This window comes from Nicotiana tomentosiformis, chromosome 7 (genome assembly GCF_000390325.3).
Source record: "Nicotiana tomentosiformis chromosome 7, ASM39032v3, whole genome shotgun sequence".
Classification (NCBI taxonomy): domain Eukaryota; kingdom Viridiplantae; phylum Streptophyta; class Magnoliopsida; order Solanales; family Solanaceae; genus Nicotiana; species Nicotiana tomentosiformis.
The window spans coordinates 117,422,702-117,494,790 of NC_090818.1; the positions used below are offsets into that span (position 1 = coordinate 117,422,702).

The 72,089-nt window shown below is 35.5% G+C and overlaps 5 protein-coding genes across 7 annotated transcripts; 2 read left to right on the forward strand and 3 right to left on the reverse strand.

Annotated features, from left to right (window-relative positions):
- Positions 1-7,813: 7,813 nt before the first annotated feature.
- LOC104120749 (probable E3 ubiquitin-protein ligase LOG2) lies at positions 7,814-11,540 on the reverse strand. Its single transcript, XM_009632575.4, has 3 exons — positions 10,659-11,540; positions 8,503-9,001; positions 7,814-8,262 (listed from the first exon to the last, which is right to left on the reverse strand). Exons 1-3 carry the CDS (start codon positions 11,138-11,140, stop codon positions 8,146-8,148), a joined length of 1,098 nt encoding a protein of 365 aa, XP_009630870.1. The 5' UTR covers positions 11,141-11,540; the 3' UTR covers positions 7,814-8,145.
- A 3,028-nt stretch (positions 11,541-14,568) lies between these two features.
- LOC104120753 (uncharacterized) lies at positions 14,569-15,562 on the forward strand. The gene is made up of 2 exons (XM_009632580.1): positions 14,569-15,312; positions 15,392-15,562. The coding sequence occupies exons 1-2, from the start codon at positions 14,569-14,571 to the stop codon at positions 15,560-15,562; spliced, it is 915 nt and encodes a 304-aa protein (XP_009630875.1).
- A 19,329-nt stretch (positions 15,563-34,891) lies between these two features.
- Positions 34,892-37,638, reverse strand: LOC104120750 (putative serine/threonine-protein kinase). 2 transcript variants are annotated; one of them, XM_009632577.4, is made up of 6 exons: positions 37,394-37,638; positions 37,148-37,246; positions 36,785-37,001; positions 36,230-36,467; positions 35,951-36,101; positions 34,892-35,575 (listed from the first exon to the last, which is right to left on the reverse strand). In XM_009632577.4, exons 1-6 carry the CDS (start codon positions 37,394-37,396, stop codon positions 35,240-35,242), a joined length of 1,044 nt encoding a protein of 347 aa, XP_009630872.1. In that variant the 5' UTR covers positions 37,397-37,638; the 3' UTR covers positions 34,892-35,239. The 2 variants fall into 2 exon arrangements, with proteins under 2 accessions (XP_009630872.1, XP_009630871.1); XM_009632576.4 differs by having other exon boundaries at positions 37,148-37,263; positions 37,394-37,637.
- Positions 37,639-48,621: 10,983 nt separating this feature from the next.
- Positions 48,622-56,149, reverse strand: LOC104120751 (serine/threonine-protein kinase-like protein CCR1). Of its 2 annotated transcripts, XM_070181880.1 has the most exons (3): positions 53,532-56,149; positions 49,995-50,765; positions 48,622-49,918 (listed from the first exon to the last, which is right to left on the reverse strand). In XM_070181880.1, the coding sequence occupies exon 1, from the start codon at positions 55,921-55,923 to the stop codon at positions 53,611-53,613; it is 2,313 nt and encodes a 770-aa protein (XP_070037981.1). In that variant the 5' UTR covers positions 55,924-56,149; the 3' UTR covers positions 48,622-49,918; positions 49,995-50,765; positions 53,532-53,610. The 2 variants fall into 2 exon arrangements, with proteins under 2 accessions (XP_070037981.1, XP_018621914.1); XM_018766398.3 differs by having other exon boundaries at positions 48,622-50,765.
- A 1,286-nt stretch (positions 56,150-57,435) lies between these two features.
- On the forward strand, positions 57,436-57,963 carry LOC138896258 (uncharacterized). The gene has a single exon (XM_070181054.1). It carries the CDS (start codon positions 57,436-57,438, stop codon positions 57,961-57,963), a length of 528 nt encoding a protein of 175 aa, XP_070037155.1.
- Positions 57,964-72,089: the final 14,126 nt, after the last annotated feature.

Below are 72,089 nucleotides of genomic sequence, written 5' to 3' on the forward strand. Positions count from 1 at the left end.
TGAACTCAAGGTCGTCGTCCTCAGGATAATTCCTGAGCCTGTAGAGGGAATTAGAGTCTGGTACGCTAGACTTGGTGCTCTTTTTTATTTTCTGGACCAGGATGGTCAACTTTTTCTTCTTCGCCTCGGCATCCGGGGAACCCGAGGACTGCTGTCCCGAAGCGAAGGGTTCAGCAAGCAAGGACGGATCCTTGTCCTCATCCAACGGACTGAGTTCTATGGTCTTAGGCAAACCTGTAAGAAAAAAGAAGACTTAGCAATATGTAAGCTAAGAGTATGAAGGCAATTATTCGAGAAAGAACCTACCATGGGAACGAGCCTCCCACTTGCCCTTCGAGAGCTTGCGCCATGCGCGCTCGGAGTATGGCATCTGTTTGTAGATCCCCTAGATCCACTCCTTGAAGCGGGGAACTACATTAGGAACTTTGGCAATAGTTGCACGATAACAAATACATGCAGTGAGAGAAAGAATACAGGGAAATGACAAATACTCGAGAAGGAAAATACTTACGGGATGCAATCTACTTCTCGGGGAATGGTAGGAATTCTGAAGGGATGAGGTCTTCGATTTTCACGAGAACTAACCTCCCCTGCCAGCCTTGAACTCAGTCCTCATAGAGCACTCATAGATGCTCGAGAACGGAGCCTTGCTTGCTCAACAAACAAGCTTGATCAGCCCCACTTGGAAGATTTGGGGACTGTACAGGCGAATCATATGGTAGAGGGTGAACCGAGGTGCTTCGTTGTTGTTCACGAAGTGTCGCAGGAGGATCATGATCCTCCAAAAAGATGGGTAGATCTGCCTAAGGTGCACCTCATACCATTTGCAAAAATCGAGAACTATGTGGTCTACTGGGGTGAGCGTGAAGGGGTAAGTGTAAACACTCAAGTACCCTTCCACGTGAGTAGTAATATTGTCGTTAGGCCTGGGGACGACCACCTCCTTGCCCTCCCAGTTATAGTCTATCTAGACTGTGGGTAGTGTCTCCTCAGTAACAGAGCATATATATCTCCATGCCCCCTCGTCTCGGTCCTATTGACTGGAGGCCTTCTCGATGTTGAAATCATTCCCGATAGAGCAGCCCCCGGGTACGAAGCTCTTCAAGGGGCTCCTGAGCCACCTCGGGAATGGCTATCTCTGCATCCGTGCCAGGTTGGAAGATGAAGGAGCAGTTTGCTGAGGCACTGACTTGAAGGTTTTTGCCATCATAATCTAGAAAATATGAAGATTTGAAGGAAAAATATGAAGGTTTTAAGAAAAAATATGAAAATTTGAAGATGAGATGAAGGTTTGAAGATTTGGGTTGAAGACCCTAAGAGAATGTATAAAAATTGAAGATGAAGATATGAAGGTTTGAGGAGCGATGTATGAAGATTTGGAGGAGTTAAAAGCAATAGAGAATTCGAGGGTATGTTCTGGAATCGGAAAGTGGAAGAAGTGAAAAATAATCGGAGCTTTTATATGGGAAGAACAATCAGTGCGCGTCGTTTTGCATTCGGGGAAAATCAACCAATGGCTGACACGTGTCCGAAGTCAGAACGACGCGACTGATGGGATGTTTCGTTGACTCGTCATCTCGGTTGTAACGTACGAATGAAGGAACGAGGGTTCATCTATCGCTTCCCATCATTTTAGTAAACCTACTTTCCTAAAAATGAGGGGACTATGTGTGTACGGGTAAAATCAGGGGTGATGCCTACCCCGATGAGAAAATGGGGGGAGAGCACGGATGCGCGAGACCCTTCGTATCGAGATCCAGGAAGAATGAACGATGTGTTTATCATCGGGTATGGTAAAGCGACACGCCCCGAGGAACAGAATGAGTTCTAAAACCACGGGAAATACAGTAAACGGTTACGCATAACGGATAGAGGGCCGAGATACTCGCACTCAATCGGACATCATAGTGCGGATCTCGCTCAATATTGATTATGGATCAGAAATTACCGGAGAAGGAAGATTTTTACCTTTTTTTTAGACTTATACTAGGGATGAAACTCTCCAACTATATAATGGGGAAGTTTTTCTTTTGTAACATATACTGTAACACGCAAATCAAAGCAATACGAGTTTATTTTCTGCCTTTTAGCTGTTGTTAAAGTTTTGCTCATTTGTTCAGTTTTTCATTCATGACTGAGCTCGAACCGAGGGTCCAACTGAGGACAAGGTCATTAGTCAGTCTAAATTCAGTCTTGGCCATAGTACTGCAACTGGTTTGAACGTTTATTTCATTTCTAACTCATTTATTTGATATTCTTAATTGTTCGTGTTGGATTAAACCACATATCCTTAAAATCGCATGCAGAATCAATTGTTACCCAATTTTAGGACAAATAAGGTAACAACTCGAGTAAATATATAAGTAGTCATAATTCATAAATCTGCACATTTTTACATATATATGTCCTCGTGGGAATTACATTGAGCTAGAGTACTGTCAATATTGCATTATGGTGTAATTCCCACTTTTAACTTTCAACAGTGTACTCTACAGTTGAGTTTCTTGTGCTTTAGACTATTGGCAACTACTCCTTCCGTTTTAATTTAGATGAGTTAGTTTGACTCTTTACGGAGTTTAAGAAAAAAAAAGATGAGTTTTGAAACTTGTGGTCTTAAAAGTTTAAGGGGTAAAAGCTTTGTGGAGCCATGACATTTGTGTGGTTATAAAAGCTTTTCTTTAAGGGTAAAATAGGTAAAGTGAAGAGTTTAAAGTTTAGTTATTTCCAAATTTAAAAATATGTCATTTATTTTGAAACAAAGTAAAAAGGAAAATATTTTAACTAATTTAAAACGGAAAGAGTATCAAATAAGTAAAAGAAGATACTAAAATCTTATGCTTTCAAGTTAATTTAGCTGACTTGTGAGCAAAAACGACATATGGATGATGATGAGGATAACAATATAAAAATCATAACCAGTAGTTATTTGCATGTTAAAAAAAGACAGTTCGATACACGAAGGGTCAGAAAAGGATTGTATTGGATATGTGATGTTGAAACCTTACCCTGATACAAACATTAATAACTGATTGCACAGTTCGAAGTTGTGATCTATAGATCACACGAAGATAATTTTATCGTTGCTCCAAGGTTCTCCTTCTATTATTTATAGGTTTGTGTTTGTCTAATTAAGCAACACATTTTAGGCCCCATTTGTCCATAAATATTTTTTCTTTTCTTCAAAAATGTGTTTGTCCATGAAATTTTGCAAGTTTTTCAAAAATCAAAAAGCAAAATCACTTTTTCAAAATTGTCAGAAAAACTTATTTCCCCACTCACAAAACTGCAATATTTTTTCAAATGAAATGCATGTCCAAATATAATTTCAAATCCCAAATACTATTTTTTAACTTAAACCCAAATATCACTTTTTAAAAAAAAATTATAATTTATATATCCAAACGCCTACTTAGTATCATATTTAGTGGTTACTATGCATAAACTTTGAATTAAAAGAAGGAAAGGGGCTACCAATTAAAGAAAAAAAGTTGAAAATCGATAAAGGGGTATGGAATCTCCACCCAAAACATACTTTTAGTGAACATAAAAATTAGTAGTACGACTTTACAAGTACAACCAAGTTTTACTTCAATACATACATTGACATATTCAGTTTTAAAACGGACCTCATTTTATTTTTTATTTCAACATACCTTTTTTTCCCCTCGTTTCAACATACTTCACCCGACTGATTCTTAAATCCAAGTGTTAACTTTTTCCTTTTTAATTCTTTTTTCTTTAGGATTAATGGGGGCGATTTCTACAAACTTTGACCTCTTTAAAGAAAATTTTGGAAAAAGAAAGTCGCAGCCAGCATTAGGTAGCGAAATCCTAAAAAATATGGTTTTCGTAGTGTAAAACGCACTTGCAGATATTGTACTTAGGAGAGAAAGACATAACCATGCTTCATTTTCTTGAGGAGAGAAAAGAATTGTTAGATAATGCTTCCAAATTATAGACTATTTAAGGAGAAAAACTAAAACAAAATAAAGTATTGATCCGGATGTGCCTAATGTTCCCACACATAGTAAAAAGACAATGTGATAATTAAATATAAGTAATTGTGTGAGTAAATAAAAGGTGCCATCAAAGATCGTAGTGGAATAAATAGGATTCCTCCGTCTTTAACTAGAAATTTTGAGTTCAAAAATCTGATAGTCGAAGTTTCAATACGAATACCAGTACCGAGTACAACAATAAAAAATTCAGTATGATTCCACAAATGAGGTATGTGGAGAGTAGTGTATACGCAGACATGTCTCACCCTGCTTTATAACGATAGAGATAGTGTTTCTGATAGACCCTCGGTTCAAATACCGAATGAAAAATTAACCAAAAAAAAAAAGGTAAATAAAAGGTATCACAAAAACTTCAAAAACACTACTATTTAATAATAGGAATGATATCATTTGATGTAGTCCCATAAAGGGACCATCCACCAAACAAAGTCAATTAAACTAAAAAAAGCTAGATTACATTGATTTATGTCCAAACCAAAAGTAGATGCTCGCCCTTAACTTCACTTGTAATCTTGTGGTGGAAAGTTTGACATATAAAGAAGCTAAAATTGTACGATGAAGAGTGAACACCAAAATGAATGGTGTTGTCTTATTGCAGTTGGTGGCTCTGAGACAAATTAAGAGCCCGTTTGGACCTAAGAAAAATTTCACATTTTTTCAAAAAAAAATTCACTTTCTCTCGAAATCAGTGTTTGACCATAAATTTTCAAATTTTCACTTGAAAATGGATTTTGAAATTTTTCAAAAATTTGAAAAATTCCAAAATCCCTTTTTTCAAAATTTTCACTCAGATCTCTCACAAAACTTAAAAAACGACCCAAAATTACATTCATGTCCAAACACAACTCTAATTTTCAAATACCATTTTAACTTTGAAAAAAAAAATCACTTTTTTCCGGAATTTTACAATTCTTACGTCCAAACGCCCACTAAATAAAATGGATAACCAAAAGAATTACATGTTAAAATAAAATAAAATAGAATAAAACAAAATAACTCGTTCAGACCAAATTTGTAATTAGAATATTGCTTGAGTCGTCATAATCTGGATATCAAGAAATGCAAAACCTAACTATGGAGAATTTGTCAATTAATTACCAAACATTGCCAACCAATGAAGTTGATTGGTTACACATATACACATAACAAATTAGAAGACAAAATCTCTTTATATATATATATATATATATATATATATATATATATATATATATATATATATATATATATATAATATTGTGTGTGTGTGGAGAAAGGGCCACAAATCGCATAAGAGTATTAAAAAACAATAATAGTATGAAGAATTCGACAATGACTTCATCATCAGTCTATCTAGTTAATTCTCTTTACAATTTCGTGAAAAATACATAAATAAATTTTTTTTAAAAGTTATCGCGTGCAAAGTCTGATTGTATAATCCCTTAACTCAAAACGGAAAAAAAATATGTCGGTAATAATTGTTGGTAAATGGTAATAATTTTCCAATCAAACTAAAACGATTTTTAGGGAAGTTTAAAATAAAACAAAAGGAAAAATAAAGTTGCCTTGTTGATAGGGATGAAAATGAAAGAAAGATAATACAAGTGGAAGTACTACCACAAGGTAGTGGTAGGACGAATAGGAACCTTCCAGCCTAAATCAAAGGTCTTAGCTTCAAACTCAAAATGAAATTTTTTTTTTAATTATGTGGGTCGAATCCAAATTAATCAAAGCCCCAAAATAGCGAACACTAAATAGAGTTGGAGCTCTACGTCTTCAAATATTTCAATTTATTATTCAAAAATCATTAACTTTCAATGCTAAAAGAGAGTTATATTAGGTTTGAAGGCGAGCTCACTTGGGTAAGCATCCTCACCTTGTATCATGTAGATGACGACGACGACAACAACACACCTTACTCCTACCCTGGGGTAGAGAGGTTGTTTCCGATAGACCCTCAGCTTCCTCCTTTCAAGAACTCCACATCGAGGGTGCTCACCAGTAGAGCAACTCACTCTTGTATCACTTAGATGAAGAGTCAAATTTCACAAGAACTTCCCTTTTCTCCCCCCTCCTCGCTCCTCCTCTAATGTAATTATATATATATATATATATTGAAGCTTATAGACGTCTCGGTCTTTCGTTTTCTACTTGGACTCACCAAGTTTCAGGCCCCGATGTGGAAGGAAACTTGACTGCACAAATACAACTATTTTGTGCCATCGTTTATATTTTGAAGTACACTGCCAGAATTTTGAAGCTTGTTGTCAAAACTGAAAATTCTAGCAACGTGCTTCAAATTTCTGGTGCATGAGTTACTTTACCAAAACTTTTTTAACGAAATTAAAATATATTTGATGATTCTAAAATGGTCCATCGGGCGTTATTTCCTAGGGAATAATTTGTTGAGCAAAATATAAAATTGGCGAGTCTGCCGAAACTAATTGCATTCGCTAGCTAGATATATAAAATATATATTTTTGGTATATAATATACATATACAACAACAACAATCCAGTAAAATTCCACAAGCGGGTCTGGGAAAGGTAGTGTGTACGCCGTCTGGGAAAGGTAGTGTGTACGCCGACCTTACCCCGAAATAATATATATATATATATATATATATATATATATATATAAAGGATATTATTTTTAGGAGCGGCTAAAATTATATATTTAGATACAAACAAAAAGCAGCTAGGGCCCAGATGAAGAACAGCCCATAGACTTCAAAAGCCCATCTTATGTGAATCAAAATGAGGCTCCTGATCTGCTATAGTTATTCCTTCTCCTTCGAGTAAAGAGCTTTTGAATTGAGTACCGGTGGTGAATTGGTAAAATTCAGTTCTGTTTTCTCTGATTTTTTTGCACAACTTCTCCCGCAGCCTTGAGAATTATCTCAGTTTGGGGGATTTAGTTGGATTTAATTGTTCCATTTTAGCGTGAAATCAGCTGTTGGGATATTTTATAGGAAACATGATTTTCAAAGGGTTTTGGAATATGGCTACCCGGGGTAACTAATTTAACTGCAGTATGTAATGTTTCTTTTATGGCTAACAGGCTGCAGTTATTTAGTGAAAGTTGTATATTTGAGTAAAGATGCCATATAAAATTTGGAGTACAGTCAAACATCTTTATAACAACCTCGTTGTTCCAAAAATATTTTGGTTATTTTTGCGAAGTACTGCTATGAAGTACATATATTATAACATAGCATGAAAATTGATTCCAATAGAAATATGACTTTTATGATGAATGGTTATTATATAGCGATGCAGTTATAGAAAGATCCGACTGTATTACAAACCAGTAAGGTAAAAGCGGAGGGGTTCTTTTGCGGTTAGCAGCTTCAATAAGATTTAACTTACTACTTTTACTTTTTTTTTATAACCGAGAAATCTCTAAGGACCAGTGACAGCAAGATCTAAAACTCGACGAATAATGAGCCGCCCCACTACCTTGAGATTAACCTACTTACCAAATGCAGCTATTTCGTTCTTTTCCTTTTGGTTTTATTGGAATGATAACCAACTGACAAAAGAACACCAAAAGAACATTTCTTAAACATTTAGAATTAGAAAATGAGATAGAATTACAAAACTCAAGTTAAGAAATGACCGAGTAAAGAGAGAAAAAGGCAAGGGAATTCCGTGTCAAAAGATCACAAAAACTTAATTGAACTGGATAAAATAAAGCAATTCAAGAACACCATTTTGCATATATAAGTCAATACACCATTCCACTGCTGAAGATGACCTAAGGTTTACTGGATATTTGCTAACAAGAGATGTCGAACGAAAATTTAACCAAGGAAGTTTGAAAATAAAATAGAATATAACTGCAGATTTGAGCAACCAACAGTGTATTTACTATGTATACTAACAACAATCTAGACAAAAAATTGCAGGGAAGTACAACAAAGCACTACATAAATAAAAAGATGTAAAAGCAAGATGGCTCAACTCAACAGCAAGTCTTGATCCAATGGTCGGGCTGCATTATATGCAACCACTTACAAACTTTTAAGAGGCGTGCTGTTGGATTATTCTAATTTAGGAAGCGGATAGAGGAAAGAGTAATTGCGAAGGAGATGTGAGAAAATACAGATATATTTATACAAGAGTGATTCTGGCAACTCTTCATATCTTTACTCTTCAGCACCTTCGCTGACCTTGATCTCCAAAAGGCGCTCAACTGGCTGTCGACAAATAGGACAGCGATTTGTCTGGAACCTCAAAACCTTTGCACATCCACTGCACATACACTGCATCAAGAAAGATAATTCTCTCATCTCCAACAAACTATACGCTTGTTCAATCAATAAATGTCTAAAGGTAAATGCAGGGAAAATGATGCTTAAAAATGATGTCTGCTACCCAATATCTTTCTACTGACATCTTAAATACTCAAACTACACTACATAAAATCATGAAATTGCAGATATTGGTGAATATATTGAGACCAACAGTCAACATAAATTGTTAACAAAGCGTAGGAGTCATACCATGTGCCGACATGGAAGTACAGTAGTGTCCCGAGGTTCAGAGAGGCATATCACACATTCTTTCCCAGGATCATTTCCATCGAAGTCGCTTTCAACTGAATTACCAATACCATAGATCTCTTGCAATTCATACCTCATGCCATTGACCCAGAGGATTTGCTTCACCACCCTAACATGGTACTCACCTTTGTCCTTTTCGAAAATTGCTTGAGTAATCTGTGAATTAGTGAACCCTGACGCTGCACTCCCGTCCTCTGATCCACTTTGACTATCTGGCGATGCCTCCGCCTTAACAGCAAGTGGATACACATCCGCCTCGCCATCTTTGGACAATTCTGCTTCTTCAAACATTGAAAGATCAATGCCGGTTCCGGAGGGTTGCCTAAACTTCTGAGCTAAACCTTTTTGAAACTCAAAAGTTACTGGCGGAAGCACGCTTTCCTTCATAGGAGTCAAGCAACAATCTTCACCTTCTTTCGCAAAGAAAATGACAGTCATGCTGCAAGAGGAAAAAGATCAAGAAATATGTTTAGTTATCTCACGTTGAAAGCACTTCCGTGCCACTTGAGTCAATAATATGTTACCAAGCAGAAGCAGTAACAAATGACTACAATTTTCAACAACAAACAAGCACAAAGCAACTACTTTCATTATTCTGACATGAGTGTCGTAGAAACTGCAAGCATATCAGGGCTCGTTCCTTGTAAATACTATCTCACATTTGATAAAATTCCTTCGTTTAATAAGTCCCACAGTCGTCAACATTGTTGGTTCTACTCCTAAGAGTCAGCAACAGATGCTGAAGACTGAGAAGTGAGTAAAGCTCCCACACGACCGACAAAGAAAAAGCAACTACCTTCCTTATTAATTCCCTTGGTGACAAATAGCACCTTTAGTGATCCCTTGTTAATGTACTGTCAACTGCAAGCATATCAGATCTCAACCTTCGGGTATTACAGTCTCAACTTTCAGTATGAAACACCATTATGGAACATTTAGACATGCGAGACAAATATATGATAAATTCAGTCTATGAAGTAACTGATTCCAGTATATTACTATCATTTTAGAAAAACAAAAATCCAGTTGATAATTAAATTACTCCAAATCTCAAATGATACTCTATTTATTTATTTATTGTAAATATATATCTCAAGATGAGATTCTATGGATCATTTTTACAGCGAGGGATAGCTGTAACAAAGATATCAACTGCCTCTTTGAGGTCTGACGCTACTACATAAAGATACAGGATATGCTGGCAAAACAATTCTTACCATCTTCCATTCGTTTTCATCACAAAAAAAAAAAAACCAATAATTCATATTAGTCAAGCATACAGTATTGCCCATCAGAAAAATAATGCAAATACAGATGGAGTAGAAGACAAAGTTACTGATTACTACTTTGAACATCAGTGCTTAAAAGGAGACCCTTCAAATTATTGTATACTGAGTAATTATTAATTAGACCCAAACGCTTATTCAAATGACCCAAAGTAGTACTAAATCACGCTCTACGAGATGATCAAAGATCAGCAGAACTTTCTCATTTATTATATTTATTTTTAAATATACACATTTTTCTAGTCTTCCAAGGTTGTTATAGAGATTGCTGGACTAGCAACCGAAAAAATTCCGTCACCGTCCGAGACCGAATTAAATTTACTGATCAGGTTTCCAAATTCTCTCTCAACAAAGTATGAATCTGCAGCTATGATATTGGTGATTGTCAAAAGGTTGCCTCACAGAATCCATGAGTATAAATGAATCCCTAGCAAACTCAACAATCCTCATCCTCTTAGTATTTGTATAAGTTCCTAAACTAATGAATGATTAGAAAGTTCAAAACTTTCTTGGAATAAAATAAATCTACTATACCTCTCCCTCCGTCCAAACTTTAAACAGACATTGATCCCAGATGGAACGAAAATTTTAAGATGTTCGACACCATTCTACTGAAAATTTTATCCTATAAATAAATCCCTAGAAAACTCAATAATTCTTATCCTCTTGGTTGTCTGCTATATGAATCCTTAATGACCATGCTACTCCATTTAAATTCATCTCAGGCCAATTTGCATAAATTTCACAAAAAAACAGACATGAAAAATGAAAAAAAGGCAATTTTTTTTAAAAATATTTAATAAGCAGTACCTCCCAGGAACAGTGGCATCAAACGTGAAAGCCACAAGGTATTTGCCAGGGTTATCTTCATCAGGCTCAATCCTTAGAGTCTCCTTCTTCAAATTAACATCATTTCTTATTGTCACAGCTTTTTGATGCTCCACATATGGAGCAGGCGGAGGCATCATAGGTCCACATGGGTACCGACCCGGCCCGTTAACCCAATTAGCATGACCCGGGTGGTTGTCCATCCTATGATGATGATCATATGGAGCCGGTAACGGCACCGGCATCGCCGGCGGCGGTGGCGGATAGTAACCCGGGTATTGATAATACGGCGGAGCATTAGGGTTTGGGTATTGTGCAGGATAAGGCGTTGCCGCCGCGAACACGTAACGGTTCGCGCTTATCTCCGGCTGCGGCGGTTGTGGTGGCGGTGGCGGTGGTGGGTGGCTCCTCCGGCTACTGCTCCGTCGCCGGCCGTTCACACCACTGCTTCCCATATTACCCATCTTATAAAAATTCAATCTTTTTACCCCCAAAATCAAGAATCAATTTTTAACAAAATTTGATCACGCCATTAATCAAGATTAACACAACTTACGACACCCTTTTGCCTTTTTTGTCTGTTTAAGGAACACCCAGATAAAAATTCACCCAAAATTATGGATTTTTTTTTAGGAAATGGGATATTGAGGAAACAGAAGAAGAGAAACAATAAGATTATTAAGGAAGATATATAGGTAATAATAAAGATAATTAATGGAGTAAGTGGAAGAGGAATCTTATGATGGGTAGGGTAAGAGAGGGTATTATGGAATTGCGTAAAGTTCCACCATCAACAGTAACAAGGATTAGAAGGAAAATGGAACAGCTTTCAATTTTTCTGCATACATATCCTGTCTTTTTATCATTTCTTTTGTTTATGTGTTTCAATTTATACGAATCTATTTTTTTTTTAGTCCGTATAAAAAAAAAGTATTCCTTTTTTATATTTGAAAACAATTTATCTTTATGCAATAATTTATAATCACATAAAATATATGTGATTCATTCTACATTACAAGTTCAAAACTCTATTTTTTTTTCTTAAACTCTGTGCCCAGTCAACCTATCTTTATGCAATGATAGGTTCACATAAATTAAATGGAATGGAAGAGTATTTTTTTTTTTTGGTCACTTTTTTTGAGAATGAGATTTGAGGTGAGGATTTGGAAAAGCACTATGTAATTGCCCTGATTTGATTAGGTAATCCGTGTTTATTCAAGTTGCTTGCGCCTAATGTACGCCCATCTCTTCCCCCACCTCCACAATTTAACCTTCTCTTTTTAGCAATGGTTTGTTTACCAGCTTAATTGAAAGACAGATTTAAAAATCCTCTAAATTAGGCAATATTAATTGGGTGCACACCTAGATAACTTTTAGTTTGGCCAAATAAGTGTATTGTCTTTAAACTTGGCTTCAGTTTCTATTTTGACATCTTAACTTAGCTCTTTTCCTATTGAATATTTTAACTGTACTTTGGATTATACCATTTAAACACAATGCATGACCGGGCTGTAAAAACTTAAGCGCGTATTTTTAAACGCTTCCCACGTGGAATAACATACCAATAATAGTCTGACACGTGTTTATTTATCCAGATCGGATAAAAAAATTTCGTTTTTACCTTACCCATATACCTCGCCTCACTTAATCGATCTTCCACCCAAAATCCTCTTTCTTTAGCCTAATAAACCCTAATAAACTACATTGAGATCGATTCCCGGTGGAATCTTCATCGATTTTGAGTTAGATTCAACTGTCCGTCAACTATTTAGCCATTATATTACTAATACGGGTAATCGTTTGCTTCTTTTGACTGTGGTGGTGAGTGGAGTTGGTCGTAACTGGAGCTGGTTGTGACTGGAGTTGGTCGTGACTGAAGTTTCGAGGGTCTAAACATGTCTGCAGACAAATATATTCTTGTTGATTTTCACCATGGTGGACATATTGTCAAGGATCCTGTCCCGAGATATGTAGGAGAGAGGGGTGAGGATGGTCACATGATAAACAAGGATCACTTTTCTGTTTTTGAGCTTCTGTCCTACACAAAGGATATGGGTTATGCTGAGGTAGAGGGTTTTTTATTTAATTAATCCTAAATCTAATGACTTTGTCTTGATTGAAAATGACGAACAACTGTATAATATAGTTTGTCACCTTAATCATCTTGATCATTTAGATTTGTACATTAAGCATGTAGTTAATGAGCCGGTGTTGCTTGATGAAACTGTCCCATGTGGCCTTTTATGTGGGCCAGAAGTTGTTGAACCAAGTGAAAATACATTAAATAAAGAGGCTAGGGCAACATCTATTGTTCCAGAAGATATAAATGTCCAAGAAAGTGCTGCAGATAACACATATGTGCCAGAGAAAAATCTAGCTGATGTTGGGGTTGCAGGTGAGAATTTACAAGAGGCTGAAAAAACAACAAATATAGATGCTAGTTTGGCATCAGATCTGTCAAGTAGTGAGTCTGAATTAGATAACATTCCTAATGAAGATGATAGTGATGTGAATGAAGAGCTCACTTTATGAAGGCATGAAAGAAGAAAGAACAAAAAAAACAGAAGAAACAAAGAAAAAAACCTACTCCAACTGAAGAGATTATTCTGGGAGAAGCTGGAATAGATAAAGACTTTGAGGATATTGGCAGACTATCTAAGGAGGACAGGTTTGCTAGAAAATTAGGAGGGGATGAAGACTACTACACCAGTTCTAATATTGGAAGTGATGATAGCACAGATGAGTTAGATGTTTTAGCTGAAAGGGGTATTGATTTACCTCCTAAAAGGAGAAGTAAAAAAGTAAGGTTTGACCATGACTATTACCTTGCTATTTTTGAGCTTAGTATGATATTTGAAAATGCTGTAGAGTTTAGAAAAGCAGTAGCCTCATATGCTGTGGAGAACAAAGTGCAACTAACAATGAGGCCTAATGAAAATGATAGGGTTAGAGTTAAGTGTAAAGGAGCCAAGTGTAAGTGGGAATTGTATGCAAGCAATTATGGAGATTCATGTGACTGTACTGTGAAGAAGTACCATCCAGCTCATAAGTGCAACACCAAATATAAGAACAAATTATGTACTTCTAAGTACATTGCCAATAAGTATAAAGATAGGATTATTTTCCAGCAAAATATTAAGCTGTAGGAGATTCAGGATTTGGTCAGGGATAAGTTAGGTTTGTATGTTGGAAGGATTGTTTGTTACAGGGCTAAGTGTAGGGTGATAAGTCAATTCAGGGGTGACTGGAGGATGGAATTTAACAGACTTGATGATTATGCTGATATTATTAAGCAAACAAATCCTGGGAGTTTATGCTGGATCAGAACAGATAGTGAGACTATTCCTGGAAAAAATCTGTTTGTCTATTTCTATCTATGTTTAGATGCTTTGAAAAGAGGATGGTTAGAAGGGTGCAGAAAGATTATAGGATTTGATGGTTGTTTTCTAAAGGGAATCTGTAAGGGCGAGTCACTTGTTGCAGTTGGTAGAAAAATAGGAACAATCAAATGTTTCCTATTGCATGGGCTGTAGTTGATCAAGAAACAAAATACTCCTGGAGCTGGTTCATCACATATTTAATTGCAGATTTACAGTTGGGAGATGGTGTTGGCTTAACTGTTATGTCAGATATGCAAAAGGTAAAGTTACAATTAACTTATAAGTTTTTTTTTCCTGCTTTATATATATTGTCTACTAACAATTATTACTATTTTTTGTAGGGACTAGTACCAACTATAAGGGAATTACTACCAATGGCAGAACACAGAATGTGTGCTAGACACATTTGGTCTAACTAGTCCAAGAACTGGAGAGGTGAAGAAAGGAGGAAATAATTCTAGAGATGTGCTAAAGCATCTTATGAAGTAAAATTCAAGGAAGAACTGGAAGCAATGGATAAGCTTGGTTATAAGATATGTAAAGACTTGTTGAAGTATGATAAAGAGTATTGGTGTAGGGCATACTTTATAGAAGATTCAAAGTGTGATGTCATTGAAAATAATATATGTGAAACATTCAATTCTTGGATAGTAGGTCCTAGGCACAAGTCTGTTATAACTATGTTGGAAGAAATTAGACATAAAATCATGAATAAGACCATTGAAATGAGGAAGTTTGTTGAGACTTGGGTTACTGACATTGCACCAATGGCTAGGATGATGCTGAAAGAGAACAAAGCCCTTTCTAGGAGGTGTAAGATTATGTGGAATGCAAAACATGGTTTTAAAGTTGATGAAGGTGTGTACAGATTCATTGTTGATTTTAGGACCATGACATGTACTTGTAGATCATGGATGTTGAGGGGCATTCCATGTCAACATGCAGTATGTGCATTCTATGATAGAGAAATGGACTCAGATGATTATGTTGCCCACTGGTATAGGAAGGAAACTTTCCTTAAAGCTTACCAGCATTTCATTCAACTAATTCCCAACATGAAGATGCGGTCGGATTCAACAAATCCATCTATAGAGCCTCCAAAACCTAAACCTATGCTAGGTAGACCCAAGAGATGTAGGAGAAAAGTCAAGGATAAACCAAGAAAAAAGTATGGTAAACTATCAAAGAAAGGGGTAAAGATGACTTGTTCAAACTGCCAACAAACAGGACACAACAAATCTGGATGCAGGAAAGGGGTAAGTTCTGATATTTGTAATTCTGTCTTTTACATTCTTTTTTTGCAATTCTGATATTCTTTTCTTTTACTTCTGTCAGCATGTTCCAAGAAGTGCTACTCAACAAAGTCAAAATATTTTACCACCTCCACCAAGATCATCTCAGAAAATACCATCTCAACAAAGCAATCAATCATCTATATGTGAGGATACAAGTGTTGTCAAAAGACAAAACAACAACCAATCAACTAGGCTTGGTAGAGGAAGATGAAGAGGAAGAGGAAGAGGCCATGGACTAGGTAGGGAAAAAGGAAGAGGAACTACACTAGGAGGAGGCTTGGCTAATGCAACAACCATTGGATATAAAAGGCCAAGGAATACTGATTTTGGGATTTTTACTGACACTATGATTGAAACTATTATCTTGAATGTAAGGGTGTATAGTTTATTATAATACATTTTTGTGGGCTGAAATTATTCTATTTTTTACTAATTCATTGTATTTTACAGCCTGGTATATCATCTGAGAGAGTCATATCAACTGGACATTCAAGGATACATCTGCAACTAACATAGACATTGGATTTAAGCCCCGGAATTGAAGTTTAAAGGAAGAAATGCAGTGACAAGGTCACAACGTCAGCAAATGAGTGTAGCAAGGAAAAAAGGTTCTTCAAGTCAAACAAGTTCAGCTACATCTACACTGTGAAGCAGACCAATTTTTATTTATATTATCTAAGATGTCACTACCAGTTTTTTATTTGGGCAGTTATGCTCTATTAGAGTTTACTAGTTTGGGCAGTTATATGTTTGAAAAAATAATACTATGTTTTTTGTAATTTGTAAACCAAAACAATGCTCTATTTTTGAGCTTGGATGTAATGCTAGTCCATCACATTATGCAATGGAATATTTAGGCGGTTATGTTTTCAATTCATGAATATGAATTTGCATTTCATTCATAACACATTATGGAAGTGCGACTGAACTTAAATTTGCATTAAAAATTGGTCATTTCCATTTCATTCATAACAAGATAGTGTACATTAACAAAAGGCCAAATTCATAGTACCTACTTCCAACATACTACATTTTTCTTAAACTAATAGCAGCAACTACAATACTATTAGCACCAGCATATCATAAAAATACTACATTGTTCTTCAAACCACAGCATCACCAAAGCCAAATCCATAGAAACAGCACCACAATCACAACAAATAACCACTCCAACCGCGCAACTGTTTTCTCAGTTCTTTGACTCTCTTTAACAGACCCCGTATAACCTTCTTAGCTTGGTCAGGCATTTCATCATCATGCCATTTGAAATATTTGCTGCCACCCCGACCCTACAAAATTCAAAAATAAATGCGGCCAAAAAAAAATTAAAAATAGATTTTTTAATTAAGAAATTCAAGGGTATAACAAAAACAATACGATCGACTTACCAATTTACAACCATAAAATCGGCGACATGGATTTGCAGATGACCATGATATAGTCAGTGGCGCATTAAATCCACAGTGGTAAATTTCCATTCCATTGCGAGAAGTTGTTGATTTTTGTGATATGGAACTGATAAACGAGAAAGATGAAGAAGAAATCAGATCAAGATTCAAGCTTGGGCACCTAAGTTTCAGTAGAAGGGAAAAATGGCGAATTTGCGAGGGAAGAAGACGAAAGAGGAATTAGGGCATTCTTGAGAGAAAAAATGGAAAAATCGGGTATTTTAAAATGGATCTAACGGGTGGGTTTTATTTTTACCGTTGTAATATCCACCTAAGCAAATATTAATAACATTCACGCGCTTATCATGTGTGGACATAACGCTCCTTTGGCTGGACATGCGTTATTTTTAAATGGTATACACCAAAATAGAATTAAAGTGTTTAATAAGAAAAGCGCTAAATTAAGGTGTCAAAATAGAAACTGGAGCCAAGTTCAAGGGACCGTCTATATATTTGCTCTTTTAGTTTTAGTTAGCCTCAGGACAAGGCTAGGTACCTGGACAGTAATAAAGAGCGTGAATATACTATTTTTTAGGCGCGCAAGACTCAAGAAAAATCAAAAGAATAATTTCTATTTGGATATTCATAGTAAACACCCCCACCTCCATTTATAAATGTGTGGTTCGAGTCACCAAAAGAACAAAGTGGAAAGCTCATGGTAGATGTATTAAAAAATATACATATATATACATATTGCCTCATTTTTTGTATTTTTTAAAATTTCTTATTTAGATATAATAATTATTTGTTCCTAACTGTATTTTTTTTTTCTTGCCCCAAATTTGTACAAAAGAACTTTGGTAAAGCTCCATGATTTTTAGTCAAATACAATATTTTATCCAGAACAATAAAACTTCAATTGTGTATTCTTATTTATTTATTCTTGAGGTGTAATATCATTTCTTCTTTTTGGGACAAATTTGTAAAATATATTAGTTGAAATTTCATATTTTTTTTGCCAAACAAAAAATAATAGGCATAACTAATGAAGTTCCAGCTAATTTTTTTTTTATTTACAAATTTGGACCCAAAAAATGATCTAACTAAAATAATCTTAAAAGTTTTTTTTTTTAAAATAAAATGCCACGTGAAAAAATTAATGAAGTTGTGCGTCCCTCTCACTTCTTTGCGATGGGATCGTTCAGGGGATAAAAGCTACTGTATTAACTAGCCAAGAGATAATTAGAACTACAAATAGTTAAGGTATGCACCAAATAAATGATGTCAAATTTACAGGAAATTTTAGACATTCTACTTAATCTAAAAAAGAAGATGCCACAAACTAGGATAATCATACTAATGTATTACACACCCTTATAAAAAGTATGATATATTCTCTCCTTTCGATGCAATATGGTGTGTGAAGAGTTGAAGCAACATAAAAGAGAAAGCACTGAGATTTCTCCCCTTTTCTAATTTCTATGTTTTTTAAAGTTTTTTTTGGAGAGAGAAGTAGTTGGTTTTGAGGCAATAAATAAATATACTTGGCTTACATAGTTACATGTAGAAGTTTGTTTTTAAACAAGCACTAGGTCTTAATGCAGAAAAGATTTTGGAGAATGGACAAAGATCTACATTCCACCACTACCATCACTATACAATAAAAACAATTATTAAAAGTGAAAGATATTTATCCACCCTTGATTAGAGGTCTCGAGTTTGAATTCTGAATATGAAAAATTTGTGTTAGAAAGCGCTTCCCTTTTAAATGGGCCTTACACAGCACGAACCCAAATATAATCGGACTATAATGCGAATATCGAAAATCGGATAAATAAACCCACCCCCCCAAAAAAAATCTTACATACCTTCCATTTAAAAGATTGATTGTTCAAAATCACCCCATGCAAATTTATCCACAAAAGGTAGGGATCATGGGCGGATTTATAAGGGATAATACGGGAAACGTGAACCCATGGTCTCCTTTCAAAACTAGATATTTTATATATAATTTTTTTAAAATTGATGTAATATTAACTGCTGGTACCTATGCTCTAAGAATGTTGAATGATGCACTTGGTTGAAGGTTGTGTTATTTATCAAAAGGGATGAGGATTAATTCCCACTTACTATTTTTTTTTCTTTTTTTAGTAGTGCACTCATGCACTAGAAGTTTTAGATTTGCATCTGGTAGGAATATAAATAATATAGTTCCAATAAAAAATAAAAAAGAATAATTTAATTTTGACGATCTGATTAAAGATGATGCTATAACCAGCATAAGGTTTAATATTTACCAGACTTTTCCTTTTCCCTTGATGTAATCGGAGTTTCTTTATCAACAAATAATAGCAATGACAAATCAATAACAATAATAGTAATATACCCCCTTTGGACTTCAAAAAGGTTGCAGGCTTCCACCAACTTGGTCACTTGTACAAAAAACTGCATTCATTCTTTAAAAAGAGATGATATCTTGCCTGATTTTTTGCACATTTGGGTCCGCCAACTAAATTCTTAATTAATTATAGGTTAATTTTTAGAAAGTCATAGTCTAGAGATATAGGTCACATATCGTATTGGAACAATAGTAAAGTTATCTCTGTGTGACCTAAAAGTTACGGGTTCGAACCTTAAAAATAATCACTAATATTTGCATTAGCTAGGGTAGACTGTCTATATCATGTCCCTAAGAGTACGACTATTTCTCAAACCCTGCGTGAATAAGAAATACTTTGTGCATCAGCCGACCGTCATGTAGTCTAGATACTCTGGAAGATGGCGATACATATATTACTCATTTGGATATGTTCTAAAATTATTAAATGCTACAAAGTCCATCATATTTCTTTCCGTATCAAAAAAGTATTCCTTTCTTTGTACTCATAATTGTGGATTTATTCTCTTATGGATGGGACACTTATTTAATATTTCAGTGTCTTCAAAAATAAAGTCTTTTAAAAGTAGTGCATTTAATATTGAGAAATTTCTTGTATAGGAAAAGATCAAAAGGAATTGTGCTGCAATAGTTTACCATAACTTCCCAAGTTAAGAGGACGGGAAGTTTTACCGTTTGGCACAACATTTGAAAAATTATTAAAGTGAAGAAAAACTTAATTTATTAATGGTATAAATATTGGGAGCAAATAATGATGCTGCACTCACTGCCGTTTAATAATTCTTAACAGCCGGGGAAAAAGGACAGGAAAAAAAAAAAGGAAAAAGGAGATATAGAAGAAAAGGAGAAATTTTTTTCCTCGCAATGTGCACAAAGAACTACAAAAACTACACAATCCTGTTGTATAGAGCGAAATTTATTTATATTAAATAAATCGAATGATAGCGTGACCACGTGGAATCGGAGACATGCGGAAGACAAATCGAGTAAGAACCAAAACCGAGAAAAATAGATGCAGTTGGCATCGGATAGACTCCAAAGGGAGCATAATCAACGTGAGCGGGTCGAATGTTTGTCACCGGATGACATTCAATGAAGAATATTCCCTAGTATTAAATAGATAACCGTTGCAGAGAATTTTGGCATTCATGGGCTCCCGTTACATATTCATCAATGAGCCCATTTATTATCATTTAAGAGGGGCTTGATCCTAAAATCTTGTTTACCTAGGTATAACTATAAATAGTAATTTCAACAGTCATTGTAGGAACACGAAATCATTGGCAAATCGTATGCTACATTCTATTCTGAATAAAATAACTTTACTTGTTCTTATATTGTTCATATTCCTATCCTCAGAAGCATCGTTTCCGGAGCCAGGCCTCCCGTTTTCTTTGATTTTTACACTAAGTCATATTTTTAATCTTATTTATCCATCATTTTTAGATCAAATCAGTTCGTTTGTTTATAAACCACGTAACAAATTTAACTGTAATGTTTTACGGTTAAACAACTATATATATCTATTGTAAAAAATTACAAACAAAACGAGTAAAATGACACCAACACTCCTATGGTCGAGAGTTGTCGAATAAAAACACACCGTAGATTATGTAAGATATCAAATGAGAAAACTTTATCTAATTTATTTGTTCCTATTTTGCTAAAATCTATGATGTGAATAGATGAACTAGGAGTCGTATCTGAATTTTCTAAAATCTATGATGTGAACAGATGAACTAGGAGTCGTATTTGAATTTTGTTATTGTCATTTTCGACAACTTGGGGTGTACAAGTAGTAGTTGTTGTTTAAGCTGTCAACGCACATTTTCACGAACGTTTTTGGTGTGATCAAGCTCCGACTTCCTTTTTAGCTTTGGAAAAAGAAGGCCTTTATATTTGGTTTTTGACTAAAAAAATTAATATATAATGATTTGTTATAAATAGAATTATATTTAAGGTGAATATTTATATTCTAAAAAGATTTTAGAGTTTGTTATTTGGTAGCTAAGTCATTTTTCTCCTATAAATAGAAGGGTTCTATTACATTGTAATTCATTCAAAATCAATAAGAATTATTTCTCTACTTTTCTCTATAATACTCTTCTTCTTCTTCTTTTATTGTTTTATAACACGTTATCAACACGAGACTCCAACCAATTGAGTAGAGGCTTTAGAATACGTGTATGATGCTCAACTAATACATAATATTGAACATAATAATTGTCAATTGCTCAATGAACTTTCATCGGGAATAAATTTTGGATTTAAGGTAAGTATTTTACCTTATTTTTCTCTTTTAAATTCTTGAAATTCTATAATTTAATTTTAAATGCAAGCAAAGACAATAATTTTGTTTATAACTCTAATAGAGTTTGTAAGAAATTATAACCACCCGAAGTGGTAAAATTTCTATGTCTTGCCATGTTCAAGTTCATGTATGATTATGAGCACAAGAAGTGAAAACATGTCTCATTGAATTTGCTTCATTCTCGTTCCCTTAAGAGAATATGGTAGCAATATGTAATAAGTCTGAAAGAATATAAAATTATTACCGTAAAGGTAACAATGGATGTGGACGTGTCAACAAATAAAATTATAATCGTCATCATTGTGGTAATGAGAATAATAATGATTCTCAAAATAATCCGTCACTCTGTGAAAGTAATGTTTGTCATCGATTTGACATGGAATTTTGTAAAGCACATATAGATGATTATGATCCATTCATGATATGAATGTGACAACATGTGATTTATGAATACATATTCATTATTTGAAGAATATGGACGTGCTAGTGATAGTAAATATATCACACTCACCTCTATAAGGAGGTTTAAGATGAAATAAGAAAATAATTTTATTATTATGACATGAATAGTCATTGATGACGTACCTATTGTGATTATGCCAAAATATTGTGGCAATGTGATTATTACAAGGTAAAAGTAATGTAAGCAACATATCTTGCTTATAATAATTTTTGACCCTGACCATAATGGTATAACTTCACCATATGTATGTTGATGAATATGTGGTAGTACAAAATTAATTGAAAGCTCTAGAAGAACTAATTGTATTATTTTAAAGAAATAAAATTAATTATCAATAAGGTATTAAATCGTAGTAAGTCTCAAAGAAACTTATTTAGTTTCTAAAATATTCGTAAAATCGATTGGTTATATTGAGACTATAAATAAAGGAAAGATTTAATAACTTCTATTACTACAACTTGTAGCGGGGTAACATGTATGTGAAAAGCTACCCGCTTTATTCTCTAGATAGTACTACATAAATAAAATAATACCAAAATAAAATTTTAATTTATTGATATAAAAACCCATATCATAATAAACTTGGAGTTTATTGATAATTGCGCATGTCATGGTGTAAACTTGAAGTTTATCAATACTGATAATATTATCCAGTTGGCATAATTGGTTTAGCATGTTAATTTAAGTATGATGTGCAAAAATAAAATAGAATTCACATGAGTAAATATTAAAAAGCTAGATAGTTCTTTACGAACTCTCTTATGTTCCTTGTTCTCATTAATTAATAGACCAACTAAAATTGGGAATGAATCCCATGAATGCTTAAAATATCAAATGTGAATATGGGTTCATTCATCTGCCATGTATACTACATGAGATGAATCTATGAGATGGTTACATGTGCGATTATTATTAACCTGCAACCTGGTGTTTGCGAGGTAACTTGCTCAATATTTTAATTTCGAGCATAATTTTCATATTTTCTATTCAATACAATTCATCTTGATAAGTTGGTTTACATCACAGTTGGTTTAGCAAAATAATTTATTGAGTGCCTCCACTTAATAGCTAAGCTATTTCTTATGAGAACAAAGTTATCTATATCAATTTGATATACGTTATATACGAAAGTATATTACATCCTTCCCTCATAAGTGGTTCAAAGTCGGGAACCAAATAATTTCATATTATTTATTGATGTACGGTGTATATTTTGATTAATACCGTAACACACAAAGGTGGGTTTTCAAAGTTGAGGAAGCAAGTTAGTTTTTCTAAAATGAGGGGGAGACATGATAAACAATTGAGAAAAAGTATCGTGGAATGATTTATCATTTGTACATCTAGATCCTCGAATAAGATAATATGAACTTGAAGTTCATAAAAAGATAATTCATCTGCAATATATTGTAAAGCATGCCAGACGCATTTGCAGACCTAAATAAAGTAACTATATTCTCACTGTAAATGTTCCTATTAGAATAAGTCCTAGAAGAACAAAGTTTATAGTACATTTAAAGCGTATAGACAAATCGGTTTCAAAATAAACTTGATAAAGAAAATGATCAAAATGATCATAACAAGAAGGCAAGTGATCTAGAAGATCACATGACATAGCACTTCATAAAACCTTAGGACATGTTCGGGTATCTGAAAATATGGACCTGTAGTTCAAAGATTTGGAAGTATAAAGTCAATGGTGTGTGCAATTACCTTTATATATCTTATATGTCTAGCATGACATGAAAACTTGATGTAAATCTAAAGTCCATTTATATGGCTTATATGACTTAACGTATGACAATCCATGAAGGATTTAAATCGCTTAAAGCATATATAATTCTTGGTCCTGAAGTACTGCATCCCATGTGCAATTTGTGCACATATGTATCTTGCTATAACTATAAACATGATAATGTGAAAATGTTATTCCACAACATTATATGAAGACATTATATATATATATATACAAGAATGATAATTTCAAAGTGCATCATATTCATTCAAGTGATAATATGGCTGATTTGTTCACCAAATATCTAAACCTTCAAGAAGATGGTGCACAAAATTGAAATGCGAAAGCTCAAATATGTGAATTGATGCTCTCATCAAGAGGAGTTAATATACGCTGTACTCTTTTTTCCTTTTAAGGTTTTGTCCCACTGGGTTTTTCTTGCAAGGTTTTTAACGAGACAACAAAAAGGCGTATGTCTAAACATGTGTACTTTTTTTCCTTCTCTAGATTTTTTTTCCCATTGAGTTTTATTTTAGTTAAGATTTTAATGAGATACATTGTCTGTTGAATAGACATTCAAGGGGGAGTGTTATAAATAGAATTATATTTAAGGTGAATGTCTATATTCTAGAGAGATTTTAGGGTTTGTTACTTAGTGACTAAGTCACTTTTACCCTATAAATAGAGGGGTTATATTACATAGTAATTTATTCCAAATCAATAAAAAATATCTCTCTATTTTTATCTGCAATACTCTTCTTCTTCTTTTATTGTTTTATAACATGATTGAATATTTTATTTTATTTATTTCAATTGTGCGCTTCTTCGTTTCCATCTTTTCTTATTGATTTTTACGAGATTTGTCCATAATAAATCAAAGTGAGTTTCCATGATAAGCTCATTACTATTCTTTTTTGGTAGTGAACAATAATTATAATTATATATATTAATAAGCATCATTATGAAACACTGCATTCCTTTCCTGTACTGTTATGATTTTACTTGTTATAAATTGTGGGTCTATCAGAGACATCTTTTGTACCTGCACAAGGTAGAGGTAAGTCTGCGTAGAGACGAATATAAGATTCAAATTTTATGTGTTCTACAATGATTTCAAGTTATATATACAATAATAACTGTTCTCAGTCAATTATTTATAGATATCTAATAAATTTCTTAATACAAATACGGAGCTTGAGCAAAAGCTACTCGATTCACGGAAACCCATAACCTTAAAGTTGGATTCGCCCATGAATCTACCTATTCACTATCCTCCCTGACCAGAGGCAAATCAAAAGATTTAAATTCTATGAGTTAAATCCTTAAGGTTTTAAGCAATAACCTCATTATATTTTAAATTTATGGGTTCAAGCTTACTATTTGTTGTAATTTTAGTCACTTTTTACACATAAATTTATGCTTTGCATCTAAAGTATTAGGTTCAAATGATCTCAGTGTCGCTACTCAACATTCACCCTACTCCAAACCCCTCTTATAAAATTACATGGGGTTTATTATTATTGTTGAAATAAAATTTCCAACTGTTAATTTTGTGAGCAAAACTTGTTAAATGAAAAGACTCCTCTCATGATTATTCTTGAAGAACAAATACTACATGTAAACGATATCTGGGGACAAAACAAGGAATGGGAGAATCTACTAATTTTGCATTTATATATTTCAGCATTAAGTAATTAAATCAAAGATCATACTGAATATAGACCACAGAAGGTGCAATTAGTCTACTGTCCATCATTATCAATATTTCTCCTATATTTTATTCTCAGCTTTTATCTTGTTGAAATTAGCACTTTTTATTCCTTTTTTTGGGCTCCTTTTGGCTGGAAATCTGACATGGAAATCATACCCAGGTAGAAATTAATTTACTACTACTTTAATAGAAGCAACAATGAAGGAGTTACGTTGCCGACAGGGAGGGTATTTTAGGGATTTAAAATTATTTGCAATTTGAAGCTATTATATTTTAATGCTAATGGATGAATGATTATATCGTTAGAATTTGTGTCAAGACTATCAACAGAATTTTCAGCCACAATACTAAAAAAACTCTGTTAATCATCATGATTTTGCTACAAATCATGACCGATCAAGGGATCACCAGAATTTTTTTGTATTTTGACTGTATTCCTGGTACTTCAAAATTATGACGAACGTGCTTCAAAGTTATAGCGGGCGGTTATTTTCCCAACATTTTTTTAGTGGGGTCAAAATTTAAACGATGGTCCTGAAAGTGTCAATCCAGCATAATTTTTTGGGATTGTTACACAAATAGCCGGTCAGATTCACTGTTTACTTTTTTTAGCCAGTATATTAATTATACATAATTATATACATATTATATATGAATTTTACATATATTATACATCTTACGGCTATTTTTAGTTTAAGAAATTAGTAAGACGGCTATTTTGCTTAATTCTTTTAATTTGTTTTAGCAGCTTTTACGTACATTAGAAATTGGGCCTCTATCCTCTTCTCTACTCCATCCACAATTTGAAGCCCACTAGCACAGAAAGCAAATAGTAATGGTAACTCATTCAAGTTCTAGCTTGATAGTTGGTGCCACAAATGAAAAATTCTGAAAACTTTTTCATATACATTTCAAAAATCTTTATTCTCCTGCGTAAAATAGAATAAGCACTTTCTGATGATACTGTAATTTTAGGGACGTTGCATGAAATTTTTTACTTGGATCTAACTATCAAATTTAAAACTTAAAACATATTATTTAGAATGTTGAGTGAGTTTGAGTTGACTCACTTAACCTTAGTTTTACTGTTTGGCGATAACAGAAGTAGACCCAAAATTTTGATGCGATGGAATACAATATTCGCCTTTCTATGTAAATCACGTTATCTGGTGCAGTTAAACCCGTCCAAGACGCCAACTAAATTTAGTTTAGCTTACAAAAATGAATAAAACAACTACCAAGAAATTGATGAGGAATATGCCCTATAGAGCAGTGCAACGCGATTTGCCACTTGTACAAGCACAAGAAATAGCGAAATACATTACATATGAGGCCATCTACGACCCTTGCCTTCATTTTCTTTTGCAAAATGGAGTAAACTTCAAAATTGAGTAAAAGTTACTCCAATCATTACTCTATTTTTTATTCCAAAAAAGAATATTCTATTTTATATTCTTTCCTCTCTTAAAATTATATTATTATCTTTTATTTAGTATTTACAATTTTAATATATTTTTAATTTTCACTTTTCACTTTTCAATTTTAGCAACATCTAATGTTTTATTTTCGCACATTTCAGTTTTAGCAACATCTAATATTTTATATTTGCATCATTCATTTTTTGTACAATTATAACTAATTTTACATAAAATTAACTTATAATTTTACATAAAATTAATAAATGCATGAAAATTAATTTATCAAAATTATACGCCAAAGTCAAGATGTAAAATTAATATTATAAAGATATTACTTAAACATAATTAAGTATATATAAGAGATAAATTAAAATAGTTAAATAATAAAAATAATAAAGTAATAGTGAATAGTAATGGAGGAGATGAATAGCGTCACTCCAAATTTGGAGCGACACTATTCATCCCCGTTTTGCAGCTAAAAGTGCAGTAGTGATGGAGACCAATTACTCCAAAAACTACCTGCATTATAGCAACTGCAGTTGGCGTCGGTGATGAGCCGAAGGTATATATTCAAATTCAATTTTTGACTTTTCTTGGAAATAAATATCATTATTAGTAGTTTTTTAACTCAATTAGAAAAGGTGTATTTATCACGTTTAAATGCTCTTTCTTTGTCTTATCTAAAACTGTTAAATTTTCGGCCGTTTCATAGACCAATAATAATATAAAATAACTTTGTATAGTGGAAAAACTTGATGTGATTAAAAATAATGCCTTGCTTAAGAAGCACAACGCAACGACAAGCCGAACACCGGCGTTGGCACCGGCAGAAAAACCCGGAAAATTTTCCGGGATTGATTTCAAACGCTGGCAGCAGAAGATGTTCTTCTACTTAACTACGTTATGTCTACAGAAGTTCATCAAGGAAGATGTTCCTGATCTGCCGGATAAAACTCCAGATAATGAACGCTTTCTCGTGATTGAAGCGTGGAAGCATTCTGATTTTTTATGCAAGAATTATATTCTTAGCGGACTGGATGATAATCTGTATAATGTATACAGTAGCATGGAGACATCCAAAGAATTGTGGAATGCGCTTGAAAAGAAATATAAGACTGAAGATGCCGGGATGAAGAAATTCGTTGCCGCAAAATTTCTGGACTACAAAATGATAGATAGCAAGTCTGTTATTACTCAAGTCCAGGAATTGCAAGTGATTATTCATGATCTACTTGCTGAAGGTCTTGTAATCAACGAAGCATTCCAAGTAGCAGCAATGATTGAGAAGTTGCCTCCGTTGTGGAAGGACTTCAAAAATTATTTGAAACACAAACGAAAGGAAATGTCCCTTGAAGATCTCATTGTTCGGTTGAGAATTGAAGAGGACAATAAAGCTGCTGAAAGGAGAGGCCGTGGAAATTCAACAATAATGGGAGCAAATATTGTTGAAGCTAACAAAAAGAGGAAGAAGGCTTCTGGTCCGAAATACAACCCAAGCAAGAAGCGGTTCAGTGGAAACTGCTACAACTGTGGGAAATCCGGACACAAATCTACGGAGTGTCGTGCTCCGAAGAAAGACAAGAAAAGGGGTCAAGCAAACATGGTAGTAAACCATGATGATGTTGATAACTTGTGTGCCATGCTCTCTGAATGTAACTTGGTGGGAAATCCTAAACTGTGGTGGTTTGATTCAGGAGCCACTCGCCATGTTTGTGGAGTTAGAGAGGCTTTTGCTACCTATGCTCTTGCTGAACCCGGAGAGACAGTTTATATGGGAAATGCTTCAACAGCAAAAGTTGAAGGATATGGGAAGGTATTTCTAAAAATGACTTCTGGCAAGGTCATGACTTTGAACAATGTCCTTCATGTTCCCGAAATGAGAAAGAATTTAGTCTCTACTGGACTTCTTGTTAAGCACGGTTTTAAGTGCGTTTTTGTATCCAACAAGGTTGTAATTAGTAAGAATGGAATATTTGTGGGAAAAGGTTACCTCACCGAGGGCCTTTTCAATCTCAATGTAATGGTTGTTGAAAATAATAATAATATTCCAGCTTCTTCTTACTTACTTGAGTCAAATGATTTATGGCATGTGCGTTTGGGTCATGTCAATTATAAAACCTTGCGGAAAATGATTAACTTGGAAGTACTGCCCAAGTTTGAATGCGAAAAATCAAAATGTCAAATATGTGTGGAATGTAAGTATGTTAAACATCCTTATAAGTCAGTTGAAAGGAATTCGAATCCTTTAGACTTAATTCACACAGATATTTGTGACATGAAGTCAATACCATCTCGCGGTGGAAAGAAGTATTTCATAACTTTTATTGACGATGGTACTCGATATTGCTATGTTTACTTACTGAATAGTAAAGATGAAGCAATAGACGCATTCAGGCAATACAAAAATGAAGTTGAAACGCAACTTAACAAGAAAGTAAAAATGATAAGAAGTGATAGGGGTGGTGAATATGAATCTCCTTTTGAAGAAATATGTTTAGAATATGGAATTATTCATCAAACAACAGCCCCTTACACGCCCCAATCTAATGGGATTGCGGAAAGAAAGAATCGCACATTAAAGGAGATGATGAATGCGTTGTTGATAAGTTCTGGTTTGCCACAGAACTTGTGGGGGGAAGCCATTCTTACGGCTAATCGAATATTAAATCGAGTGCCCCATAGCAAAACACAATCCATTCCTTATGAACAATGGAAAGGAAGGAAGCCCAACTTGAATTATTTTAAAGTGTGGGGGTGTTTGGCAAAAGTGCAAGTTCCTAAACCCAAAAGGGTAAAGATAGGACCGAAAACCGTTGATTGTGTTTTCATAGGATATGCGACAAATAGTAAAGCATATCGATTTCTGGTTCATAAATCAGAAAATCCCGAGATTCATAATAATACGGTTATAGAATCAGATAATGCTGAGTTTTTTGAAAATATATATCCGTATAAAAAGGAATGTGAGTCGTTTGGTAAAGGATCTAAACGACCTCGGGAAGAAACAAAAGAAAGTACATGTAATCAGGAGAATCCAAGACGTAGTAAACGTCAAAGAACGTCTACTTCATTTGGACCAGATTTTGTGACTTTCTTATTGGAGAATGAGCCTCAAACATTTAAAGAAGCTATGACTTCTTCGGAATCATTGTTTTGGAAAGAGGCAGTCAATAGTGAAATAGAATCCATATTGAACAACCATACCTGGGAATTGGTTGATCTTCCTCCTGGAAATAAACCTTTGGGTTCTAAATGGATTTTTAAGAGAAAAATCAAAGATGATGGCACTATTGATAAATTCAAGGCAAGGCTCGTAGTCAAAGGGTATAGACAACGAGAAGGTCTAGACTACTTTGATACATACTCTCCAGTTACAAGAATTACGTCCATACGGATGTTAGTAGCATTAGCTGCAGTGTATGGTCTTGAAATTCATCAAATGGATGTTAAGACGGCCTTCTTAAATGGAGAGTTGGAGGAAGAAATTTACATGGAACAACCCGAAGGGTTTGTGGTTCCAGGTAAAGAAAAGAAGGTATGTAGACTTGTTAAGTCTCTTTACGGACTAAAACAAGCACCCAAACAATGGCATGCGAAATTTGACCAAACAATGTTGTCAAATGGTTTTAAGATAAATGAATGTGATAAATGCGTGTACATTAAAAATGTTCCAAATCACATAGTCATTGTTTGCCTATATGTGGATGATATGTTGATAATGAGTAATGACATTGCCAACATAAATGCTACTAAGCGTATGTTCAATAGCAAATTTGATATGAAAGACTTGGGAGTTGCTGATTTAATTTTGGGAATTAAGATCAATAAGACTCCTCAAGGTCTGGCATTGTCACAATCTCATTATATTAAGACAGTACTTGAAAAATTCAAGCACTTGGGCTTTAAAGTTGCAAAGACTCCAATTGACGTGAATCTTGCATTAGCAAAGAACAAAGGCCAAAGCATATCACAATTGGATTATGCTCGTGTATTGGGATGCTTAATGTATATCATGAATTGTACACGACCAGACATAGCTTGTGCTATAAGTAAACTGAGTCGATATACGAGCAATCCAGGCCAATCTCATTGGATGGCAATGAAACGAGTTTTGGGATATTTAGAACATACCCAGAACTTTGAATTGCACTACAGTAATTTTCCTGCGGTGATTGAGGGATACTGTGATGCAAATTGGATCACCGGTTCAACCGATTCTAAGTCCACGAGTGGATATGTTTTCACTATTGGTGGAGGAGCGGTATCTTGGAAGTCGTCCAAACAAACATGTATTGCCCGCTCTACAATGGAGGCTGAATTCATAGCCTTAGATAAAGCCGGTGAAGAAGCTGAATGGCTCCGGAATTTCTTGGAAGACATTCCATTTTGGCCCAAACCGTTGACATCAATATGCATACATTGTGATAGTCAAGCGGCAATTGGAAGGGCTGGGAGCGTCATGTATAACGGTAAATCTCGTCATATACGACGAAGACATAAAACCGTTAGGCAATTACTCTCTAGAGGAATTATCACAATTGACTATGTAAAGTCAAGTGATAATGTGTCGGATCCACTTACAAAAGGCCTAACTAGAGAGGTAGTTGAGAAATCATCAAGGGGAATGGGGCTATGGCCGAGAACAAGTCATTGTGGCGGTAACTCTACCTAGAAGACTGGAGATCCCAAGATCTAGGTTCAAAGAGATCAAACAAAGTCATTAATGACGGTTCAACATTGTCAAATAAAATTTTAGTCCATTCTCGTGATGAGACAATGTTCAGTACCAAGGATAAAGCATTAAGGCTTTTTAATGATTTCTAAATTTGATACGGGGTATATCAAATAGTGTATCTACAGGATGACACGTTTAGGAATCACCTATTTAAGTGTGAAGTGTGAGCCGCTTCAAGGAGAACTTTGTAAGGCCAGTTCTCTACGCACTTATGAACCAGGCGGTGTTCATGGCTGAAACGAACACAACAATGAGAACCAAAGACGGTTAAGGGTTGATTGTGTGACTTATGGTTGTCTAGGTATACACCAAAGATCGACGGTTCAAAGATATCAAATCTACCGATTGACCGAGTATATCCGACATAAGTTTACTACGGAAAGTTCAAAGGGAAACCTACTTATCCAGATGCAATTAATCCTTGCTTGTAAATCACACAGTTTTTCATGCATACTTCCGTGATATAGCCATTCCCCATTCATGTGGGGGATTGTTGAGGTTTTATTTTAAGATGTAATATTCTTAAAATGAGGGTGAATGGGAAATGGAGGGAAAATGAAATTTTGAGTAAAATTTTAAGTTTCCCCCTCTTAACAATGAGACATTGTCCCATATTGGAAGTGGAAGACATTTTTGGTGGGTATATATATAATTGCTCTTCTTGTAGCTCTTAAAGAGTTAAGAAGAAAGCAAGCCTCGCGCCGTCGTCGTCGTCGCTCGCTCGGCTCGGCTTCGGCTACGGCTACGGCTACGGCTTCGGCTTCGGCTTCGGCTTCGGCTTCGGATTTGGATTTGGATTTGGATTTGGTCAAATGATCGATTGATTGATTAATTTTTTTGGACCAAATTTATTTGTTAATAGTAAATATTAACGTAAGATTATCCGTATTTGTAACGGATATTTTCCAATCCGTGTATTTGATCATTGGCAGCCGGATAATGGTCTTCCCACCATGAAGTGCTTGCTCCACCATGAAGTGCTTGCTCCACCATGAATGTAATGCTTGCTCCACCATGAAGGGTGGACGTTTGGCTTGCACTCCCTCTTGCTTGCTATAAATAGGAGCAGCAAATGTTGAAGCGAAACACTCGGAACTCAACTGAAATTAACAAGAACTCAACATACAATTAGCTATACATTGCATTCCTTCCTCTCAGCATTTCCATTCGATTTTCTGAGTATCTCCTCCTTTGTTCTGCATTGTTTTTAAACTTCAAACAAAGCAACTGTAAGTGTGATTTGCTACCGAACTTTGTGTTCGCCGAAACACTGGGGTTTGAAGTACCGCTACACCAGTGTGTAATTCGTTCTATCCTGGGAGGAAATAATCCATTACCTTGGGTACTAGGAGGGGATTAAATTCCTTAAGGAAACACTGTGAATTCAGTGGGCTCGAATTCATTATTATTGTTTCATTACGTTAACTTATATTTTGCAGAATTAATATTTACAAATACAGGAATATTGACCGGGAATAACAAACATCTCAATGTTTTATACATTAAATTTTTTTGACTCTTCTATCCGTCGACCTAACACAGCTCTTTCTTCTTCATCTAGACTTGGAATTGGATATATTTTAACGAATACACATAATTACATAGGAGCTATTAATTGATTAATTATTTAAAAATTTATAATTTGGGTTGTAGCACTTGTATTTCTTTAATTCTGTGCCACCACATGTTCCACTTTGAGTCATTGCTCTTAAATGGAGATACTATTAATATCTTTTTTTAATTATTTCTTGTTTGGGTGGGTGAAGGTGGGGTTGGTTGCTAATTATCAAAAAGTTGCTGGACAAAGAGACCTTTATTTGGGGAGGGCCGCGTTTGATACAGACACTCTAATTTAATGCAAGTTGGTTGCTTCCACTGCTCAAACTCATGACTTATATGTCACATGAAGACAACGTTATCGTTGCTTCAAGGTTCCCTTCAATTAGGTTACTCTATCTCTAACTGTTTAATTGCATTTATGTCCCCCAAATTAATTAAAGATGTCCTTCTATGTAACATTAATTGCTTGCGTATCAAAAGTATATAAGAACAGAAAAGAGACATGTCAAGAAGAAAACAAAGAGAAAGAGTATTGTTGTTTGTCATTTTGTTAAAAATGGAGGGGCTCTTTGGCGATAACGAAAGAGCACTATAGATATTTTTGTTTTTCAGAAGTAAATAAAAACAAAATGACCTGTTTTTAGTAGTGTTGTCTGTTTTCTGAAAAGAGTTGATCTCCTTTCATTTCTCTCTTAAGATGATCTAAAATCAAACAAAACTATAAATAAAAACAATAAATAATATATTTGAAAAAGTATCTATTGATATCGAATTTTATCCAGTATCATTTGAAAATAAGGGAACTGAACATCTTATTAGCTCCCTCGATGGTCTATCGGAAACAACTTCTCTTTGCTTCTAATGCAGGGATAAAATATCCGTACACACTATCCTCCCCAGAGCCACTTGTGAGAATTCACTGAATTTGTTAATATTTTTGTTGTAATTTTTCAGAATAAAACCTCAGTTGATAGATTCGTTCGTGAATATGTTGTGCTGGAGGAAGGACTAGTACCTCGTATAAAATTTATACGAGGTGCTTTAACATATAATCAATAATGCAGACAATGAAACCAGTTGGCTATTTGTGTAAATATCTCTTTGTAAAATAGCCTATATTTGTCTGAGACCTCTGATTGAGGATGAACGAATCAGTTAGTACCTCATGAAGGCAGGTTGAAAGATCCATTCTTCAACAAATGACCTTAGTGGAAGGGTTGACCCTTTGGTGTTAGCAGCCATAAGCCCTTAATGTCAAGGGACTATACATTGATACCTCAACTTGTGCAGCTTATAAGTTTCCTTCTACATTTATTATCAACTATGTCTATTTCAACAAAAAAAAATCAATCATATCATTAATGTATCATTTGTCAACCATATCAATAATTAAGTAGTAGTTAATAGATTAACATCCCCTTCACAAACAACAATGTAATTTATCAACTCTTGTCTCATCATTTTCTGTTTTTGTAGCTTTCTTGACAATAAGAAGGATGCTTTATTGCTCCTATTTTATGCACTTTTTTCTTTTTCCTTTTCGTTTCAAACGCTATCTGTGTGAACTTGCTCATATTATCAGTTTCAAGCTAGGATAAAGAAACGAGGTTGCTGTAGGTTGGCAACCAACTTAAAACTTATCAATTCATCAGGACTGTGTCTGGCTTTGTTAAAGACTAACAGAAATGATGGAGCAATTTTATAATGCCTCATCATTTTGTTATTTTGGTAATAGCTGTTGCACCATATAATGATATGAATGCAGAATGAACAATAATAACAAGAAAATGTTCATAATAAATGAGAAACTGAAAAAAGGTATCAAGAATAAAACAATATTAAAGGTAGTGTCTACAACAAAGTATCCACCAAAAACAATAATAAAAGACCTAGCTGCCCACATTAATATACAATTTCTCCAACAACCAAAAAAGGGAAAAAAATAAAAGTGAGCAAACTTAGTGCATATGTTTCAATCTGTGTGCACAATATACTCTTTGTACAAAGTACATTCTAATTTCTAGCTATCACTACTTTCTTGTTTGAGCCGTGAAAACAGCCTCTTGCAGTAAAGTAAGGTAAGACTGCGTACAATAGATCCTTGTGGTCCGTCTCTTTCCCAGACCCCGCCAATAACGGAAGCTTAGTGTACCAAGCTGCCTTTTTTTACTACTTCCTTCTTCCTGTTTGAAATGGGCTTCCTGGGCTCATACTTGTGGAAGCTTTAGAAAAAAAGCTTTGAGAAGAATGTTTTCTGCCTATCTTAACATCCATTAAATCAGCAACAATCCCAGGCTGAGTAATCTTCATTTCATCTACTATTGTCGCGCCATTGCTGCTCAACATCTTGATGACCATTGACATTTTGGGGCGGAGGCTGGCGTTCTCTTGCACGCAGAGTAGGCCAACTTTCAAGAATCGGACAGCTTCATCGCTCGAAATTTCTCTATCCAAAACAGGGTCCACTAGCTCTAATAGTTGGTCAGAATTGTACATTTCCCATGCCTAGCAAACAATAAACACCAACACAAGTTGATCCTCTCATGTCATATCATTCCAACAAACTAACATCAACATCTTAATAAGTCAAAATCATGGTTCCCATTTAGATATTTTCATTCAAATATAGGTAAATTTTAGATTATTAATAGTAGGATTCACACGAAGGGGAGCCGTGGCATAACTCGTAAATATGCTGCCATGTGACCATGAGGTCACAGGTTCGAGTCGTGAAAACAGTCTCTGTGCAAAAATGTAGGGTAAGGTTGCGTGCAATAGACCATTGTGGTCCGGCTCTTCCCAGGACTCCGCGCATAGCGAGCGCTTAATGCAACTGGCTGCCCTTTAATAGTAGAGTTCACACTGGTCAAAAGTAATTACCTTGTTAACTAGGAAATGCTCTCCTCTAGTAATGTCAAATGCAACTACAGGAGAACCGCTGGCTATTTCTAGTAACACAACTCCAAAGCTATAAACATCTGATTTGCGTGTTAAATGTCCACTGACGGCGTATTCTGGAGAAAGATAGCCTCTTTAGGGCATAAGATCATGAGTTCAAGAAATTCACAACATGATCAGCACAACAAAAACTAGGAAGAACAACATGAGTACTTTTCAAAATTCAAAAAGAACATATATATCTAACTAATGTTAACTTACAAGGTTCCAGCAACTCGGGTACTAATGTGTGACATGTTCTCTGAAAATAGCCTAGCCAAACCAAAATCTGCAATTTTTGGTGTAAAATCCTCATCAAGTAGTATGTTGCTGGCTTTAATATCCCTATGTACAACATGTGGACTCACTTCTTCATGTAGATATGAAAGTCCTTTTGCTATTCCTATTGAAATTTCTTTCCTTAGTGTCCATGTAAATTTACTTCTGTTTTGCTCCCCACCTGCTTAGTCAAATCAAGAAACAACCTCAAGATTTTGTTTTAATAACCGTGGTGTCTGATGCATCTCGCGCACATCTCGACTAATTCCACGAGATACCTTGGAGCAACGGTAAAATTATCTCCGTATGACCTATAAGTCACGGGTTCGAGCCGTGTAATCAGCTACTGATGCTTGCATCAGGAGAGGTTGCCTACATTGCACCCTTGGATGCGGCCCTTCCCCGGCCCCTGCGTAAACGCGGGATGCGTCGTTTAACGGGCTGCTTTTTTTTTAATACCTGCTACATTCCACCGGTACAGGAAAACAAAGAAATTACCTAAGAATGTTTGGGAAAGACTGTTATTTTCCATGTAATCATAGACTAAAAGTCTCTTTGCTCCATCAACACAACATCCTCTGAGGTTGACAAGGTTTTCATGTTTAATATCAGACAATGCAGCTATTTCTGATACAAATTCCCTTTCACCTCGCATTGATTCCAATTCAACTGATAGAACTTTTACAGCCACAAAAATTCCATCTTGAAGCTTACCCTTTTCAAGAAAAGCCACAAAATAAACATCAAAAAACAATTAATACACCTTAAACAAACCAAAACTCACAACCCCTTTTTCTTTTTTTCTTGGAACTCAACTATTTTTTGGAAAAAGAAAAAAAATATTTTTTAGAAAAAACTCACCTTGTAAACAGAACCAAAACCACCCTCTCCAATTTTATTTGAAGCTCTAAATCCATGAGTTGCAGCTTTCAATTCATTGTAAGAGTACACTGTAAAATGCTGGGAAATTTGTCCACCTGTTTTTAGAATTCATATTCTTAAGAAAATACCCTTCTAGTACAAGTTGAGGAATTTAAACCAGAATTATCAAAGACGACAAAAAAATAATGAGATTTTTAAGTAAAACAAAATGGTTTGAGAAGCTACCATATGGGATTTGGCTGCCCTCTAAAGTAGCTGATGATGAGCTAAAACACTTGAGAAATGGAAAAGAAAACTTCATAATTCTTGAATATGAAACTCAGTCTTGAATTTTGGTTATGCAATTTAGTTATAAGCACCAACTTTTTATTAAAACATTAATGGGAAAGAGTGTGAAAACCAAGGAGAAGAGGAGTGGGAGGAAAAGCAACAGAAAGGGAGGAGTTTCATTGATTAGAATTGTTTATATATTTGATGCAATGCCCATAGATTTTGACTCTTGCCAAGACTTTTTAAATATGTGATTCTTTTTATATAATGTTTTCTCTTGGCCTGCTCCAGCTAACAATTTTGGTTTTTTTTTATTACAACGTCCTCAGAATATTTCAACTAACTCAGCAAATGATAGACTTTGGATAATAGAATATTCAATAAAGGGTCGTTTGTTACTATGGATAAGCAAAAATAATCATGAATAAAAATTTAGTATTATCATATCCCTTGTTTGGTTACTAATTCTGGATAAGTTATCTCATGATTAAAAATAGTATCAGAATAACTTATACCTGCAAGATAGTAGAATAGAAATTCAGGATAAATTATTTCAGGATAAAACAGTAAATTTGACAATCCTTGGATTAATAAAATATACCAAACATAATAAAAATAATACCATAATAACTAGTTCCAATATAACTAATCTCAGTATAACTACTATAATCTCAGCATAACTAATCCCACCGTAACTTGTGTTCAAATCAAATTACCCCGAAAGAGTCTATTGTACTGATCGCGTGAAAAATATTTATGTCAAAATTCACTGACTATAAAAAGATCGTTATATTGTTCGTTTATATGAGTTAAATTCTTCTATATATGACATTTCTATAATATTAGAGTGGGTAATAACTAAAGCTATACAAATTCACCTTTTTTAGTTTTTTTTTAATGTATTTATAATTTTGACTTAGTTACTCGGACCTTGAACGAATATAGAACACTCTATGCATCGAACTGTACTTTAATTTTGACCTAGTTCCCTTATATTCATTGAAAGTAGATTACATAATAGTACTAGGTTCTTTGGAACTCTCAACCATGTTCTTAGACAAGTAAACGAATTAGACTTTTGCTACAACAGTTTCTCACCTTTGTATAGATTCAAATTAAGTAAATTTCACTTAACATTCTATAAATATTCTTTCATTATTTTTATATGAGAAAACTTGTACTAGTAGAGTTCTATATTGTGTAGTTTCTGAATATTTAACTTTTAATTAAAAATAAATTAACAGTCCATTTACTACAGCTAGCTTTAGAGCCTTTATATCATTCTTCCTTGTTGGGTCCAAACACACACACAAGTATACGTGGTCTAGAAGTAATAAAGTGATAAGAAAATATTGTTCTCACGAGAATTTATGATTCACTACTGTCTAAACTAAACTAGTTACGAGTTATTTGTTCAAGAGGTTTTGAGGAAGATGATGGTGGTATTTACTAACTAAATTACTACGAAACTAATAAGCAAATAATAGAAAAAGATCGCAAGTAGAGCAAATAACACGTAGAAGTGAATTCAATATGATGGGGATATTCCGGCTTTATGGGATTAATATCTCTCCTATTGCATTCTTACGGTTGATTTAATCAATTGATTTATCTAATTTGTTGATTAACGGGGTTTATTATGCTCGTGAAGTTCTTTCGGCGCTTCGCTCGCCTATTCAAGCCAATCTAAGACTATAGGTCTATAGAATCAGGATTAACAAGAACACATGTATATTTCCCGCAAAAATAACCAAGTAAGACAACTACAATATGTCTATCCTAATCACGAATCTATTTTTTGATGCCCGAATTCAAGAACTTACTCTATTCAATTCTTATATGCAATCTATAGCCACTTTCGAGTTCAACTTTAAATTCGTAAATAGTATTCTATTGTTAGCTACGCAATAGAATAATTAAGTGCAAGATTGAAAAAATAAATTAACATGATAATTCAAGCAAAACAATCAACTGTCAAACTACAATAGTCAATAACGACCCATAACCCCAGAATAATGAGGTTCTTAGCCACTCATGTTCATAACAATAATCAAAATATTATTTTTAAACATAAAAGTTATGAATACTAGATGAATGAAGGAATAATTGATAATTCCGTACTCCGTTTGTGTTTCTATGCCTTTGCCGCCTTCAAAATTGAACAACCTCCTTAATAATCACATTTAGGGGGTAGTTATAGATTAGGGTAGGAGTCTCAAGCCCAAAATTGAGTAAAAAATAATTTATTCTCGGATTGGGGAACCAGGCTTTAGAGCTCGCGAGGCCTGGTCTGTAGCATGGTTGAGCGCGCCTCAGACGAGGTGAGGTCTAGTCTGCTCCGAGGTTGAGCACGCCTTAGACCAGGTGGGACGAGGTCTTGGGCGAGGTACCCTTGCTTTGCTCCGATTTTCTCCTTTTCGTGCTCTTTTTTGTGTATCTTCAACTTCATTGTGTGCAATCTTCATGCATTTTCATCCTTCAACGATCCTACACATAAAAACGAGATAATTAAGCTCAAGTATCGCACAATTAATCATTAGAATACTAAAATATAAGGTAAACAATACACTACATTTATAGCCAAACATCATTCCCTTGGCTTCCTTTTATTTGTCGAAGAACTATAACATGTGGTCCACGTACTAATAGTTATCTCCTAATTTAAGTTATGTTTGTCTTTATATGAGAAAAATCATACATTTATATTGATCCTAATATGATGTTTAAGGTTAACTTAGAGTATTTATTTATAATACAGTCTAAGCATGTTAAAGATTCTTAAACGAATTAAAATTTTCTTAATTACTACTATAGAAAGTTTATAAAAGAATTTTATTGGTCTGATATATTTGGATTCGTGCAGCATATGCTCACTAAAAAAATATTGCCCATCAAGTGTTTCTCCATTTATTGAACCTGAACCCGAGACTTTTGTTTAAGGGCGGAAAGATCTCATACGTCTCACTAGATTTTTATTCATCATCTCACCATATCCATCCATATCTCCGCAGATAAATTAAAATTATTTTAACCTGTAATTTTCATGAACAATATATTAAACAGTTGACTTAATACAAAAACTTTTACTATTTATTAGGTAGATCATTGAGATACTTTTGTATCGTGACGTAACAAGTAATAGCTTCCCCGTTACGTACCTTCTAATTTCCCCGGCGGCAACTCATAAAATAATAATCTCAAATAAATTAGTCCCTAAGAGAAACCAGGCACATTCACATTTATTTAAAATAAAAAAAGCCAAGTAGAAAAATAAGATATTTGGGGAAAATAAAAATGCACATTCACATTTATTTAAAATAAAAAAAGCCAAGTAGAAAAATAAGATATTTGGGGAAAATAAAAATTTAACGTAATCATATCTAGGAGAATCCAAGCTGACGAAATATATATAATTTTGTTGCACGTCGGGTATATAATAGTAACATTCAAAGTGATTAAGAAAAGATTTTATATTATTTTACACATCGCGCGTTTTAAGGTTTTAAATTGAATACTTGTGCTATTTTACGTAGTATCAGAATTGATATTTTTAAGGTTTTGATAATTAGTATATATTCACGCACTTAATTATGTATCCCCATTTAATTAAGTTCAAGTGTGAATATATATGTTTAGATTTATTCAACAGATAATTAACTAAATTTTGTAAAGCGAAGAAAGACAGGAATTTAGAATTCCAAAATTATGGAATGAAAGCTTAGGTTGCCATGGCTGACCATCTTAATTAAGATCAAGCTAGTTGTCTTCTTTATAACACGGAGGACCACTAGTCCAAGCTTGAGAAATTGCAACGTACGTGCATGTTTTTTTTTTTTTGTGTATACGGATAAAATCGGGCTCGCCCCTTTGTTTGACTAATCGAGACTGGAATATGATATATTAAGGTCCGACCTCGAGTCATATCGAACCAAGGTGTGAAGTTATATCGCCAAGCTCGAGACCTCAGGACCGAACAAAATTGAGATCATGCGAGATCGAGGGAAACTTGCTGAGTCGGATAACAGAAAGACGAAATATCCGCGATCGAGCGTAGATCACGGCGGAGATCTCGACATGTATCAAGGATAGGTCAATTAATTAGCCAATCATGAGATTTCTTACTTCATTTAGAACTGTATCAAGAGTAGGACTCCCCTACTATATAAAGGAGGTCTGATCATTTGTAAAGCATCATCACATTTACGCAACATAAAGCAATATACTGTCTTTTTCTTATATCAGTAGAAACTTCTCTTGGTTTAAGGGTGATCGAACTTGAGGGCCAAGGCTATTCGATTCGTTTGGTTTGAATTTATTTCTTTTATCGTCAAATTCAATATTAAAATATTCTCTTAATTTACGTCAAGTTATATCACGTATCCTTAAAATCACGTATAAATTTAATTGTTATCCATTTTTAAGATAAACATCATGTTAATCATTCGCCATTCGATCTGTATTCGAAACCGACCTTGCTAATTTGGATTTATCACTAAGGTCGTAAAAAGTTTCCTACCAAAAAGTTCTTCATTTTGAAGGCACACACATTAGACCGATATTGATGGTAATTATGTGCATGCCTTAATTAATAATAGCATGAAAAGTGTATTGGCTTTGTATTGTAAGATAAGAAGAAAGAAAACCTAAGTACAGTGGGGAAATTAAATATATGTAAAAAGACTTTGAATTGGTCTTAGATGCCTTACGAATCAGTTATTTTGGAACTTGTTTATTACATATAGTTTTGTTATTGCAAGTATTTCGAGAGTGAGAGAATGAGTCTTGGATTGAGGAAATGGGAGACTTGCATGTGTTATTTAACAAATGTGATATAGATTACCACATACTTATATATATATATATATATATATATATATATATATATATATATATATATATATATATATATATATATATATGTGCGCGCGCGCGCGCTTAGGTCATGATTTGTGTATTTAATTTAGCGGACGGTAGGGGCCGGGTGGTAAAATGGTTAAAAGAAAACAGTTAATCATCCATATTATTCACTAAAAATGAGTTGGATAATGAATTTTTAAAAACGGATCAAATATGAATAAGAACCATATTATCCATTTAGAAAATGGATAACCAATAGGTAATCAATGGATAACTAATGGGTTTAACTTTTACATTTATAAAATCTCAAATTGGGGGTTCCTAAGTTTGGAGACTAGGAATTCTCTCAAAAGTGATCATATTCGTGAAGCCATGGATAATATGGGTTACCCTTATTATCCGCCGGTTAACCCGTTTTTATCCGCATAAAATATGGGTCAGGTCGAATAATTTATCCGTTTTTTCATTACTCTTCTCGACCCGTCCCATATCCAACCCCACCCCGCCCGTTTGGCACCCGTCGCCGACGGGTTTAGGACGTGTTAAGAGCATCAATTATGTGGATATAAACCTTAGCAATTTAGTCTCTTGAAATCTAAGAACCATTGATCTTTCTCAAAGGTACAACACAAAGTAAATATGAAATCATACTAGCATAGGAATATTTTGTGATTAATCATACACATTAAAACGGGAAAACTTGTATTTATAGATGAGAAGAGAATGAAAGTTTGAAAGAATTAGAATATACAAACCCGGCTCTTTGAGAATCTTAACACAATCAATGAGGGACAAGTGTTCTCTAATACACTTCGTGCAGTGGCGAATGCATGCAGTGTGATAGTTATAGATTCATTTGAACTAATAACTTTAGTTCCAGCGCTTACACGTGGTAAAAAAAACTCAATAACTAAACTAAAATAATTGATTTTAAAATCAGTAAATCAAATGAGTTGTGATAGAATTCAGACGTATATGTAGAATTTTTTGTAAACGGCACCATTCTAAACGTGAAAAAATAATTAAATTACTGTAATAATATCATATTTAAAATAAAAAAAAACACAGCAAAGGAATCAGTTCTTTGATAATCCACTAGTTCAGTGGTTTGATAATCTCTAAGAGGTCAGCGGTTTTAACCCCTCTAGGCGCATATATTTTTTAGATAAGGCACACAACTATTAAAACATAAAATGAGGATGTGGAGGTCCGAATTTGCAGCCTCACAAAGAAATGTTCACTCTAACCGCATAAGCTACTTAGCTTTTTGTGTCAATCAGTGTCACTTTACTACAATTACTGTTTACTTGTTTCTTCATTTGGATTATATATGAATAAATTAGTAAAAAAAATAGAGAAAGCAGTATTACATAATAATGCTTGTACTAAGGTAGATTCGTCCCTAGTAGAATTTCGAACTCGAATTCACAAAGTTAAAGTTCCAAAACTGTCTCTACCCTCTCGCATGTGTAACCCGGTTATTGGGTCTATACATGGATTAAAAAAAAATTTCGAACATTGAGAAGTTAAAAAATGAGTAGTCTTTAATTACATTTGGTAAATGGGCGGCCTGGGTTAAATTTGGGTGGGTTAAAACAGATTGTGTTGATATACGGGTCAGACCCAACCTGCCCAAAATTTGTTTGAGTCAAAATGAGTTGGATCAAAATGAGTCAAACAACAGGTCATAATCCAACCCGTCCAAATATTACTCAAATGAAATTGTATTATGTGTGCTGCAAGTTACAATTATTCATCATTTGTTTTGGTTTTCGTTTTCAGTCATCATCTTTTCTGTAAAAGAATGACACAAACAAACGTTTAATACACGTTTTCAAACTGGAGTAAAAATCACGTAGATTTTAATATCCAACAAAACGCCACGAAGGCTTAACTCTCCAAAACGGGAGTACACAAACCACAAAGGTTTTAGTTTGCAGAATAATAAGAATAACACAAGTACAGAAATAAATATTAAATTCCTTAAGATTGTTATTCCCGGTCAATATTCCTGTATTTGTAAATATTAATTCTGCAAAATATAAGTTAACGTAATGAAACAATAATAATGAATTCGAGCCCACTGAATTCACAGTGTTTCCTTAAGGAATTTAATCCCCTCCTAGTACCCAAGGTAATGGATTATTTCCTCCCAGGATAGAACGAATTACACACTGGTGTAGCGGTACTTCAAACCCCAGTGTTTCGGCGAACACAAAGTTCGGTAGCAAATCACACTTACAGTTGCTTTGTTTGAAGTTTAAAAACAATGCAGAACAAAGGAGGAGATACTCAGAAAATCGAATGGAAATGCTGAGAGGAAGGAATGCAATGTATAGCTAATTGTATGTTGAGTTCTTGTTAATTTCAGTTGAGTTCCGAGTGTTTCGCTTCAACATTTGCTGCTCCTATTTATAGCAAGCAAGAGGGAGTGCAAGCCAAACGTCCACCCTTCATGGTGGAGCAAGCATTACATTCATGGTGGAGCAAGCACTTCATGGTGGAGCAAGCACTTCATGGTGGGAAGACCATTATCCGGCTGCCAATGATCAAATACACGGATTGGAAAATATCCGTTACAAATACGGATAATCTTACGTTAATATTTACTATTAACAAATAAATTTGGTCCAAAAAAATTAATCAATCAATCGATCATTTGACCAAATCCAAATCCAAATCCAAATCCGAATCCGAATCCGAATCCGAAGCCGAAGCCGAAGCCGAAGCCGAAGCCGTAGCCGTAGCCGTAGCCGAAGCCGAGCCGAGCGAGCGACGACGACGACGGCGCGAGGCTTGCTTTCTTCTTAACTCTTTAAGAGCTACAAGAAGAGCAATTATATATATACCCACCAAAAATGTCTTCCACTTCCAATATGGGACAATGTCTCATTGTTAAGAGGGGGAAACTTAAAATTTTACTCAAAATTTCATTTTCCCTCCATTTCCCATTCACCCTCATTTTAAGAATATTACATCTTAAAATAAAACCTCAACAATCCCCCACATGAATGGGGAATGGCTATATCACGGAAGTATGCATGAAAAACTGTGTGATTTACAAGCAAGGATTAATTGCATCTGGATAAGTAGGTTTCCCTTTGAACTTTCCGTAGTAAACTTATGTCGGATATACTCGGTCAATCGGTAGATTTGATATCTTTGAACCGTCGATCTTTGGTGTATACCTAGACAACCATAAGTCACACAATCAACCCTTAACCGTCTTTGGTTCTCATTGTTGTGTTCGTTTCAGCCATGAACACCGCCTGGTTCATAAGTGCGTAGAGAACTGGCCTTACAAAGTTCTCCTTGAAGCGGCTCACACTTCACACTTAAATAGGTGATTCCTAAACGTGTCATCCTGTAGATACACTATTTGATATACCCCGTATCAAATTTAGAAATCATTAAAAAGCCTTAATGCTTTATCCTTGGTACTGAACATTGTCTCATCACGAGAATGGACTAAAATTTTATTTGACAATGTTGAACCGTCATTAATGACTTTGTTTGATCTCTTTGAACCTAGATCTTGGGATCTCCAGTCTTCTAGGTAGAGTTACCGCCACAATGACTTGTTCTCGGCCATAGCCCCATTCCCCTTGATGATTTCTCAACTACCTCTCTAGTTAGGCCTTTTGTAAGTGGATCCGACACATTATCACTTGACTTTACATAGTCAATTGTGATAATTCCTCTAGAGAGTAATTGCCTAACGGTTTTATGTCTTCGTCGTATATGACGAGATTTACCGTTATACATGACGCTCCCAGCCCTTCCAATTGCCGCTTGACTATCACAATGTATGCATATTGATGTCAACGGTTTGGGCCAAAATGGAATGTCTTCCAAGAAATTCCGGAGCCATTCAGCTTCTTCACCGGCTTTATCTAAGGCTATGAATTCAGCCTCCATTGTAGAGCGGGCAATACATGTTTGTTTGGACGACTTCCAAGATACCGCTCCTCCACCAATAGTGAATACATATCCACTCGTGGACTTAGAATCAGTTGAACCGGTGATCCAATTTGCATCACAGTATCCCTCAATCACCGCAGGAAAATTACTGTAGTGCAATTCAAAGTTCTGGGTATGTTCTAAATATCCCAAAACTCGTTTCATTGCCATCCAATGAGATTGGCCTGGATTGCTCGTATATCGACTCAGTTTACTTATAGCACAAGCTATGTCTGGTCGTGTACAATTCATGATATACATTAAGCATCCCAATACACGAGCATAATCCAATTGTGATATGCTTTGGCCTTTGTTCTTTGCTAATGCAAGATTCACGTCAATTGGAGTCTTTGCAACTTTAAAGCCCAAGTGCTTGAATTTTTCAAGTACTGTCTTAATATAATGAGATTGTGACAATGCCAGACCTTGAGGAGTCTTATTGATCTTAATTCCCAAAATTAAATCAGCAACTCCCAAGTCTTTCATATCAAATTTGCTATTGAACATACGCTTAGTAGCATTTATGTTGGCAATGTCATTACTCATTATCAACATATCATCCACATATAGGCAAACAATGACTATGTGATTTGGAACATTTTTAATGTACACGCATTTATCACATTCATTTATCTTAAAACCATTTGACAACATTGTTTGGTCAAATTTCGCATGCCATTGTTTGGGTGCTTGTTTTAGTCCGTAAAGAGACTTAACAAGTCTACATACCTTCTTTTCTTTACCTGGAACCACAAACCCTTCGGGTTGTTCCATGTAAATTTCTTCCTCCAACTCTCCATTTAAGAAGGCCGTCTTAACATCCATTTGATGAATTTCAAGACCATACACTGCAGCTAATGCTACTAACATCCGTATGGACGTAATTCTTGTAACTGGAGTAAACCATGATGATGTGAGGGGTCAAGCAAACATGGTAGCAAATTTAATATTAACGTGCTCCGAAGAAAGACAAGAAAAGGGGTCAAGCAAACATGGTAGTAAACCATGATGATGTTGATAACTTGTGTGCCATGCTCTCTGAAAAGCATATCGATTGGTTAATATTTACTATTAACAAATAAATTTGGTCCAAAAAAATTAATCAATCAATCGATCATTTGACCAAATCCGAAGCCGAAGCCGAAGCCGAAGCCGAAGCCGAAGCCGAAGCCGAAGCCGAAGCCGAAGCCGAAGCCGAAGCCGAAGCCGAAGCCGAAGCCGAAGCCGAAGCCGAGCGAGCGACGACGACGGCGGCGCGAGGCTTGCTTTCTTCTTAACTCTTTAAGAGCTACAAGAAGAGCAATTATATATATACCCACCAAAAATGTCTTCCACTTCCAATATGGGACAATGTCTCATTGTTAAGAGGGGAAACTTAAAATTTTACTCAAAATTTCATTTTCCCTCCATTTCCCATTCACCCTCATTTTAAGAATATTACATCTTAAATTAAAACCTCAACAATGTTAAAACCTTTTAACCACATTTTAAATATTTTTATGAAGGTAAACAACATTTGCGGGTGAGATTTTACTTTTTAGGGGTCAAATTTTATTATTTAGCTCATGATTTTTAAAACATCTCATCATAAGCATTTAGAAAATATGACCTTTATTGGAAGCAAGTATCTTGATGTTATTTTTTATTATCAAGTTCATATAATTATGATTTTAACTTATACTATTTATTGGTTTCAAGTGGAAAATTAGCAATTTGACCTCAAAAAAGTTAAATTACGTGACATAAAATTTAAAGAAGAAGGGAGTTTGAATTTTTCCATTGTGAGGAATGGTAAAGAAATTTAAGGACCCATTTGTCCATAAATCCCCCTCCCCTTCCCTTTTTCCGAAACTTATCTTTAAAACATTGTTTGGTTATACATTAACTGAATATTTGAAGATGAGTTTCAAATTTGAAAAAAGTGTGTTTTACCTCATTGTCAAGTAAATAATATTTTCTTCTCATAAAATTATAATATTTTTTTCAAGTGAAATACATGTGCAAAATATAATTTTAAATTTCAAATACCTTTTTTCAACTTAACTTCAAAAACTATTTTTTTTCCCTTCAAAAATCACATTTTTTATGTCCAAATGCCTACTAAACTAATAGACTTCTGTAGATATCAATTAAGATGACCTCATAGAATAAAGATTCTTTACACTAATAATGTATACTATTACTTAAACTATTTGGGGAATTAATGGTAAAGAAACTAAACTAGTAGGATCCTTCTTGCCTGTCAAAGGAGAAGTCACTAAAATCAGATAACCAGTCCAATTAAGACATTGTCCTTAGTCACACAAATGGAAATTTGGTCAATTGACCAAGTACTAACAAATTAAAACCATCTATAAGACCATGACTGCATAAAAAAAGACTTGGATTTGGACTTGGCCTCATTGGCTCCACATAGAATAATATGTTGAATAGTTCTAACATAGTACTTACTACTACTTTATATAAACCAAACCAAAATATCCAAAGGAAAGAAGACAGAATCCAACATTGACCATGATTACATGTTTTTTTCCTACCTTTCTTTGCTAAGAAATGGTCATGCTTGCCCATGTATTTTTGAACAATTTAGTTCTACTTCTAATACTCACTTTTAAGCTAAACAAGAGAAAAGAAAGAACATTCTCCTATACAAGATTTGGATTAAAGTTAAACAAGAGAAAGAAAGAATTTCTTAAGACAAATACAAGATTTGGATTAAAGTTACTAGGTTCAGCGGAACGCATAACCTAAACTCTAGCTCTGCCGCTAACCCCATAAGCCACATTACACCAACCAAGGGCGAATGTAGCGTTGAACCGACGAGTTCAATTGAACCCATAACTTTCGACGCAAAGTAAAAATTTATATGTAGAAATTTATTAAAATTGTAAAAATAGTAGATATGAACCCATAACTTTAAAAATATAATAGATTCAATGCTAAAAATCTTGAAAGTTGAACCCATAGGAATTAAATCCTGAATCCGACTCTGCCACCAACTCATTCTCCTACCTTTGATTAGGGTGGAGTGCTGGGAAAGGGGAAGACTAGTGGCAGTGACACCCTTTTGCAAAAACTTTTCTTATATATGTGAATGTAGATGACATTTACAAAGAACAATACATATATATACAAATAGGCATAAAATTCTTGAAAATAATAGAAAATAAATATTAATTTGTGAGATAATTCAAAGCCTAAAACGATCGCAGTCCTAGACCTAAACACAATTACAAACCGAATTGTGACAATGAATCGGCCATTGCTTGCATAAAATCATGTGTCGTACATCACTAGGCAAGACTTGCCACTAATGAATATTATACTATAACAACTACTACGTCTCAATCTCAAACTGTTAGAATCACAAAAAGAAGATTATGCGAGTCAAAGTTGCCAGTGAAAATTTTCAAAACAACTCAAAAAATGCTTGATTTGAAGCTCAACATGCATGCATGGCTCCTAGCATGCCATCTGAAAAGGCCATCAATTATTGGTGGAACAATGCAAGTGGCATACAAGGAGCCAGGCATGTATTTATATATCATGAAAACAAGCGACTTACCTTTCATGATTTTAAGACTCTAGACTGAATCAGATTGAGAACACCAACGGAACACTCTCTTACCCCCACTGACCAGCTAGTGTGCAATGAGGACCGGCCTGCAAGGTACTATATTTTTTTCTTAGCTGCTCTGAATTCTATTCTAGATGCTACCTACTTACCTATGATACTTACCTTTCTTGATTTCCAGACTCTAGACTGAATCAAACAACTTGTCTTGATTTTCTGTATAGCCAAGGTTCTGGTGAAACTACTACAAAATGTTATAGGCTAAAGTGTCCTCTGCAACAGAATTTATAGGGAAAAAAGAAAAGGAGGGGCGGCTATAACTAAAAGGTAGAACAAGCACAGTATAACTCATTGAGTTTGAACTGGCTCCCATATTTTCTCTCTTTTCCAATCAACTTTTTCTCACTGAAAAACTACCATCTTTTGAGATGGCAGTTTAATACAAATGTTACGGGTTCGAGCAATGGAATGCATTAAGGTAGACTGCTTACATCACACTCCATTGAGTGCGGCTCTTTCCCGGACCTTACTTAAACGCGTGATACTTCATGCATTGGACTACCCTTTAATTTAGTACAAAGGTCATAGCTGAAGAAACCACTTACTCAATAAAGAACTCCTTGATTTGTTATTTTATTTTTCCTTCTAATTGGTGAAGCACTGACCTTTTAGTGGGGGTTTCTAAACTTAGGAAGCTGTTGAAAAGCAGTTATTCACAGTCAAAAGCTAAAGGGACATATGTTTCTTGTACCCCTCCATTTTGTTTTTAGCACTTAATCACCTTTCTTTTCTTTTCCAGCATGATAAAGCAAGTAACTTTGCATTCTTTTTTAAATTGTTTTGTTTTGGAAGTATTTGATGAGAGGTGCAAAGCATAACGTACTATTTCTTTCCTTCATTTCCCTTCTGTCAATTTCCTCATCTCAACCTTTCGGCCTGAAAAAAGGGAAAGAAACGTCTAATATGATTAAAAAGGTTTCCAGATTTGTCCAGAAACATAAGAAAAAACAAGGAAAAGCATCCTAGTTTTTATGTACCGTTTGTAGTTTAGCCACACAACTGGTTTCTTGAAACTGCTTTCTAACAGCTTCAGTGCAGTTAGCAACTAACTTCAGTTTCTACACCAGAAAAGCTTCTATTTTAATCTTTCGACAGCCCACCGGAACAGAATAACGAGCATTATTCTGTCCTATGATTTCAGAAAGCCATGTCTATCGGAAACAACCTCTCTACCTTCACAAAGATAGGGGTAAGGCTGCATATACACTACCCTTCCCAAACCCAACTCGTGGAATTTCACTGGGTATGTTGTTGTTGACGACTTCATAAAGCCATGAATTGAATGTTTTTGCTTTAAAACAAAGTCTATTCATCTAAACAAATATGCTGTATATGATACTAAAATCGTTTTACTATTGGGGAGAATGTGATAGGGGGGTGCGGCACTAAAATCGTTTCACTATAAGATAAGATTAAACAAGACATGACATATCTTCAGCTTACCAAGGACATGATCTTTGACAAGAGGGTGTGGAGGTCGAAAATTAAGGTTGTAGGTTAGTAAGTAATTGAGCGTTTTTCCTTTCCAAACTTGTACTTCCTTCCCTACCTGTAAATCTAGTGTTATCCTCGTGTTCCCTATTTGTAGATCGACATTATTACCTGATGTTTCCTTTGCTTCGACTCTATTTTTTCTGGCTGTTGTTACTATTTCCTTTTATATAATTCTCTATCATAACTGTTGTGATTTTGCTTTATTGAGCCGAAGGTCTTCCTTTCTATCTTCACAAGGTAGGGGCAAGTACTGTGTACTTACTATCCTTCACAGACCCCATTTGTGGGAATATAATGTATATGTTATTGTTGTTGTATTTGCAAAAGAATATGTGCTTTAGTTTTATTACCAACACACTCGCACATGCACACAACTAGAGTGGCTAACATGAATATCCAAAATTCTATTGGATGTGTAGGAAAAACAAAGGTTCAACTAGTATAAGGACACTTATTTGATTGGAACTAATTCCATAAAGCTACATATATTGAATATTCTTTTGAAAAGGACCATTCAATATTTGTAACTTTATGGAATTAGTGCCAATAAACAAAGTGCCCCGATCCTAGTTGAACCTTTGCTTTTCCTACTCATCTAATACTAACCCTATTGGTACAATAAAAGATGCACAAAAAAAGAATTTCTGGTTCTATAGATTCATGAACTTTCTTTTGTCCCGTAGGTCATAGTTCTCCTTAACAGATCTAGATCAAATCAAAGGTCTATCCACAAGTAACTTTGAAGAATTTTTGTACAAATTAATGATATAAGTAGTCTCTCGGACATAATCCTTAACATTAATAGGCTATAATGTACCGGAAACAACCTCTCTACCTGCATAAGGTAGGGGTAAGGCTGTGCACATGCTACCCTCCCCAGACCCCTATTTGTGGGATTACACTGGTTTTGTTGTTGTTGTTGTTGTTGTTGTAATCGGCTATAATGCCAGCAACGCTGGACAGGGGAAAAGAGGCAGTTCTCTGATAATATTAGCTGGTGAGCAAGGAAAGAAGTTAGATTTTCCCCTAAGAATCTGCTCCTACTCATTTAGTTTGTAACATGTGACCTTGCTAATAGTCTTTTAGCATCTCAGTAAAGGCAATAACAACAGTCAGAGGACAAAATTTGAGAGCATAATAAACTCTGCTACAAACCATATTTCTTGGAGATGTGATGCACCCTGGTAAAATACAGTTGTATCTTAAATCTATATTATAATATGAAGATCTCTCTGCCCAAATTTATGAAATGCAATGTCACAATGTTCATTTTTTGAGCGAATTTTATGGACAAAGCCCCTGGATGATAACATCTCTATACATTAGCAGGCAAAAGGTATCATTCTTCTGGCCTTGTTAAAAATGCTAATTAAATTTGATGCTGCACTTAAACAGGATCTACAGAAGAAGTCCCATAAAATGGACAAAATTAAGTCAATGACACATTGTAACATGGGATTCAAAGAGTGGCTAACTTATCGAGCAGCTTTCTGTGTTGAGCAGGCTCTCTCAGGGGATATGCCAACACCACAGTTTTCACCTGTCCGTGATTTCAAATCTTACAATCTCATGATTTTTAGATATCACAAGTATTTGTTGAACCCATGATTTCAGAAGTATAATGAGTTTAGTGCTAAGAACCTTAAAAGCTAAACCCATCAAGTTTAAATTCTAGATTCACCTTTGAACAACAGTACTATATTTCATTTGATACTAAATGCAAAAACATCTAACTGATCAATTTATCGAAATAAGAGAAAATTTTGCAAAATCAGTATTTTCAAGTGAATTATTGTTGTCTATGGCGTAAATTACATCATCATGGGGCAATAGGAAATTGAATGACCAGATTTCCCTATTTATCTGCCATCTATCTTAGCAGGTACGCTATGCCAAATTTTACTGTCTCGTCCCATCTACTCAGTGAACAAAGAAAACTATATCATTATTCAGAAATGTGGAAAACGCCTCATTACCTTGATACTAAACAAAAGATAATTTGATGCAGCACAACATATTTCATTGCTATAAGAAAATGTTGAAAACTTATTGTTGACATTTGTCCAAGAATGTGGCAAACAAAAAATATAAGCACAAAATTTACAAGCAGCTCGTAGAAATGTACAATTGCAGAAGAGCGTTACTCACCAATATGCTATCCTCTGATTTTGTTTTCTGAAAAATTTCAATCCACCAAAAAACTAATATAAAGATTCCGACAAGAAGGTTATGATATCATTACATCCTTCACTAGCTGCTCTAACAGAAGTGCCAAATGCGACATATCAGGGCGCTCAGCAGGATTTTCCCGTAATGCCTGCTCTGCAATTTCAGCAAGTTTAAGTAGAGGTTCGACATTTCTTGGAAGAGCAACATAACGATCTATGATGACAGCTGCTTTGCCTTGTCTGATCAGAGGCAGTGCCCAGTCAATAATACTTGGAGGTGTGCAATCCCTGTCATAAGCTTTTCTTCCACTAAGAATCTCTAGCAGCACGATTCCAAAGTTATAGACATCAGTCGTCACATCTCCATTAAGATCCTTCTCATTAGGTGTAAGCAGTCCAAAATCTGCAATACGAGCTCCCCAATCAGCGTCCAAGAGAATGTTCGAACTCTTCACATCACGGTGCACAATAGGAGGAGAAACTTCCTTGTGAAGGTACTCGATCCCCTTTGCAGCCTGCATTGCAATCTTCAGCCTAAGGTTCCAGCTCAGAGGAGAAAGACCACCGTGGAGGTGGTCGTTAAGCGTTCCATGAGGCATGAGTTCGTAAACAAGAATCTGTTCCCCCATTTCTGCACAATAACCTAACAAATTAACTATACTGCTGTGGCGAACACTGCAGAGGATCTCTAGCTCCATCTCAAACTCTCGGCTGTTGGTGTGTATAATCGTAGCAGCATTGGCTCTCTTTACTGCTACTTGCCTCCCATCAGCCAGAACAGCTTTATAAACAAATCCATAACTTCCCCTTCCAAGTTCGTTGAACTCCTTGAACCCGTTAGTGGCATCTTTCAACTCTGAGAGTCGGAAAACCTGAGCTTCCCCCGGACACGGTGCCACTGACACAGGAGGATGAGGGTCGGTATTTGCATCAGTTTCCTTCTCGGGCTTGCGAATACATGAGGCGAATTGGTTCTTTCCACCTTGTTTAGTTCTGCTGCCTATCATGCGGATTAACAAACATAACCCAACTAAACATAACAAGAAACCCAAAGCAGAAGACCCGACTATGAGCAGTAGTTGACGCAATTGATGCTGATGTTGATGCTTCATCATTGCTGAGTTTTGAAGCCTGCAAACATCCGAACAAGAGCTATTTTGGCAAAGAGAACAAGGTGTACAAACCCTGTCTGCATTCTCAGTACAAGAGCTAGAAGGGAAGAATCCTTCGGAACAATTCACCCCACAAGGTGAACAAATCTTTAGATCTTTCCTAAGACACAGATTTATCAAATCAGGCTCATTTAGAAGGCTTGCATTAAAAGAAAATTTTCCTTCCCCGCAAGAACTAGTAGGAGTACACAAGCCCGGACTACACAGCTGCAACGGCGGATCATAATCTACTTGTGATGAAACATTCGTATACCAGCAATCAAGAACTAAATCGCCTTCCCTAATACCACAAGTGATAAAATCAGAGGAAGCAATAGCAAGAAAGCCTGATCCTTTTGGAATCAAAGATGAATTATAGTTTCCCCAACATTCAATCCCATGATTATCTTTTCGAATCCCACAAAAGTGATGCACACCAGCTGCTAACGACACGAATGGCACCCCAACCGGAGGATTACCAAACGAGGCATTATTACCACCCCAACATTTGACCTCATTAGACTCTTCTAAAACCCCACAAACAGAATCAATCCCTGCAGTTAAAACATGAACATTCTCCGATATGCTTGAACTTCCAAGGCCACTTGAATTTGGACCCCAACAAAAAATCCCTCCATCCCTAACACCCCCACAACTAAACCCATCTCCAGAAACTATTTTTTTAAAAGCAGTTGAGTTAGTATACTGATTATAAAACAAAGAACTCTCCCTTGATATAAAAGTATCATTATCATTCGATTTTCGAATAATATCCCAACAATCAACACTACCCCAATCACTTTCTGAATAATAAGGTCCCCTAATAGCACACACATGACTTTTTCCAGCAGCAATATGTGAGTAAGCATTGGATTTAAACACAGTAGGAACAAGATCAGACCTTGAACCTAAAGAGTCCCAACAAAATGCCTGTGAAGTGTTTGCTAAAATGCCACAAAGAAAACCATCGCCACCAGAGAGAGCAGCCATGGGGGGAACATCAGTAGGGTAGTTAGAGGAGTTGGGTACTGCAGCAGAGGAATTAGTTTTATTGCCCCAACAAATGACATCTTGTTTGCCACTGGCATCAATAGCACAAAAAAAACCATTTTTACCAAAAGCAGCTGAAATAGGTCCCATTGAACCAAACCCAGATGCAGATTTGAGGAATAATATGAAGGGAAGAAGATGGAAAAATGAAAGATTGAAAAGGGTGGTCATATTTGCAAGTATTTGTTGAATGAGCAGAGAAGTGTAAAGTCATGGAGTAGTAGAAGGAGAAGAGTTTTTGGAGGTGATGAGCATTGATCAAGATTGGAGTTTTTTTGGAGAAGTTGGGAGTTGTACTTCAGCTGGAAATGCTGATGATGAAACAACGTGGGTGTCGCCATTTTTACAGTTTTGTTGTTGGGCGGACCGTTAAGAAATTGAAAGTACTCTTACTTTGGTTAGTTACTGGGGAGCTCACTGTTAAAAATATTTCAATACCGTGTTAGTACTTTACTAGTAGAATAGATTTGCGGACAATCTACTACAGTTTACAAACGTCAAAATACTTTAATATTATAAAATTAAATATAAGAGAAATGGATATTTTTTGCCACTTCAGAATAACCGACAAAATATATATTTTTATATGTCTGTGTATTATATACATATAGTATAAATATTTTGACTAGCGAATACCATTAATTTCGGCCAACCAACCAATTTTGTACTTTGCCCAAAATATAAGTGTTTTTTAATTTATTATTAGGTTTTCGGTGCCTACACTGCAATACCAACTAATCCAGGTTTGTACCACGTGAGACCCATTAAAAGAGGAAGCGCTCCTTATCAAGATTTTTTTCTATTTCAAGGGCTCAATTTGAGACCTTTGGTTAAGTGTGGAAGAATCTTATTATTGAAATAATAGTGACAGTAATCAGCTTAGTTAGCTTGCCTAATTACTGTTAAAGTTCCTTAATCTGTTAGAGTTAGTTATTACTATTAGAGGTGGTTAATTGCACATATAGTGCACGTGAGGATACAACCTGTACTAGTTTATAAAAGGATGTCATTGTACATTTTGAAAAATAAGAAAAAATATCTTTCTCTTCTTCATCCTCTACTTTTGATTCCAGAATATTCATCTTTGCATGTGTCCTAATCTACTGCTCCATTGATTGAGCAGTGAAGCTCCATTTCTGTGTCAATTTCTTCATGGTATCAGAGCGGCGATCATGAGGATCAGCTCCGGCGAAATTGAGCTAATTACAGTAAGTAATTTCTGCAGACATGGCTGGAAATGAGGTAAGCTCGCTTGATCATAATCACCCGCTATTTCTTCAAGCAGGAGATACTCCATGGATAGTTTTGATCCGAATTAAGCTCACATGGATAGTTTTGATCCGAATTAAGCTCACATGGATAGTTTTGATCCGAATTAAGCTCACATGGCTAGAGAATTATGTCCTCTGAAATAGGGAAATAAAGCTAGCTTTGAGAGGAAAAGGTAAACTTGGATTTGTAGACGATTCCTGTACTAAGACCAGATACAGAGGTGAATTAGTTGAGCAATGAGAAAAGTGTAATGCGATAGTATTGTCTTGGATTAGAAGTACAATTTCAAACGAATTAATGCTAGGAATTTTTTATGCCTCAGATGCGAGAAAGGTGTGGAATGACTTTCAGGAGAGGTTTGATCGATCAAACCTAACAAGGATCTATCACCTTTGGACTGAGATTGCAACAATGAGGCATGGAAAAAATTTAGTGACCAACTATTACACAAAAATGAAAGACCTATGGGATGAGTTGGATATTTTGGCTCCAATCTCTTCCTGTGACTGTGAGGAATCAAGGCCATCAGTTGAACACTTGAAATCACAACGTGTGTTGCAGTTCCTTATGGGCTTAAATGAAAGTTATGGGAATGTGAGGAGTAACATACTTGCAAGGAGACCAGTAGATAGTGTTAATGAAGCCTATGCGATTGTGACTCAGGAAGAAAGCCAAAGAACACTTGGTGTGGTAGACACTCACAGGGATCCACTCACTATGTTAGTAGGAAAGACACAAGGATTCAAACCAAAGGGCACATGGTTAATCTGTGCACACTGTGGTTACAAGGATCACTTGAAAGAAAACTTCTATAAAATTGTAGGATACCCTCCAGATTTTATAAGAAGAAAATTGAACAATTTGGTGGAAACACATGCCAGCTGGGTGGTAGAGCACAGTCTAGTGGAAGATTCAGACCATATGCCAATAATGCAATAACTGAAAATCAGCTGTAAGGACATTTCTTCACTAAAGAATAATACTCACAGTTGATGGGCCATCTGAACAAGCCACATCAAGTGACAGTACCTCAAATGTGATGGCAGGTACTGTTACATTGTTATCTAACACCTATGCATGTGAGCGGATAATTGATTCTCGAGCATCACATCATATTATACCATGCAAGAAACTATTAGAAGAACAAAGGAACTTAGAAAAACAACATGACAGTAGAGTGCAAGTGTCAACAGGAAGTAGATCTTCCATAGCATGTGCAGGAAATACAGTGATTTTAGGGAGTCATAAAATCAAAAATATATTACATGTCGCAGACTTCAAATTTAATCTACTTTCAGTGTCAAAGTTAACCAAGGAGCTACTGTGTTCAGTCATTTTTTTTCCTAACTTCTGTGTATTTTATGGACTTTACAATGGCAAAGTAATAGGGATTGGTAGAGAAAGTAATGGTCTTCACATTCTACAGAGGGAGTTCAAACCCACAGTAGGAACAGTAGTAACTAGAAGAGGAAATGAAGCAGATTTATGGTACCTAAGGATGAGGCATCCATCAGCAGTTGCAATGCGATATATACCTAGCTTAAAGAATAAAGTCAATAATGTAGTACATGAAAAGTGCTCAGTGTGCCCATTGGCAAAGCAAATCAAGTTAAGTTTTTCTATTAGTAAGAGTAAATCTAGTAGTATTTTCCAGTTGATTCATGCTCATGTTTGGGGACCTAATAGAAAGGTTACATTTGACAGAAAATAATATTTTGTAAATGTAGTTGATGATTACAGTAGATATACTTGGGTCTGTCTAATTCAATCCAAATGTGATGTCTCAATTGTACTTAAAGACTTCTTAACAATGGTAAGAAATCGGTTTGATATTTCTATAAAGGTACTAAGATCAGACAATGACACAATTTTTTTTAATTCACAATGTAATGAGTTGTTCTCTTCCCTTGGTATAGTTCATCAAAGTAGTTGTGCTTATACGCCTCAAAGAATGAAACATTTGAAAGAAAACATATATATATCTTAGAGGTGGAAAGGGCCCTTAAAATACACAATTTAGTTCTAGTTAAATTCTGGGGAGAGTGTGTGAAGACTACAGTCTATTTGATCAAAAGATTACCCACTGCTATATTAGATGGAAAGACACCTTATGAGTTGCTTTATGGTAAGAAACTTAGACTGGATCATATAAGGGTATTTGGCTGTTTGTGCTATGCAAGCAGCCTACCTAGGGGTGACAAGCTAGCCCCAAGGGTAAGAAGGACAATGCTAATGGGGTACTCTGAAACTCAAAAAGGATATAGGTTGTTTGATCTGGATACCAAGACCTTCTTTGTTAGTAGGGATGTAAGCTTCAGAGAAGGGATTTTCCCTTTCAGATCCATGCAGATTGAAAATGAGGAGGAAGTGCTATTTATGCCAGTAATTGACATGACAAACATTAACAAACACGTTCAAGCTCACACACTATCATCAGATCACTCTCAATCTCATACACCACCACCACCACCACCACCACCAGATCACCCTCCTACAATTCAGCATGACAATAATAATTCCACAACAGTAGAAGAAATAGCAGAATCATACACCACTAATGATCATGAGACAAACATAATAGACAGTGCATCTGCTTCTCAACATAATATACAGTCTGCAGATTTTGATGATTCAGTGCAAGGAGCTGAACCAACAACAAAAGAGCGTAGTGTTACTGAGCAAATTGCAGAGAATGGCAGAGTCAAAAGAGTTACCAAGCCACTAATCTGGCTTTAAAACTATGTGACCTCTAAGGGCAAGACTTCTGAATGCTTATACTCTATTGCTAGCTATGTGGAGTATGATCATTTGTCCACTGGTTATTAAGAATATCTGGGTTTGTTCTCAGCACCCACAGAGCCCAAGACCTTTAAGGAAGTATCTCAAGATCAGAGATGGATTGAAGCTATGCAACAGGAAGTCAATGCATTAGAGCAAAATCAGACTTGGGAACTAGTAGACTTACCTAAGGGGAAGCAAGCAGTTGGATCAAGATGAGTGTACAAAATTAAGTATAAACCAAATGTAGAAGTAGACAAATACAAGGTTAGGCTTGTGGCCAAATGATACACTCAACAGGAAGGTTTAGATTATCATGAAACCTTCTTACCAGTTGCTAAAAAAGATGACTGTAAGGACAGTAATCAGTGTTGTAGCCTCAAGGAATTGGCCTCTGTATTAGATGGATGTCAATAATGCTTTCCTACAAGAAGACCTATTAGAGGAGGTCTTTATGGACTTACCTTAGGGATTTCAAAAGTAGGGGGAGTATAAAGTATGCAAGCTGCTCAAGTCATTATATGGCTTAAAACAAGCCTCTAGACAATGGAATATCAAATTCACAGATGCTCTACAAGCAGCCAAATACATTTAAAGTCCATATGATCATTCTTTGTTTACAAAGAATGAAGGTGAAGAGATAGTCATTTGTCCTAGTGTATGTAAATGACCTACTTATTATCGGGAACAATGAGAGGCTAATCGACCAAACAAAGAGCGCATTGTACAATAACTTCAAAGTCAAGGACCTAGGTGAACTGAGATACTTCCTAGGGATTGGGGTAGTGAGATCACATGATGGCATACTACTCAAGAAGAGAAAATACACTCTTGATTTAATCTCTCTAATGTTGGCTTGAGTGGAGCTAAGCTAGTGAACACACCTTTGAAAGTAAATGCCAGGTTCACCACTGTGGATTATGATACACATGTGGGAGGCATCACAGATCTTGTGCTTCCAGATGCCACCCCTTATCAGAAGCTCATTGGAAAATTACTCTATCTAGCCATCACTAGACCTGACATCAATTTTGTTGTATATGTTCTTAGCCAATTTATGCAACAACCTAAAGCTTCACACTGGGAGGCAACACTCAGGCTAGTTAGATATTTGATGGGGTCATCTGGTCAAGGCATTTTGCTGAAGAATAATCCATGCACACAATTGACTGTATTTTGTGACAGTGATTGGGCAGCCTGCTTAAATACTAGAAAATCTGTGACTGGCTATATTGTAAAACTAGGAGACTCTATCATATCCTGGAAGTTAAAGAAGCAGCACACCATGAGTCGAAGCTCAGCAGAGGCAGAATATAGGAGCATGACAGCCGCAATTTCAAAAGTAATTTGGATAATAGGGTTGCTAAAAGAATTGAATGTGTCTGTAACTACACCTGTGACGTTGTTCTGAGACAGCAAAGCTTCTATACAGATTGCCTCCAACCCTATCAATCATGAGAGGATAAACCATATTGAAATCGACTGTCACTTTGTAAGAGGCATAATCAAAGAAGGTCTGATAGTGCCTGAGCATGTCAACACCAAAAATCAATTGGTAGATCTACTAACTAAGGCTCTAAGGACTGTGCAACATCAGTTCCTTTTATCCAAGCTTGGAGTGCTCGATGTATTCTACCCTCCAGCTTGAGGGTATTATTGAAATAATAGTGACAGTAATCAGCTTAGTTAGGTTGCCTAATTACTGTTAGAGTCTGTTAATCTGTTGGAGTTAGTTATTACTATTAAAGGTGGTTAATTGCATATGTAGTGCACATGAGGATACAACCTGTAATAGTCTATAAAGGTTGTCATTGTACATACTGAAAAATAAAAAAAAATATCTGTCTCTTCTTCATCCTCTGCATTCGATTCCAGAATATTCCTCTCCGCGTATACCCTAATCTACTGCTCTATTGATTGAGCAGTGAAGCACCATCTATATGTCAATTTCTTCACTTATCCATCCTACTACAACTCTCAGTCATATTAAAATAATTATTTATATAAATATGAAAAAGATTATTCCTATCTCACTATTTGTTTGTCACTTTTGGTTTTGGAGAATCAATTTCACCAAGTTTCTTTTAGCTATAAAATCAAATTTATTAATTCATTAAAAAAAAAAAAAGATTCAGAAAGTACAGGAGTAGTACTCCATGTAACTTCTAGTTAATCTCATATCAAAATGACAAAATAATATATGTTAAACTATTGACAAAAATTTACTGGTTTGAGTTTCAGAAGGAGTACTTCTATTTGGAGCTACATGAAAACAAAATAAGTTGGAAACGTTTTACAAATATATACAAAATTGTGCTTGAAGTTTTTTAATATACAAATCTAACCACTTATACTACCAGAATTTGAAATTTTGGGTTTTTAACTTGTCATCGAACTCATAGTTCATTTTAGTTGATGAGTTCACAATTAAATATTCATACATAGTTGACGCATTTCCTAATATAAATATATAATCTAAGCAAAACATACTATGTTCATCAGGACGCGTATGTACTTTTCCGGCTCCGCCTCTGACTGAGTTAAGGGTAAAATAGAAAAGAAAATAAATGGTTGATTTAGTAAACAAACAATAAATGTTATAATGCCTCACATTTTCTTGCACTTCCCCCCTTACTCTTTTACACCAAATAAAACATGATGTTAGGGCTTTGAATTCCCCCTTACTCATTGTGCTTTGAAAAATGACTTTAAAACATTTTCTTGCAATTCCCCCTTACTCATTGTGCTTTGAAAATGACTTTATATTGTTTTAATAATCTGTCTCATGGTGGAATGCATAATGTAAATTTTATAATGCCTATTTGATCAATAAAAGAGGTCACAACTCACAAGTAGGCAATTGAATTAAGTTTTACAAGAGGAAGTGGTACTGTTTTTTTTTTGGTTTCTTCCTCTTTCTTTTTGGAAGGATAAGCGTAGTATTTGTGCACTAATAAAAGTAGATATCCAAAATCGTACATAGCAAAATGGCCATCGGCCAAACTATTGAAAAAGCAATATTGATGTCACATCTAATGGATAAAATATTTTCTTGCAATATTGATGTCACATCTAATGGATAAATTTTTTTTTCTTCTTATGGAACAAAAGAATTTACTGCATATTTCTTGAAATCTTTCCATTTCATCACAGGTTAAGGATTCAATTCAACCATCTTTTCCCCCGAAATATTGTCACATTTTTCAAAAATTATTATTTTTTATCAAGGTTACATTTCATAAGTAAGCTTACTTTTAATTATGGGTCAATTTATATATTTCTTAATAGTTACTTGTTGAAGGATAATATCCAATTTCATTCGCTCCCTTAGCTTTCGCCTCTTAGTGTCGGTGTCGATCCAGCAAAGTGCTTTCATCGTTGGTATTCTTTCCGATTTTTACGCATTCACTGCTTCACTAAACATTTTCTCTATCCCTACCGTACTCCAACTTGGTAGTTTTCACCGCATGTCCAGACAAAAATGAACGTGTTAAAGAATATGCAACATAGAGAGTAACATAAAAATGATGAAGTACTAGTACAGTTAAGTTACAATTGTATTACAAACTAGCAAATATGTAACGAAATTAGAGATAGGTGCTATAGCATAATTGCGGATAAAAATAGTACATATAGAGATGCCCCAAGATAAAGAGGAAACAAAAAGAGAAGTTAGGGAGGAAAAGGGGAAGGAAAAGAAGTAATTTGATTGTTTTCTAGTATTCGAATGACTGTAATGTCAAAATTGGACTCAATTTGTCCAATTTTACGAACTAAATACATGAAATTGCAACAGATGAAGAGGAGGGGGGGGGGGGGATCAGAAATAGCCATATTTACTATTGGTAATAGAAAAATAGCCACAGTTTCAAAAGTAATCGAAATTTAGCCATTTTTTCAAGTAAAGATAAAATTTGAATAAAAACACCCTTAAAAGTCTGAAAAAATTCCAGCATAATATGCTATAGTTCGAATTTTTTACATATGAGATTTCAGCATAATATGTTAGAATTTCATAATGTGCTGGAGTTCCATCATAATATGCTGGAAGTTTATACGCATGAGCTCCATAATTCAGCATATTATGTTGGAACTTTTCGTGTTTCAGCAAAATAGTGACTATTTTTCAATGACTTTGTAAACGCTGACTATTTTTCAATTACCAGTTCAAAAACTGGCTAGCTTGTGCTATTTTCACGATGAAAAGAGCAACGAGAAAAGCCAAAGAAAAAAAGAAATTACCTCCTAGCCCTCCTTCTTCCCCCCCCCCCCCCCCCCAACCCACCCAAACAACCAAAAAAAAAACGTAAGAATGAAGTAAAAAGATTAAAACATCTAATTTTCAATATGAATTTCGTATATTAATTTTTTAATAATAAATATTTATTTCAAAATTTATATAAAAAGTACATATCAAAATATCTATGAATAAAAATATTTTTAAAATATTTAATTAAATTGTATAAATATTGATAATATGTACTATAAATGGGATAGGGTTAGAGATTACTAACCTAGGTAAATTCGTATTAGTAATTGTTTATTAGCCACCAAAAGGATGTGGTGTTGTGTATAAGACTACTCTTCACTGACCTCAGAGGACTCGAGTTCGAGTCCCAGATATAGAAAAATTCTTGGTAGAGAGCGCTTCCTTCCAAATGGGGTCCTATGCGGCGCGAATCCGGATATAGTCGGGCTCCAATGGGGTACCGGACACCGGGCGAAAAACAAAAAAAAGAGTAATTGATTCACTCAATTTCAATTATTGAATGATTAAATTAAAAGAAAAAAAAGTACATGCAGGGACAATCCTTATGGAAATTATGACGAAAAGTTGATTAGTGCAAAGTCTTCTCATTGATGAGGGATGGTAGAATGATTAATAATGCAAATCTTTTAGTAAGATATAAATGAGGAATAATCACAAAATTATTTTAAAGTATTTTAGAGAGGGCCCCTGAAATGCCTTACGTACCAACTAACAAACACAGATGATCATTCGCTGTACGTCTTATTCAAAAATTCGGGTCAAGAAAAAAATTTGTACCAAAAATAGTTCATGAAATTTGGAAGAAACATATCAAATCAAAAATTATATTATGTTCTTATCTTAACCAAAATTGTTGAGATCTTTTATTATTGGCCAGGCACATGCCCTCTTTTCTCACCTTTCTATGTCACTTTGAAAAGGAAATTTGTCACCACTACACTTGTCTTTTTGATGTGGTCTTTTCAGCTTTACTATCTCATTTTTGGGTTCATTTCACATAAAATCAAACAAAGTATTTCTTGCAGAAGTTATAATGCTAAATATTGTACCAAAAAAAGTATAGGACTAAATTTGTCCCTTTATTTCTAAAAATATTTATTTAAGCTCCGTTTAAGTTTCCAAACAATATGCTCCGTACCATTATGAAAAAGAAGAGTCAGGTGCATAAAACATTCCGCGTTCACGCAGGGTCCGAGGAAGAGCTGCATCCGAAGGTATATGATGTAGACACCCTACCGTAATACAGATATTAGTAGCTGCTTCCACGGCTCAAATACGCGACCTACTATTATGAAATAGTTTAAATTTGTTCTTCAACCATTAATTGATGAAATGTTAGTTAAATGAGATGTTTAAGGCGAGATAAGAATAGTTTTGACAAATATTTTTATGTTTAAGCAAAAATTGCCAAATTATCTATGGTATTGCACAACATCAATAGGCATATATCGTCTTGAAATCAACCGCCAATTTCAAACTAAAGTTTACATTTCACTTACCATTTATATAATGTTTACTTGGTATATTAAGACTTTATAATGTTTACTTGGTATATTAAGACTTAATTAGTTCTTTAAAAAAATATTTAGTTTCTTGATGTTTGAAAAATCAAGGTGTGATCTAGTTACTCTCATGTTCATATGACACCCACATAAGCAACAAATTCTTAAAAAAATGTTTAAGAACTTTAACCTTAGGATACCCGTTGGAGACATTTAATATCTTCCTTTTTCTCATGTTATACTCCCAGTATAAAATAAATAGGTAAAAAAACAAGAAGGAAGCATCAATAGCTAATGTCGGACGTGTAGAAGAAGTCAATTTTTTAAAAAGTTTATGTTTTGTGAATTGATAATTTTATTATCAGATCACGTCAACCTATCAGAACAAATAACTTTTAATATCGAGTTTGATCTAATAATCTAAAAAATAGGTAATAACTTGTTACAACCAATTAAATTATATGGATAATTTTCTTTTATCCTTTCAGCGTTCACATACACTAATAGTGAATAATATTTACATCTTGGGTGAGCAAAGAGGTGAGGCTTTAGGAAAAATTCAGCGGGCTTGATACAAAGCGGATAATATCACAGGACATTTTTATATATACCCACTTTTGGGGTCACCATTGAAGTTATAATCTCATAGCACAAAATTTTACAAAGTGTACCCGCTGGGATCTGAAGTAGTTCAATCTCTTCAGTGCAACTTCAGAAATCAAATATGAAGTTATTCTATTTTTCAAATGCAACTTCAGAAATTCGAATCTTACATAGTTCAATCTCCTCAATACGACTTCAGAAATCAAATCTGAAGTTCTTCTATCTTTTAAATGCAATTTCGGAAATTAAAATCTTAAGTAGTTCAATCTCTTCAATTTAACTTCAGATTACGAATTTTAAGTTCTGAAACATAAACTTATTCTTCAAAATTCAACAATTCAACACACAATTTAACGACCAAATCTACTCTAAATAAGCTCAAATTTGAAACATAACCTTTACATATCATAAGGAACAAATCCCAATCATCAAATTATCAAAACAACAACAAATTTAAGTAATCCATTTTGCAACTAAGAAGAAGAAGAAGAAAAAGAAACCCTAAGCACAAAGAAGAAGAAAAAAGCAACATCAAAGAAGAAGAGAAAATTGTATGTATTTGAAATTATCTAAAAATTAGATATCAGTTAAACCTTTTTTTCAATAGTGAATACAAATTCAATAAATAATGCAAAGTTGGGCGTCACATACGATTTTTACCAATATTACACGCTAAAAGTATTATTAAACCGTTGTAGCCCAACATTACCCTATCAGTAGATTTTAACTTAGTTTTACAAGCCAACATGTCTTAGTGCCACCTTTTTATGGAAAGTTGTTTGTTTTTATGATCTGATAAGTGATAATGAATTATTTTTTTCAAGACCGCTGGCTAGTTTATAAAATTTATTTAAACTCTAAAAAAGGTAAAGCAACCACAATATGCTATAGTACGTAGTAGTTTAATGCTTCCAAATAAATCAGTCCTAGAAATTCTCAACTTGTAATTCGGCTATATCACGTGGTTGCTTGATCAGCTGCTTTGGCATATTCTTTTCCCACTCTGCACAAAAAGCTTATTTTATTTCATGACTATGGTCAACCCCTAAAAACTTAACATCACAAACCAAACACTTTCAATATTGTACACCTCAGTCAAACATAAAATAATGGGGGGTCAGTCCAAAATTTTAGACAAATTGAATCTTCATTGGCCTCCCTTGTGTAATCTGTGTGCATGTGCCTCTTACTATTTGTCTAATTTTAGTGGGGGGCTCTTATTTCCCAATAGGAAAGTTCATTGTATGGTCTGTACTTTTACGTAGGTCCCCTTGTCCACAGGGCCCATGTTGGAGAAAACTAAGTACAAAAATAAATCAGTCGGTCAAAATTAATACAATTCGTTAGTCAAAAAATATATATATATTTTAAACTGTTATCAGTATCCGATAATATAGGCAGAACCAAAATTATTATTAAGAAGAATCAAAATATTTAAAAGTAAATAAACAGTTGAAAAAGTCAAGAGAATTCAACGTAATATATACATAAAAAGATAATATCTAGCTCCGCCATTGCTCGATGTTATTTGAATTGGCTAAACATGATCAAATGCGAGTAAATAGTTTTTCGCAACTAGTGAATACAATCGAAACAACACCCGTTAGTACCATCCAATTTCTCTTTTACAACCTCGTTTGAGTTTGGGAGGGGGCACTAAGTTGCAAACACTCAAAAGAAGTTCAAAACAGTTACAATGATCCTAGAGCTACAGAAATAAAACAAACACATGGGGTTTTAGTCTATACTATATGATAATGGTTAGAGGGTGGGGGGGGGGGGGGGTGTGATATTGTGTAGATTTGGTCAGTGTGGGTTGGATATGGGGATTAGAGAAAATACTGAAAGATCATTTCTTGTCCCACTTGCTCTGAGTTTTGATCAAACTGCATGTGCTATGTCCGCAATGAATTTTTACCTTGGATTTTCTATTCATTTAAAGGATTAGAATCTTCCGGTACTGGTATCCGAGGAAAATTGCATGTATTAATACCTACAAAATTGAGGATTACATTAATGCACTTGTACTGCACTGCCTTTTTATTTGTGGTATATTAAGAAGTGGCACTACAGAAAAATGAAATTAAAGTAGCTCATTTTGATGATACTAAAGAGAAAACCTCATTCATACAGAGAATTATTTTGAATTAAATTGGAAATTTCTTCAACATGACTACAGGTAATCATATACACCACAAGTTCAAAAATAAACCTTAGACAACAAAAAAATAAGTACATTTTTTAAAACTTATCAACAATATATACATAGTTCGAACCGAGAAAGTACAAGTAATTTTTGTTTTCTGGAAAATTTTGAGGTAAACCCGCAATCGCTATCCTTCGGGTGCGCACTGGGTAACATGCTCTTTGTGCAATAGCTCACAAATCACACAAGAGATGTAAATTGCACTAGGCAAGCCCGATGCGATGAACTCTGATTGAGGAGGCTGCTGGTGAGGAGAATCAATCCTAGGTCTCCCACGTGCACGTGAAAAATTACTCATCCAACCAACTAAGTCAATCCTTGTGGGCAGGGGAATTTGTGAAGGTCGTTGACGAAGAATTCTTGTGCCCACTCAATATTTACACCAACTTAAACAATTTAATCATAAAAGTTACAAAGAAAAGCGAGCATAGTCTCATAGTCTCTCTCTCTCTCTCTCTCTCTCTCTCATATATATATATATATATATATATATATATATATATATATATATATATATATATATATATATATATATATGGGATATGGGAAAAGGTTACTTATACACGTTTCTCTCTCTCTCTCTCTCTCTCTCTCTCTCTCTCTCTCTCTCTCTCTCTCTCTCTTAGATTGTCTAACGCTAACGGTAATCTCTCCACCGGCAAATCTCCAGTGCCGACACCGGTAAACCAGGTAAGCTCTCGCCCTTCTCTTTCTCTCTCTATTCCACCCTCCTGCATTTCTCTCTTTCTTCCCCTTTCTTTAGCCCTAGCAGTAGCTAGGCCGGCGACCGTCGCACCACCGGCGCCGCCTCGTCTTTCTTCTTCTGTTTCGGCTCCAAGCACAACACCCTCCTCTGTGTTTCCCTTTCTTCTTTATACCTTTCCTGCCTATTGTTTCTCGGATCGGCATTGTTTTTCGGCGAATCCGTGTTGGTGACAGTCCCGCACTCCTCTCTTTTTCTTGGTCCCGTGGTGTGTTGTGTGTGTTTCAGGTAGCACTTTTTGGTGGCTGTTTGGTGACGGGTGGGAGGTGCACGGGCAAGCATAGCAGAGCAGGTCGTGTGACAGTCACAAGAGTTGGACGTTGGGTTCCACAACATCCAGGTTCTATTCGCGGGAATCGGTACCTCCCGCCACCTATTTTTCTTTCGCGTGTTTTAGTTAATTTGTTGCTGTATTAGTGCACAATATTTGTTACTTCCGAGTTTAGACCTTTGCTTGTATGTAGTTACATCTTTTATCTAGACCACAGTAGGTATAACGGTTGTGGTTAGTAATGGCAGAGTAGGGCCATGTCCTCGAGGTGGGCGGGCAGAGGGGCGGGGGTTAGGAGACGGGTCAGGGGGTGGGACGGGGACCAGATGGGGTAAAGGCAACAAGGGAGCCTGTAGGTTGAGAATTGGATCGTGGAATATAGGGACGTTGACGGGTAAGTCTATAGAGCTTGTGAAGATTCTCCAAAAGAGGAAGGTCAATATAACTTGTGTTCAGGAGACCAGGTGGGTGGGATCGAAGGCAAAGAATGCGGACGAATTCAAATTGTGGTACTCCGGACGCGTGAAGGGAAAGAACGGAGTGGGTATTTTGGTGGATAGGGAGCTCAGAGAGACAGTGGTAGAGGTTAGGCAGGTGAATGACAGATTGATGGCGATTAAGTTAGTAGTTAGAGGGAGCAATCTGAATTTCGTTAGCGCTTACGCGCCGCAAGCGGGCCTGGATGAGGAAGTTAAGAGGCGCTTCTGGGAGGGGTTGGATGAGGTAGTACTAGGAATTCTGCCTGCGGAGAAGTTATTTATAGGAGGGGATTTCAATGGTCATATTGGGTCGTCCGCTGGGGGTTATGGCGAAGTGCACGGTGGCTTCGGCTTTGGGGATAGGAACGGAGGAGGCACCTCACTGTTGGATTTCGCTAGGGCTTTTGAGTTGGTAATCACGAATTCTAGTTATCCAAAGAGGGAGGAGCATTTGGTTACTTTCTGGAGTATAGTGGCTAAGACTCAGATTGATTATCTTCTCTTCAGGAGGTATGATAGGGGGTTGTGCGTGGATTGTAAGGTGATCCCGAGTGAGAACCTCGTGACTCAGCATAGGCTCCTGGTGATGGACGTCGGTATCATGATAAAGAGGAAGAAGAGGTTTGTGCGGGGTTAACCGTGGATCAGGTGGGGGTGCTTTGACTAAGGATAATGTGCAGGAGTTGGAGGGGCAGTTGATGGCTTTGGGTGCTTGGAAGAGTGGTAGGGATGCTAGCACTATGTGGACGGCGACGACGGACTATATAAGGGAGGTGGCGAGAGAAGTGTTAGGGGTCTCGAAGGGCTATTATGGCGGGCACCGAGGTGACTGGTGGTGGAATGACGCAATATAAGGTAAAGTAGAAGCAAAGAAAGCGACGTACCTTTCGTTAGTGGAGAGCACCGACAAGGAGCAGAGGAGAGCGAACAGAGTAAGTTATAATGAAGCTAGGAAGGAGGCGAAATTAGCGGTCACTGAGGCTAAGAATGTTGCGTTTGATCGATTGTATGAGGAACTGGAGGGTAAATGTGGGGACAAGAGGTTATTTTGGCTGGCCAAAGCGAGAGAGAGGAAGGCTCGTGACCTAGATCAAGTGAGGTGCATCAAAGACGAGAAAGGTAGAGTGTTGACGGAGGAGTCCCAAATTAAGAATAGATGGCAAACGTACTTTCATAAACTTCTGAATGAAGGGGGGAAGAGGGGTGGTAACATCGTGCTGGGGGAGTTGGGGCACTCCGAGGGTCTCCGAGACTTTAGGTACTGTAGGCATATTAAGATAGAGGAGGTAGTGGGAACTGTGTATAAGATGAGTCGGGGCAAAGCGACCGGTCCAGACGAGATTCTAGTGGAATTTTGGAGGTATGTGGGTAGAGCAAGACTGGAGTGGATGACTGGGTTATTTAATGTTATTTTCAGGATGAAGAGAATGCCAGATGAGTGGAGATGTAGTATAATGATTCCGTTGTACAAGAACAAAGGTGATATCCAGAAATATAACAGCTATAGGAGCATCAAGTTGTTAAGCCATACCATGAAAGTTTGGGAGAGGGTAGTGGAAGGGAGGGTAAGGAAGGTGGTGTCTATTTCTGAAAACTAGTTCGGGTTCATGCCGGGACATTCTACTACGGAAGCTATCTACCTTATCAGGAGGTTGGTGGAACAGTATATGGATAGGAAGAGGGATTTGCACATGGTGTTTATTGACCTAGAGAAGGCATACGACAAGGTCCCTCAGGACGTGCTTTGGAGATGCCTGGAGGTGAAAGAGGTGCCGGTAGCATACATTAGATCGATAAAAGATATGTATGATGGAGCTAGGACACGGGTCAGGATCGCGGGAGGTGACTCAGAGCTATTTTCGGTGGTTATGGGGTTACACCAAGGATCTACGCTTAGCCCGTTCTTATTTGCCATGGCGATGGATGCCCTGACACACCATATTCAAGGGGAGGTGCCATGGTTATGTTGTTCGCTGATGATATAGTTCTGATTTATGAGACATGAGGAGGCGTTGATGAGAGGCTGGAGGTTTGAAGGCAGACCGTGGAGTCCATAGGTTTCAAGTTGAGTAGGACAAAGACGGAATATCTGGAGTGTAAGTTCAGCAGCGTGAAGGGGGAAGCGGACATGGTAGTGAGGCTCGACTCACAAGTCATCCCCAAGAGAGAAAGTTTCAAGTACCTAGGGTCAAT

Coding starts and splice junctions, on each gene's coding strand:
- LOC104120749 (XM_009632575.4), bottom strand. CDS start 11,140: ATGGGTAATATGGGAAGCAGTGGTGTGAACGGCCGGCGACGGAGCAGT. Junction 9,002..10,658: donor GATGCCACTGTTCCTGGGAG/GTACTGCTTATT, acceptor TTCCTCTTGCAG/CATGACTGTCATTTTCTTTG. Junction 8,263..8,502: donor TACTTCCATGTCGGCACATG/GTATGACTCCTA, acceptor TTCTTGATGCAG/TGTATGTGCAGTGGATGTGC.
- LOC104120753 (XM_009632580.1), top strand. CDS start 14,569: ATGGATAAGCTTGGTTATAAGATATGTAAAGACTTGTTGAAGTATGAT. Junction 15,313..15,391: donor AATCTGGATGCAGGAAAGGG/GTAAGTTCTGAT, acceptor TACTTCTGTCAG/CATGTTCCAAGAAGTGCTAC.
- LOC104120750 (XM_009632576.4), bottom strand. CDS start 37,469: ATGAAGTTTTCTTTTCCATTTCTCAAGTGTTTTAGCTCATCATCAGCT. Junction 36,468..36,784: donor TCTTTCCCAAACATTCTTAG/GTAATTTCTTTG, acceptor TTGACTAAGCAG/GTGGGGAGCAAAACAGAAGT. Junction 36,102..36,229: donor ACCCGAGTTGCTGGAACCTT/GTAAGTTAACAT, acceptor TATGCCCTAAAG/AGGCTATCTTTCTCCAGAAT.
- LOC104120751 (XM_070181880.1), bottom strand. CDS start 55,923: ATGACCACCCTTTTCAATCTTTCATTTTTCCATCTTCTTCCCTTCATA.
- LOC138896258 (XM_070181054.1), top strand. CDS start 57,436: ATGAGGCATGGAAAAAATTTAGTGACCAACTATTACACAAAAATGAAA.